The sequence below is a fragment of the Strongylocentrotus purpuratus genome, unplaced genomic scaffold, assembly GCF_000002235.5.
Source record: "Strongylocentrotus purpuratus isolate Spur 01 unplaced genomic scaffold, Spur_5.0 spur5_scaffold_10, whole genome shotgun sequence".
NCBI classification, from domain to species: Eukaryota; Metazoa; Echinodermata; class Echinoidea; order Camarodonta; family Strongylocentrotidae; genus Strongylocentrotus; species Strongylocentrotus purpuratus.
In genome coordinates this window covers 24,346,646-24,418,734 of record NW_022145595.1, presented here as the reverse complement: position 1 = coordinate 24,418,734, position 72,089 = coordinate 24,346,646, and the positions used below count along the sequence as shown (strand labels likewise).

The 72,089-nt window shown below is 41.6% G+C and overlaps 1 protein-coding gene across 1 annotated transcript; it reads right to left on the bottom strand.

Moving 5' to 3' along the window:
- Positions 1 to 18,376: 18,376 nt before the first annotated feature.
- Positions 18,377 to 61,842, bottom strand: LOC754171 (prosaposin). The gene is made up of 20 exons (XM_030979182.1): positions 61,654 to 61,842; positions 60,181 to 60,323; positions 52,159 to 52,233; positions 51,472 to 51,591; positions 46,985 to 47,050; positions 31,635 to 31,712; positions 30,880 to 30,999; positions 30,116 to 30,196; positions 29,121 to 29,207; positions 28,302 to 28,421; positions 27,316 to 27,363; positions 26,698 to 26,784; positions 25,600 to 25,719; positions 24,999 to 25,061; positions 24,359 to 24,502; positions 22,126 to 22,917; positions 21,454 to 21,513; positions 20,087 to 20,173; positions 19,550 to 19,669; positions 18,377 to 18,872 (listed from the first exon to the last, which is right to left on the bottom strand). Exons 1-20 carry the CDS (start codon positions 61,691 to 61,693, stop codon positions 18,804 to 18,806), a joined length of 2,520 nt encoding a protein of 839 aa, XP_030835042.1. The 5' UTR covers positions 61,694 to 61,842; the 3' UTR covers positions 18,377 to 18,803.
- Positions 61,843 to 72,089: the final 10,247 nt, after the last annotated feature.

Genomic DNA, 72,089 nt, shown 5'->3' with positions numbered 1-72,089 from the left:
TATATCAGCTGGTGGTAAAAGGGTGTTGTGAACCCACATCACACAGCTCTCTGCACTCTTTTAAAACATGACAACCTAGCCCTCCCACTCCCCCTCCCCCCCCCCCCCCCACACACAGTGTAATCATATATCAGCTGGTGGTAAAAGGGTGTTGTGAACCAAATCACACAGCTCTCTGCACTCTTTTCAAACATGACAACCTCGCCCTGCATCCCACCCCCCCCCTACACACAGGTGTAATCATATATCAGCTGCTGGTAAAAGGGTGTCAATAACCCACATCACACAGCTCTCTGCACTCTTTTAAAGCATGACAACCTCGCCCTGCCTCCACCCCCCCCCCCCCTAAGAAACAGGTGTAATCATATATCAGCTGGTGGTAAAAGGGTTTCGTGAACCCACATCACACAGCTCTCTGCACTCTTTTCAAACATGACAACCTCTCCCTGCCCCACCCCACCCCCTACACACAGGTGTTATCATATATCAGCTGGTGGTAAAAGGGTGTTGTGAACCCAAATCACACAGCTCTCTGCACTCTTTTAAAACATGACAACCTCGCCCTGCCCTCCCACCCCCCCCCCCTACACACAGGTGTGATCATATATCAGCTGGTGGTAAAAGGGTGTTGTGAACCCACATCACACAGCTCTCTGCACTCTTTTAAACATGACAACCTCGCCCTCCCACTCCCCCTCCCCCCCCCCCTACACACAGGTGTCATCATATATCAGCTGGTGGTAAAAGGGTGTCGTGAACCCACATCACACAGCTCTCTGCACTCTTTTAAAGCATGACAACCTCGCCCTGCCTCCGCCCCCCCCCCCCTAACAAACAGGTGTAATCATATATCAGCTGGTGGTAAAAGGGTGTTGTGAACCCAAATCACACAGCTCTCTGCACTCTTTTAAAACATGACAACCTCGCCCTGCCTCCCACCCCCCCCCCCTACACACAGGTAAAATCATATATCAGCTGGTGGTAAAGGGTGTTGTGAACCCACATCACACAGCTCTCTGCTCTCTTGTCAAACATGACAACTAGCCCCAGTCCCCCCCCCCCCCCCCCCCCCCTTACACACAGGTGTAATTATATATCAGCTGGTGGTAAAAGGGTTTGTGAACCCACATCACACAGCTCTCTGCACTCTTTTAAAACATGACAACCTCGCCCTCCCACTCCCCCCCCCCCCCACACACAGGTGTAATCATATATCAGCTGGTGGTAAAAGGGTGTTGTGAACCCAAATCACACAGCTCTCTGCACTCTTTTAAAACATGACAACCTCGCCCTGCCTCCCACCCCCCCCCCCCCTACACACAGGTAATCATATATCAGCTGGTGGTAAAAGGGTGTTGTGAACCCACATCACACAGCTCTCTGCACTCTTTTCAAACATGACAACCTCGCCCTGCATCCCACCCCCCCCCCCCCCTACACACAGGTGTTATCATATATCAGCTGGTGGTAAAAGGGTGTTGTGAACCCACATCACACAGCTCTCTGCACTCTTTTAAAACATGACAACCTCGCCCTCCCACTCCCCCTCCCCCCCCCCCCCCCCCTACACACAGGTGTCATCATATATCAGCTGGTGGTAAAAGGGTGTCGTGAACCCACATCACACAGCTCTCTGCACTCTTTTAAACATGACAACCTCGCCCTGCCTCCGCCCCCCCCCCCCCCCCTACACACAGGTGTAATCATATATCAGCTGGTGGTAAAAGGGTGTTGTGAACCCACATCACACAGCTCTCTGCTCTCTTGTCAAACATGACACTAGCCCCGTCCCCCCCCCCCCCCCCCCCCTTACACACAGGTGTAATTATATATCAGCTGGTGGTAAAAGGGTGTTGTGAACCCACATCACACAGCTCTCTGCACTCTTTTAAAACATGACAACCTCGCCCTCCCACTCCCCCTCCCCCCCCCCCCCCCCACACACACGGTGTAATCATATATCAGCTGGTGGTAAAAGGGTGTTGTGACCCACATCACACAGCTCTCTGCACTCTTTTAAAACATGACAACCTCGCCCTCCCACTCCCCCTCCCCCCCCCCCCTACACACAGGTGTCATCATATATCAGCTGGTGGTAAAAGGGTGTCGTGAACCCACATCACACAGCTCTCTGCACTCCTTCTCAACATGACAACCTCGCCCTGCATCCACCCCCCCCCCCCCTACACACAGGTGTTATCATATATCAGCTGCTGGTAAAAGGGTGTCAAACCCACATCACACAGCTCTCTGCACTCTTTTAAAGCATGACAACCTCGCCCTGCCTCCCACCCCTCCCCCCCCCCCCCTACACACAGGTGTAATCATATATCAGCTGGTGGTAAAAGGGTGTCGTGAACCCACATCACACAGCTCTCTGCACTCTTTTCAAACATGACAACCTCGCCCTGCATCCCACCCCCCCCCCCCCCACACAGGTGTTATCATATATCCTGCTGGTAAAGGGTTTCGTGAACCCACATCACACAGCTCTCTGCACTCTTTTCAAACATGACAACCTCTCCCTGCCCCACCCCCCCCCCCTACACACAAGTGTAATCATATATCAGCTGGTGGTAAAAGGGTGTTGTGAACCCAATCACACAGCTCTCTGCACTCTTTTAAAACATGACAACCTCGCCCTGCCTCTGCCCCCCCCCCCCTAACAAACAGGTGTAATCATATATCAGCTGGTGGTAAAAGGGTGTTGTGAACCCAAATCACACAGCTCTCTGCACTCTTTTAAACATGACAACCTCGCCCTGCCTCCCACCCCCCCCCCCCCCCCCTAACACAGGTAAAATCATATATCAGCTGGTGGTAAAGGGTGTTGTGAACCCACATCACACAGCTCTCTGCTCTCTTGTCAAACATGACAACCTCCCCAGTCCCCCCCCCTCCCCCCCCCCCCCCCCCCTTCACACAGGTGTAATTATAAATCAGCTGGTGGTAAAAGGGTGTTGTGAACCCACATCACACAGCTCTCTGCACTCTTTTAAAACATGACAACCTAGCCCTCCCACTCCCCCTCCCCCCCCCCCCCCACACACAGGTGTTATCATATATCAGCTGGTGGTAAAAGGGTTTGTGTACCCACATCACACAGCTCTCTGCACTCTTTTAAAACATGACAACCTCGCCCTGCTTCCCACCCCCCCCCCCCCTACACACAGGTAAAATCATATATCAGCTGGTGGTAAAAGGGTGTCGTGAACCCACATCACACAGCTCTCTGCACTCTTTTAAACATGACAACCTCGCCCTGCATCCCACCCCCCCCCCCCTACACAAAGGTGTTATCATATATCAGCTGCTGGTAAAAGGGTGTCAATATCCCACATCACACAGCTCTCTGCACTCTTTTAAAGCATGACAACCTCGCCCTGCCTCCGCCCCCCCCCCCCCTAACAACAGGTGTAATCATATATCAGCTGGTGGTAAAAGGGTTTCGTGAACCCACATCACACAGCTCTCTGCACTCTTTTTAAACATGACAACCTCTCCCTGCCCCACCCCCCCCCCCTACACACAGGTGTAATCATATATCAGCTGGTGGTAAAAGGGTGTTGTGAACCCAAATCACACAGCTCTCTGCACTCTTTTAAAACATGACAACCTCGCCCTGCCTCCCACCCCCCCCCCCCTACACACAGGTGTGATTATATCAGCTGGTGGTAAAAGGGTGTGTGAACCCACATCACACAGCTCTCTGCACTCTTTTAAAACATGACTCCTCGCCCTCCCACTCCCCCTCCCCCCCCCCCCTACACACAGGTGTCATCATATATCAGCTGGTGGTAAAAGGGTGTCGTGAACCCACATCACACAGCTCTCTGCACTCTTTTAAAGCATAACAACCTCGCCCTGCCTCCGCCCCCCCCCCCCTACACACAGGTAAAATCATATATCAGCTGGTGGTAAAAGGGTTTGTGAACCCACATCACACAGCTCTCTGCTCTCTCTTGTCAAACATGACAACTAGCCCCGTCCCCCCCCCCTCCCCCCCCCCTTACACACAGGTGTAATTATATATCAGCTGGTGGTAAAAGGGTGTTGTGAACCCACATCACACAGCTCTCTGCACTCTTTTAAAATGACAACCTCGCCCTCCCACTCCCCCTCCCCCCCCCCCCCCAACACAGGTGTAATCATATATCAGCTGGTGGTAAAAGGGTGTTGTGAACCCAAATCACACAGCTCTCTGCACTCTTTTAAACATGACAACCTCGCCCTCCCACTCCCCCTCCCCCCCCCCCCCTACACACAGGTGTCATCATATATCAGCTGGTGTAAAAGGGTGTCGTGAACCCACATCACACAGCTCTCTGCACTCTTTCCAAACATGACAACCTCGCCCTGCATCCAACCCCCCCCCCCCCTACACACAGGTGTTATCATATATCAGCTGCTGGTAAAAGGGTGTCAATAACCCACATCACACAGCTCTCTGCACTCTTTTAAAGCATGACAACCTCGCCCTGCCTCCCACCCCTCCCCCCCCCCCCCTACACACAGGTGTAATCATATATCAGCTGGAGGTAAAAATGGTGTCGTAAACCCACATCACACAGCTCTCTGCACTCTTTTCAAACATGACAACCTCGCCCTGCATCCCACCCCCCCCCCTACACACAGGTGTTATCATATATCAGCTGCTGTGGTAAAAGGGTTTCGTGAACCCACATCACACAGCTCTCTGCACTCTTTTCAAACATGACAACCTCTCCCTGCCCCACCCCACCCCCTACACACAGGTGTAATCATATATCAGCTGGTGGTAAAAGGGTGTTGTGAACCCAATCACACAGCTCTCTGCACTCTTTTAAAACATGACAACCTCGCCCTGCCTCTGCCCCCCCCCCCCCCCTAACAAACAGGTGTAATCATATATCAGCTGGTGGTAAAAGGGTGTTGTGAACCCACATCACACAGCTCTCTGCACTCTTTTAAAACATGACAACCTCGCCCTGCCTCCCACCCCCCCCCCTACACACAGGTAAAATCATATATCAGCTGGTGGTAAAAGGGTGTTGTGAACCCACATCACACAGCTCTCTGCTCTCTTGTCAAACATGACAACTAGCCCCAGTCCCCCCCCCCCTCCCCCCCCCTTACACACAGGTGTAATTATATATCAGCTGGTGGTAAAAGGGTGTTGTGAACCCACATCACACAGCTCTCTGCACTCTTTTAAAACATGACAACCTAGCCCTCCCACTCCCCCTCCCCCCCCCCCCCCACACACACAGGTGTAATCATATATCAGCTGGTGGTAAAAGGGTGTTGTGAACCCAAATCACACAGCTCTCTGCACTCTTTTAAAACATGACAACCTCGCCCTGCATCCCACCCCCCCCCCCTACACACAGGTGTAATCATATATCAGCTGCTGGTAAAAGGGTGTCGTAACCCACATCACACAGCTCTCTGCACTCTTTTAAAGCATGACAACCTCGCCCTGCCTCCACCCCCCCCCCCCCTAACAAACAGGTGTAATCATATATCAGCTGGTGGTAAAAGGGTTTCGTGAACCCACATCACACAGCTCTCTGCACTCTTTTCAAACATGACAACCTCTCCCTGCCCCACCCCACCCCCCTACACACAGGTGTTATCATATATCAGCTGGTGGTAAAAGGTGTTGTGAACCCACATCACACAGCTCTCTGCACTCTTTTAAAACATGACAACCTCGCCCTGCCTCCCACCCCCCCCCCCCCTACACACAAATGTGATCATATATCAGCTGGTGGTAAAAGGGTGTTGTGAACCCACATCACACAGCTCTCTGCACTCTTTTAAACATGACAACCTCGCCCTCCCACTCCCCCTCCCCCCCCCCCTACACACAGGTGTCATCATATATCAGCTGGTGGTAAAAGGGTGTCGTGAACCCACATCACACAGCTCTCTGCACTCTTTTAAAGCATGACAACCTCGCCCTGCCTCCGCCCCCCCCCTAACAACAGGTGTAATCATATATCAGCTGGTGGTAAAAGGGTGTTGTGAACCCAATCACACAGCTCTCTGCACTCTTTTAAAACATGACAACCTCGCCCTGCCTCCCACCCCCCCCCCCCCTACACACAGGTAAAATCATATATCAGCTGGTGGTAAAAGGGTGTTGTGAACCCACATCACACAGCTCTCTGCTCTCTTGTCAAACATGACAACTAGCCCCAGTCCCCCCCCTCCCCCCCCCCCCTTACACACAGGTGTAATTATATATCAGCTGGTGGTAAAAGGGTGTTGTGAACCCACATCACACAGCTCTCTGCACTCTTTTAAACATGACAACCTCGCCCTCCCACTCCCCCCCCCCCCCACACACAGGTGTAATCATATATCAGCTGGTGGTAAAAGGGTGTTGTGAACCCAATCACACAGCTCTCTGCACTCTTTTAAACATGACAACCTCGCCCTGCCTCCCACCCCCCCCCCCCCCCCTACACACAGGTAAAATCATATATCAGCTGGTGGTAAAAGGGTGTTGTGAACCCACATCACACAGCTCTCTGCACTCTTTTAAAACATGACAACCTCGCCCTGCATCCCACCCCCCCCCCCCTACACAGAGGTGTTATCATATATCAGCTGCTGGTAAAAGGGTGTCAATAACCCACATCACACAGCTCTCTACTCTTTTAAAGCATGACAACCTCGCCCTGCCTCCGCCCCCCCCCCCCTAACAAACAGGTGTAATCATATATCAGCTGGTGGTAAAAGGGTTTCGTGAACCCACATCACACAGCTCTCTGCACTCTTTTAAAACATGACAACCTCGCCCTGCCTCCCACCCCCCCCCCTACACACAGGTAAAATCATATATCAGCTGGTGGTAAAAGGGTGTTGTGAACCCACATCACACAGCTCTCTGCTCTCTTGTCAAACATGACAACTAGCCCCAGTCCCCCCCCCTTCCCCCCCCCTTACACACAGGTGTAATTATATATCAGCTAGTGGTAAAAGGTGTTGTGAACCCACATCACACAGCTCTCTGCACTCTTTTAAAACATGACAACCTCGCCCTGCCCCACCCCACCCCTTACACACAGGTGTAATCATTTATCAGCTGGTGGTAAAAGGGTGTTGTGAACCCAATCACACAGCTCTCTGCACTCTTTTAAAGCATGACAACCTCGCCCTTCCTCCCACTCCCCCCCCCCCCCCCCCTACACACAGGTGTAATCATATATCAGCTGGTGGTAAAAGGGTGTCGTGCACCCACATCACACAGCTCTCTGCACTCTTTTCAAACATGACAACCTCTCCCTGCCCCACCCCACCCCCTACACACAGGTGTGATCATATATCAGCTGGTGGTAAAAGGGTGTTGTGAACCCACATCACACAGCTCTCTGCACTCTTTTAAAACATGACAACCTCGCCCTGCCTCCCACCCCCCCCCCCCTACACACAGGTATAATCATATATCAGCTGGTGGTAAAAGGGTGTCGTGCACCCACATCACACAGCTCTCTGCTCTCTTGTCAAACATGACAACTAGCCCCAGTCCCCCAGTCCCCCCCCCTTACACACAGGTGTAATTATATATCAGCTGGTGGAAAAAGGGTGTCGTGAACCCACATCACACAGCTCTCTGCACTCTTTGCAAACATGACAACCTCGCCCTGCCTCCCACCCCTCCCCCCCCCCCTACACACAGGTGTTATCATATATTAGCTGGTGGTAAAAGGGTGTTGTGTACCCACATCACACAGCTCTCTGCACTCTTTTAAAACATGACCTTGCCCTCCCCACCCCCTCCCCCTCCCCCCCCCCCCCCTACACACAAATGTCATCATATATCAGCTGGTGGTAAAAGGGTGTCGTGAACCCACATCACACAGCTCTCTGCACTCTTTCCAACATGACAACCTCGCCCTGCCTCCCACCCCCCCCCCACCCCAACACACAGTGTTATCAAATATCAGCTGGTTGTAAAAGGGTTTACATGCACCCACATCACACAGCTCTCTACACTCTTGTCAAACATGACAACTAGCCCCAGTCCCCCCCCCCTTACACACAGGTGTAATTATATATCATTGGTGGTAAAAGGGTGTCAATAACCCACATCACACAGCTCTCTGCACTCTTTCAAACATGACAACCTCGCCCTGCCTCCCACCCCTCCCCCCCCCCCCCTACACACAGGTGTAATCATATATCAGCTGGTGGTAAAAGGGTGTCGTGAACCCACATCACACAGCTCTCTGCACTCTTTTCAAACATGACAACCTCGCCCTGCATCCCCCCCCCCCCCTACACACAGGTGTATTCATATATCAGCTGGTGGTAAAAGGGTGTCGTGAACCCACATCACACAGCTCTCTGCTCTCTTCTCTAACATGACAACTTCCCCCTGTCCCCCCCCCCCCTACACACAGGTGTATTCATATATCAGCTGGTGGTAAAAGGGTGTCATGAACCCACATCACACAACTCTCTGCTCTCTTCTCTCAAACATGACAACTTCCCCCTGTCTCCCCCTCCCCCTACACACAAGTGTTATCATATATCAGCTGGTGGTAAAAGGGTGTCGTGAACCCACATCACACAGCTCTCTGCACTCTTTTCAAACATGACAACCTCGCCCTCCCACTCTCCCTCCCCCCCCCCCCCCCCTACACACAGGTGTCATCATATATCAGCTGGTGGTAAAAGGGTGTCGTGAACCCACATCACACAGCTCTCGGCACTCTTTCCAAACATGACAACCCCGCCCTGCCTCCACCCCCCCCCCCCCCCCAACACACAGGTGTTATCATATATCAGCTGGTGGTAAAAGGGTGTCGTGAACCCACATCACACAGCTCTCTGCACTTTTTTAAAGCATGACAACCTCGCCCTGCCTCCGCCCCCCCCCCCCTTACAAACAGGTGTTATCATATATCAGCTGGTAGTAAAAGGGTTTCGTGAACCCACATCACACAGCTCTCTGCACTCTTTTCAAACATGACAACCTCTCCCTGCCCCACCCCACCCCCTACACACAGGTGTAATCATATATCAGCTGGTGGTAAAAGGGTGTCGTGAACCCACATCACAAAGCTCTCTGCACTCTTTTAAAGCATTACAACCTCACCCTTCCTCCCACTCCTCCCCCCCCCCCTACACAAAGGTGTTATCATATATCAGCTGGTGGTAAAAGGGTGTCATGAACCCACATCACACAGCTCTCTGCACTCTTTTAAAGTATGACAACCTCTCCCTGCCTCCCCCCCCCCCCCCTTACAAACAAGTGTAATTATATATCAGCTGGTGGTAAAAGGGTTTCGTGAACCCACATCACACAGCTCTCTGCACTCTTTTCAAACATGACAACCTCTCCCTGCCCCACCCCACCCCCTACACAGGTGTAATCATATATCAGCTGGTGGTAAAGGGTGTTGTGACCCACCACACAGCTCTCTGCACTCTTTTAAAACATGAAAACCTCGCCCTGCCTCCCACCCCCCCCCCCACACACACAGGTATAATTATATATCAGCTGGTGGTAAAGGGTGTCGTGCACCCACATCACACAGCTCTCTGCACTCTTTTCAAACATGACAACCTCTCCCTCCCCCCCCCACCCCCTACACACAGGTGTAATCATATATCAGCTGCTGGTAAAAGGGTGTTGTGAACCCACATCACACAGCTCTCTGCACTCTTTTCAACATGACAACTCCCCCTATCCCCCCCCCCCCCACACACGGTGTATTCATATATCAGCTGGTGGTAAAAGGTGTCGTGAACCCACATCACACAGCTCTCTGCTCTCTTCTCTAACATGACAACTTCCCCTGTCCCCCCCCCCCCCCCTACACACAGGTGTATTCATATATCAGCTGGTGGTAAAAGGGTGTCATGAACCCACATCACACAGCTCTCTGCACTCTTTTAAAACATGACAACCTCGCCCTGCCTCCCACCCCCACCCCCCTACACACAGGTATAATCATATATCAGCTGGTGGTAAAAGGGTGTCGTGCACCCACATCACACAGCTCTCTGCTCTCTTGTCAAACATGACAACTAGCCCCAGTCCCCCCAGTCCCCCCCCCCCCCCCTTACACACAGGTGTAATTATATATCAGCTGGTGGAAAAAGGGTGTCGTGAACCCACATCACACAGCTCTCTGCACTCTTTGCAACATGACAACCTCGCCCTGCCTCCCACCCCTCCCCCCCCCCCTACACACAGGTGTTATCATATATAGCTGGTGGTAAAAGGGTGTTGTGGTACCCACATCACACAGCTCTCTGCACTCTTTTAAAACATGACCTTGCCCTCCCACTCCCCTCCCCCCCCCCCCCCCCCCCCCCTACACACAATGTCATCATATATCAGCTGGTGGTAAAAGGGTGTCGTGAACCCACATCACACAGCTCTCTGCACTCTTTTTCCAAACATGACAACCTCGCCCTGCCTCCCACCCCCCCCCCCCCACCCAACACACAGGTGTTATCAAATATCAGCTGGTTGTAAAAGGGTTTACATGCACCCACATCACACAGCTCTCTACACTCTTGTCAACATGACAACTAGCCCCAGTCCCCCCCCCCCCTTACACACAGGTGTAATTATATATCAGCTTGGTGGTAAAGGGTGTCAATCCCACATCACACAGCTCTCTGCACTCTTTCAACATGACAACCTCGCCCTGCCTCCCACCCCTCCCCCCCCCCTACACACAGGTGTAATCATATATCAGCTGGTGGTAAAAGGGTGTCGTGAACCCACATCACACAGCTCTCTGCACTCTTTTCAAACATGACAACCTCGCCCTGCATCCCCCCCCCCCCTACACACAGGTGTATTCATATATCAGCTGGTGGTAAAAGGTGTCGTGAACCCACATCACACAGCTCTCTGCTCTCTTCTCTAACATGACAACTTCCCCCTGTCCCCCCCCCCCCCCCCTACACACAGGTGTATTCATATATCAGCTGGTGGTAAAAGGGTGTCATGAACCCACATCACACACTCTCTGCTCTCTTCTCAAACATGACAACTTCCCCCTGTCTCCCCCTCCCCCTACACACAAGTGTTATCATATATCAGCTGGTGGTAAAAGGGTGTCGTGAACCCACATCACACAGCTCTCTGCACTCTTTTCAAACATGACAACCTCGCCCTCCACTCTCCTCCCCCCCCCCCCCCCCCCCTACACACAGGTGTCATCATATATCAGCTGGTGGTAAAAGGGTGTCGTGACCCACATCACACAGCTCTCTGCACTCTTTCCAAACATGACAACCCCGCCCTGCCTCCAACCCCCCCCCCCACACACAGGTGTTATCATATATCAGCTGGTGGTAAAAGGGTGTCGTGAACCCACATCACACAGCTCTCTGCACTTTTTAAAGCATGACAACCTCGCCCTGCCTCCGCCCCCCCCCCCTTACAACAGGTGTTATCATATATCAGCTGGTAGTAAAAGGGTTTCGTGAACCCACATCACACAGCTCTCTGCACTCTTTTCAAACATGACAACCTCTCCCTGCCCCCCCCCCCCCCTACACACAGGTGTAATCATATATCAGCTGGTGGAAAAAGGGTGTCGTGAACCCACATCACACAGCTCTCTGCACTCTTTTCAAGCATTACAACCTCACCCTTCCTCCCACTCCTCCCCCCCCCCTACACAAGGTGTTATCATATATCAGCTGGTGGTAAAAGGGTGTCATGAACCCACATCACACAGCTCTCTGCACTCTTTTAAAGTATGACAACCTCGCCCTGCCTCCGCCCCCCCCCCCTTACAACAAGTGTAATTATATATCAGCTGGTGGTAAAAGGGTTTCGTGAACCCACATCACACAGCTCTCTGCACTCTTTTCAAACATGACAACCTCTCCCTGCCCCACCCCACCCCCTACACAGGTGTAATCATATATCAGCTGGTGGTAAAAGGGTGTTGTGAACCCACATCACACAGCTCTCTGCACTCTTTTAAAACATGAAAACCTCGCCCTGCCTCCCACCCCCCCCCCCCACACACAGGTATAATTATATATCAGCTGGTGGTAAAGGGTGTCGTGCACCCACATCACACAGCTCTCTGCACTCTTTTCAAACATGACAACCTCTCCCTGCCCCCACCCCACCCCCTACACACAGGTGTAATCATATATCAGCTGCTGGTAAAAGGGTGTTGTGAACCCACATCACACAGCTCTCTGCACTCTTTTCAGACATGACAACTTCCCCCTATCCCCCCCCCCCCCCCCTACACACAGGTGTATTCATATATCAGCTGGTGGTAAAAGGTGTCGTGAACCCACATCACACAGCTCTCTGCTCTCTTCTCTAACATGACAACTTCCCCCTGTCCCCCCCCCCCCCCCTACACACAGGTGTATTCATATATCAGCTGGTGGTAAAAGGGTGTCATGAACCCACATCACACAGCTCTCTGCTCTCTTCTCAAACATGACAACTTCCCCCTGTCCCCCCCCCCCCCTCCCCCTACACACAAGTGTTATCATATATCAGCTGCTGGTAAAAGGGTGTTGTGAACCCACATCACACAGCTCTCTGCATTCTTTTAAAGCATGACAACCTCGCCGTTCCTCCCACTCCCCCCCCCCCCCCCCCTACACACAGGTGTAATCATATATCAGCTGGTGTAAAAGGTGTACGTGCACCCACACCCAACAGCTCTCTGCACTCGTCTCAAAGATGACAACCCCCCCCCCCCCCTCCTACACACAGGTGTAATCTTATATCAGCTGGTGGTAAAAGGGTTTACATGCACCCACATCACACAGCTCTCTGCACTCTTCTCTAACATGAGCCCCCCCCCCCCTACACACATGTGTAATCATATATCAGCTGGTGGTAAAAGGGTGTCATGAACCCACATCACACAACTCTCTGCCCTCTTTCAAACATGACAACTAGCCCCAGTCCCCCCCCCCCCTACACACAGGTGTAATTATATATCAATTGGTGGTAAAAGGGTGTCATAACCCACATCACACAGCTCTCTGCACTCTTTCAAACATGACAACCTCGCCCTGCCTCCCACCCCTCCCCCCCCCCCCCCTACACACAGGTGTAATCATATATCAGCTGGTGGTAAAAGGGTGTCGTGAACCCACATCACACAGCTCTCTGCACTCTTTTCAAACATGACAACCTCGCCCTGCATCCCCCCCCCCCTACACACAGGTGTATTCATATATCAGCTGGTGGTAAAAGGGTGTCGTGAACCCACATCACACAGCTCTCTGCTCTCTTCTCTAACATGACAACTTCCCCCTGTCCCCCCCCCCCCCCTACACACAGGTGTATTCATATATCAGCTGGTGGTAAAAGGGTGTCATGAACCCACATCACACAACTCTCTGCTCTCTTCTCAAACATGACAACTTCCCCCTGTCCCCCCTCTCCCCCTCCCCTACACACAAGTGTTATCATATATCAGCTGGTGGTAAAAGGGTGTCGTGAACCCACATCACACAGCTCTCTGCACTCTTTTCAAACATGACAACCTCGCCCTCCCACTCTCCCTCCCCCCCCCCCCCCTACACACAGGTGTCATCATATATCAGCTGGTGGTAAAAGGGTGTCGTGAACCCACATCACACAGCTCTCTGCACTCTTTCCAACATGACAACCCCGCCCTGCCTCCAACCCCCCCCCCCCCCAACACACAGGTGTTATCATATATCAGCTGGTGGTAAAAGGGTGTCGTGAACCCACATCACACAGCTCTCTGCACTTTTTTAAAGCATGACAACCTCGCCCTGCCTCCGCCCCCCCCTTACAAACAGGTGTTATCATATATCAGCTGGTAGTAAAAGGGTTTCGTGAACCCACATCACACAGCTCTCTGCACTCTTTTCAAACATGACAACCTCTCCCTGCCCCACCCCACCCCCTACACACAGGTGTAATCATATATCAGCTGGTGGTAAAGGGTGTCGTGAACCCACATCACACAGCTCTCTGCACTCTTTTAAAGCATGACAACCTCACCCTTCCTCCCACTCCTCCCCCCCCCCCCTACACAAAGGTGTTATCATATATCAGCTGGTGGTAAAAGGGTGTCATGAACCCACATCACACAGCTCTCTGCACTCTTTTAAAGTATGACAACCTCTCCCTGCCTCCGCCCCCCCCCCCTTACAAACAGGTGTAATCATATATCAGCTGGTGGTAAAAGGGTTTCGTGAACCCACATCACACAGCTCTCTGCACTCTTTTCAAACATGACAACCTCTCCCTGCCCCACCCACCCCCTACACAGGTGTAATCATATATCAGCTGGTGGTAAAAGGGTGTTGTGAACCCACATCACACAGCTCTCTGCACTCTTTTAAAACATGAAAACCTCGCCCTGCCTCCCACCCCCCCCCCACACACACAGGTATAATTATATATCAGCTGGTGGTAAAAGGGTGTCGTGCACCCACATCACACAGCTCTCTGCACTCTTTTCAAACATGACAACCTCTCCCTGCCCCCACCCCACCCCCTACACACAGGTGTAATCATATATCAGCTGGTGGTAAAAGGGTGTTGTGAACCCACATCACACAGCTCTCTGCACTCTTTTCAAACATGACAACTTCCCCTATCCCCCCCCCCCCTACACACAGGTGTATTCATATATCAGCTGGTGGTAAAAGGGTGTCGTGAACCCACATCACACAGCTCTCTGCTCTCTTCTCTAACATGACAACTTCCCCTGTCCCCCCCCCCTACACACAGGTGTATTCATATATCAGCTGGTGGTAAAAGGGTGTCATGAACCCACATCACACAGCTCTCTGCACTCTTTTAAAACATGACAACCTCGCCCTGCCTCCCACCCCCACCCCCCTACACACAGGTATAATCATATATCAGCTGGTGGTAAAAGGTGTCGTGCACCCACATCACACAGCTCTCTGCTCTCTTGTCAAACATGACAACTAGCCCCAGTCCCCCAGTCCCCCCCCCCCTTACACACAGGTGTAATTATATATCAGCTGGTGGAAAAGGGTGTCGTGAACCCACATCACACAGCTCTCTGCACTCTTTGCAAACATGACAACCTCGCCCTGCCTCCCACCCCTCCCCCCCCCCTACACACAGGTGTTATCATATATTAGCTGGTGGTAAAAGGGTTTGTGTACCCACATCACACAGCTCTCTGCACTCTTTTAAAACATGACCTTGCCCTCCCACTCCCCCTCCCCCCCCCCCCCCTACACACAAATGTCATCATATATCAGCTGGTGGTAAAAGGGTGTCGTGAACCCACATCACACAGCTCTCTGCACTCTTTCCAAACATGACAACCTCGCCCTGCCTCCCCCCCCCCCCCCCCCACCCCAACACACAGTGTTATCAAATATCAGCTGGTTGTAAAAGGGTTTACATGCACCCACATCACACAGCTCTCTACACTCTTGTCAAACATGACAACTAGCCCCAGTCCCCCCCCCCCCTTACACACAGGTGTAATTATATATCATTGGTGGTAAAAGGGTGTCAATAACCACATCACACAGCTCTCTGCACTCTTTCAAACATGACAACCTCGCCCTGCCTCCCACCCCTCCCCCCCCCCCTACACACAGGTGTAATCATATATCAGCTGGTGGTAAAAGGGTGTCGTGAACCCACATCACACAGCTCTCTGCACTCTTTTCAAACATGACAACCTCGCCCTGCATCCCCCCCCCCCCCCTACACACAGGTGTATTCATATATCAGCTGGTGGTAAAAGGGTGTCGTGACCCACATCACACAGCTCTCTGCTCTCTTCTCTAACATGACAACTTCCCCCTGTCCCCCCCCCCCCCCTACACACAGGTGTATTCATATATCAGCTGGTGGTAAAAGGGTGTCATGAACCCACATCACACAACTCTCTGCTCTCTTCTCAAACATGACAACTTCCCCCTGTCTCCCCCTCCCCCTACACACAAGTATTATCATATATCAGCTGGTGGTAAAAGGGTGTCGTGAACCCACATCACACAGCTCTCTGCACTCTTTTCAAACATGACAACCTCGCCCTCCCCACTCTCCCCTCCCCCCCCCCCCCTACACACAGGTGTCATCATATATCAGCTGGTGGTAAAAGGGTGTCGTGAACCCACATCACACAGCTCTCGGCACTCTTTTCCAAACATGACAACCCCGCCCTGCCTCCAACCCCCCCCCCAACACACAGGTGTTATCATATATCAGCTGGTGGTAAAAGGGTGTCGTGAACCCACATCACACAGCTCTCTGCACCTTTTTAAAGCATGACAACCTCGCCCTGCCTCCGCCCCCCCCCCCCCTTACAAACAGGTGTTTATCATATATCAGCTGGTAGTAAAAGGGTTTCGTGAACCCACATCACACAGCTCTCTGCACTCTTTTCAAACATGACAACCTCTCCCTGCCCCACCCCACCCCCTACACACAGGTGTAATCATATATCAGCTGGTGGTAAAAGGGTGTCGTGAACCCACATCACACAGCTCTCTGCACTCTTTTAAAGCATTACAACCTCACCCTTCCTCCCACTCCTCCCCCCCCCCCCCCCTACACAAAGGTGTTATCATATATCAGCTGGTGGTAAAAGGGTGTCATGAACCCACATCACACAGCTCTCTGCACTCTTTTAAAGTATGACAACCTCGCCCTGCCTCCGCCCCCCCCCTTACAAACAAGTGTAATTATATATCAGCTGGTGGTAAAAGGGTTTCGTGAACCCACATCACACAGCTCTCTGCACTCTTTTCAAACATGACAACCTCTCCCTGCCCCACCCCACCCCCTACACAGGTGTAATCATATATCAGCTGGTGGTAAAAGGGTGTTGTGAACCCACATCACACAGCTCTCTGCACTCTTTTAAAACATGAAAACCTCGCCCTGCCTCCCACCCCCCCCCCCCACACACAGGTATAATTATATATCAGCTGGTGGTAAAAGGGTGTCGTGCACCCACATCACACAGCTCTCTGCACTCTTTTCAAACATGACAACCTCTCCCTGCCCCCACCCCACCCCCTACACACAGGTGTAATCATATATCAGCTGCTGGTAAAAGGGTGTTGTGAACCCACATCACACAGCTCTCTGCACTCTTTTCAGACATGACAACTTCCCCCTATCCCCCCCCCCCCTACACACAGGTGTATTCATATATCAGCTGGTGGTAAAAGGGTGTCGTGAACCCACATCACACAGCTCTCTGCTCTCTTCTCTAACATGACAACTTCCCCCTGTCCCCCCCCCCCCCTACACACAGGTGTATTCATATATCAGCTGGTGGTAAAAGGGTGTCATGAACCCACATCACACAACTCTCTGCTCTCTTCTCAAACATGACAACTTCCCCCTGTCCCCCCCCCCCCCTCCCCCTACACACAAGTGTTATCATATATCAGCTGCTGGTAAAAGGGTGTTGTGAACCCACATCACACAGCTCTCTGCATTCTTTTAAAGCATGACAACCTCGCCGTTCCTCCCACTCCCCCCCCCCCCTCCCCCCTACACACAGGTGTAATCATATATCAGCTGGTTGTAAAAGGGTGTACGTGCACCCACACCCAACAGCTCTCTGCACTCGTCTCAAAGATGACAACCCCCCCCCCCCCCTCCTACACACAGGTGTAATCTTATATCAGCTGGTGGTAAAAGGGTTTACATGCACCCACATCACACAGCTCTCTGCACTCTTCTCTAACATGAGGCCCCCCCCCCCCCCTACACACATGTGTAATCATATATCAGCTGGTGGTAAAAGGGTGTCATGAACCCACATCACACAACTCTCTGCCCTCTTCTCAAATATGACAACTTCCCCCTGCCCCCCCCCCCCCCTACACACAGGTGTATTCATATATCAGCTTGTGGTAAAAGGGTGTCGTGAACCCACATCACACAGCTCTCTGCTCTCTTCTCAAATATGACAACTTCCCCCTGCCCCCCCCCCCCTACACACAGGTGTATTCATATATCAGCTTGTGGTAAAAGGGTGTCGTGAACCCACATCACACAGCTCTCTGCTCTCTTCTCTAACATGACAACTTCCCCCTGTCCCCCCCCCCCCCTACACTGGGCTTTGACCCTATAAAAGACGGAACCTTGGAGGCAGCATCACCAAAAGTTACAGGTGTGTAGATTATACTAAGATACATCTCCATACAAAATTTGGAAGAAATCTGTTAAGGAATGTGGCAGTTAGAGCGTGCACAAGAATATGACGCAGCATACTGCCGGTGGGGTACAATAAATCGGACTTCAGAAGTTTCTTGATTTAAACGGATGAAGCAGTCTTCACAATAGCGGGTAGTTAGTTCTACAACTTTGCTGCAACCGATGGAAAAACTTTTCTCCTGCACGTTTATTTGAGAGACGTTGAGTCAGCCAGACAGATGACGATCAGTGTGTAGACGGACCAGTATCTGTGAAAGTTTCATTTTTCTTGGTATCTACCAAACATTTAACATTTAATCAAACAAGAGAGCTTTGTTTAAGACCTACTCTATAATCAGTTTTATTCAATGGTGTAATCACTGAGAGCTATGATCCTGATATATTTGAATGTGGTAATTCGCTCGTATTCTTTTAATATATATAGCCAAAACAGATGTATCCTTTGGCAATACAAGACGAAAATAAAAATGTGAGAGAGGAAAAAAAGACTACAGGTAGTGGTCAGAAAGAGAGGGGAAGGCGAGGCCAGGAGTGCAAAACAAAAGATAGATTGAAAGGGAGGATGATTCAGAAGAGGAGAGATAGAGAGGTAGAGAGAGAGAGACAGAGAGAGAGACAGAGAGAGAGATAAAGAGATCTTTCAATACACCATGAGTTATCATACCTTGACCTTCAATGCCATCTGGGCAGGGCAGAATGTAAGGGTGGAACAGATCTGATCTGGATTCTGTGAAAGTGATAACAAAGTGAATTTTATTTACGTCATATTTCAACAAATAATTAAATAATTACCTCAACATATATACATTCTTCTCGTACAGGGATAGACAAATGGGTCTTATGCATAGGAGAGAACACTCTCTATATAATCCTTGTCACCGTTATTGTCTCCCTCTACAAAAAAAAACAATGGTTCATATTTTATTATTACACTTAAACCAAACTGTGATTCTAAGATCACGTTTAACAAAGGAAAACATGGACGTACTTCCTCTGTTAAACACGATTTTTAACTACGCCCAGCACCAAGTTCAAATTTTAGTAGAACATGTGACATCAGGTTTCAGAATCCTTTCAGAAGGCCACCTGTCTCAAGTTGGCATTATTTTCTGTTTCCCTTTACACCTTTGACTGTTTATGTGCAACTGACTGACCATAAATTATATATAAATAATACAAAGAGAGAGGAAGAGAGAGCAAATGATAAAAAAAGTGAAAAGAGAGAGAAACAGAAAGAAAAGATCAACAGTGAAATAGAATACAATGAAAGAGAGAAGAGAAAGTAAGAATGAGGGAGTAATAAAAGAGAATGAGAGACTGAGTGAAAGAATAAAAGCATTACAATAACAAGCAATGACAAAAATCACAGAATAAGTCGAGTGTGCACTATTTCGCAAAACGTACCAATTCTGAAGCTAAGAGGGAGTATACCAAGGGTGCGTACTGGCTAACATAGCTCTTACACTGGTCAGCAAATGATCCAAACTGACTGCAAACTTGGAGTATCTCTGCAGTGATCATGTTCTGAAATTTATCAAGATAAAAACATATATTATTTTCAAAAATAGTCTTAACATTCCACATTTCTCCCATCCATGAACAAGAGTTGGTAATATTTAAACATATAACATGAGCATATGTGCCTATGGATCTAAGATCTCACTTCCTTTTATTTTGTCCTCTCATTATATGTATAAATGTCTTCTTTTTTTAAATTAAGAATAAATTGATAAAAGCATGAACCATAATTATATCATACAAATTAATAACAATTTAAAGGCATTAATATGTTTTAAAGTATACTGACTTTATAATGTATTCAGAATTGAACTAGTTGTGCTTAATCTAACTTTATATTTCTCGATGTATGTTTTAATGTTTACTGACTTTATTACGTCTTCAGAATTGAAAATATATGAAACGAAAAGAATCTTGTCTCACCTCAACAGTCACGTTCATGAGCATGCTGTCAATGTCTCCAAAGAAAGCCTTGCAGTCTGTGCACGAGTCTGCCGTCAGGGCCAACTTCTGTAAGAGAAGGAATGAAATCTTATCAAAATATACATGTAATCTACTTGTGGGAAGAATGATTTTACAGATTATATCACAGTTTAAGATAAAGTTGAGTTCTGGTCATGCGATTGCATTGTGAGAGAAATGTTGTGGAATCGATCAGAAAAGGTTAATCATCTAGCATATAAGTAATGGTGTGTACTGCAACGTTCTGAAATCATCAAAAAAATAAAGACATTTGGCCCAGTCTTGGTAAAGTTACACGCACTGTAAACAGACAGATGTATATGGGACTACGGTACACAAACATGTGGCATAAAAATTTGTCCCAATTTTTATGATGTTAGATGCTATTAAGGCATTTGAAGAGCCATGCTTTTCAGGGAGCATTTTTTATCTGATGCTCTTCCACACTTGCATAATACAATAATGCTCACAAATTATTTTTCACCTCTTCCAACTTCCAAGTACTCAACCTTATCTTTAAACAACAGATTTTACATTGAGAAAAGAATATTTCAGATTGACAACTCTTTTCCTTCTTCTTTGTCAACTTTCAGAGAAGGCAACAGACCTTTTTAATACAAGTACAGTGTCTTTGGAACATGATACATACAATAAATGTCAGTAAAGGAATTTAGCTTCTGACAAAAAAAATGGTAAATTTTTTGTTAAGTGATCCTGAGCGAGAAAGAGAGAGAGAGAGAGAGATTGATACATAATGGGCCTACTTATCTTAGAAAAGTAATACTTGATAAGAATGAAGGAAAAAAAATTATAAAATTCTGATATGTACACATGAAATGAATCACAGGAATTCAACTTATCAAGAATAAATCTTATTACATTGTACCCTTGAAAATATCAGACCTATTTTTACAATGTAAATGTTTTAGCAATAGGTAATCATCATTATGTAATTGCCCATTGCTTAAAAACATTTTTGGCCATACCCTTCAAAAGTATCAAATAAAAACATATTAAATGCTTGCAAGAAAAGCACTTTCTCATGTACATGAGAGTATACGTATACAAAGCTCAAAAGAAACATGTCACACACACTCTCATACTCTCAAATTAAAAAGACATCAATAATTCAACATAAACGTATATTACTGTACACATACATATATACACATGTAATGTACATGTACATGTAAATACAAAAAGGAAATATAAAAATATTACATGTATCAAATACAATAATGTCTGAATTATAATTATGAAAAATGTCTCCAGGTGTGATATGTACAGGATGTTTAAGTGATGGACCGCCATGGCAACACTAAACTTGCCTGTCTGAGTATCGAAGCGGACATGCAGAAACCAATGTCATTACATACTGTATCTGGATCCTGGTAGGGTTCACATAAAGAAGGATAGAACATTTAGCATGCAAGATACAAGAGACTGAAATATTTTCTATTCAAAATTAAAAGCACAGCTTATGTTGGTGATGCTGGTTTTAAACAGATACGTCTGGAATCAAAAATACTCCAAGAAATAAGACATACATGTATTCCATTTTCAAAAATGTCCTCCAAGCACCAAACATTTCTTTCTTCTTTACTACTCCTATCTCAACCTAGCTCTGGCATTCTATCACATACATATAGTCTTCCTCCATTATTTATCAACAATATTTCTATTCTTCCACCTTTCTCTCTCTCTTTTTTGTTTCTCTCCCTCCCTCCCTTTCCCCTCTCTCTATCCCTCTCTCTGTCTCTCTCTCTCCTCTTCCCTGTTTCACCATCACTCTCTGTCTCTCTCTGTCTCTCTCTCTCTCTCTCTGTTTTATTCATTATACCTCAATGTTTTTGCATTATTACATACATGTATTTTGGGTCTTATTATGAAAGTAAATTTAAGAACTGAGGATTTTATCCCCAAATTAAATTTGACTCCTAATTTGTTTTAAATCATTTATCATCTACTTTTTTCCCATTCTCTTCCTGCCATCCACTCACCAGTGATGAAACGATAAACTGAACAACAAGACCGCCATACTGCTCAAAGTAGGATCTGCATTCGTCCGCACTTTGCCCGAACAATGTGCACACGTTCTCGATAGCATTGACGATGGTATTCTGAACATTAGGGTCGTTGAGCTTTGTTTGAACGTCAGTTAAGAACTGTTCACAGTCGGTACAAACTTTGGAAGGTCCTTGAATTTTCTTCATCAATTTTGGGATGGAGGGCCGAGCCGATGACATACAGAATCCTAGATCATTGCAAACTGTGTCTGGGTCGATGGATGAAACGATAAACTGAATGACAAGATCACCGTACTGCTCAACGTAGGATCTGCATTCGTCAGCACTTGGCCCAAACAGCGTGCACACACTCTCTACAGCATTGACGATGGTATTCTGAACATTAGGGTCATTGAGCTTTGCTTGAACGTCAGTTAAGAACTGTTCGCAGTCGGTACAAACTTTGGAAGGTCCTTGAATTTTCTTCTTCATCAATTTCGGGATGGAGGGCCGAGCCGATGACATACAGAATCCTAGATCATTGCAAACTGTGTCTGGGTCGATGGATGAAACGATAAACTGAATGACAAGATCACCGTACTGCTCAACGTAGGATCTGCATTCGTCAGCGCTTGGCCCAAACAGCGTGCACACACTCTCTACAGCATTGACGATGGTATTCTGAACATTAGGGTCATTGAGCTTTGCTTGAACGTCAGTTAAGAACTGTTCGCAGTCCGTACAGACCTTCGAAGGTCCTCTTAGGTGGAAATTCTTTCCTACAGCCTGAAGTCAAGAAAATAAAGCAGCTTAAAATCTCAGATTCATCGAGTCAGGCAGGATGCTATCCTAACCGACTGACGTGATACAAGAAAATATCACAACTTGGCATTTTTAACTGAAATGTCTTGTAAAATTGATGACTTCACACACGTATGAGCAGCACTTTCGATGGAACAAGACCAAATTATAGTACATGTACTTCACAGCTATATGTAGAAGAGGACCTACCAAAGATCCCTTTCTTCTACGACTTTTCGCTTTCTTTATGATGTATATGTGCGATACACCTACATGTATGTGTTTAACATGAAATGGGTAATCATATTGCTTGAACTATATAACTACAAAATTCAAATGTGGTGGTAAGATGATTATGTATGTGCTTAATATGCTTAAATGCATGTGCATTATGCAATGAACTATTTTTTGTGTTACTACTACAATACAGCTATACTGTATCAATCTTCAAGCAGAAAAGGGGCTGATAATTTGTTTCTTTCTATCTCTCTCCCACTCTCTCTCTCTCTCTTCCTCTCTTTCTATCTCGCTCTCTCATTCTCTCACACACACATCTCTAATCCTAAACCCCCCATTACTTTTCTCTACCCCTAATTGCCATCTATCAATGCATGGTACAGTAGACTACGTGACTACAGTCTTTCTTTAAAAATAACACAAAAATGGGCATTGTGAACAATCAACAAAAAGAACAACAAGAACAAAATACTGATGATGTAAATACCATATATGAACAAGTACACAGAGATCAACTTGGCAAACTAGCCAGATTTAATGGAATGCACACCCGAAGAGCATGTCTTTATAGTACAGAAAGGGTTTGGCTGGAATGTGGTAAAACAGATACATCTGATTGTGACAATGCTGTTTAAAAAAAATGGAAATGAAGATAAAATATCAATGAATGGAATATAAACTAATCAGACTTGTGGGAACATCTAGGAAAATGTACATGTATGCTCTTTGCGGCTGCTGTGAAATTTCCATACAACACTTGTCTGTGAAAACAAATAAGGGATTAAACCGATGAAGATGCAGATGCTTTCTCTTCATAAAAGACTCTCTCTCTCTCTCTCTCTCTCTCTCTCTCTCAAAACAAACAAAATACCACAAAGGTTTAATAGCAGTTGCAGTAACATTCAAATACAAGACTTGATACTGGAGGAGAGAAAACATTAAAGACGATGACAATCAATTGGCAAACCATTGTCTGATGAACTTGCATTACTCTGCAAAATGAATGAAACAACTGCATATCAATTTTCAATTAGGCACATTTAAAAATCCCTCTATTGTGTGGTTACTGTGCACGATGGACATGAAAGCTGAAAATATAATACATTAATCATTTTTTGAAGGTACAGGTGTTTGTGTGTGAGTGAGTGTGATTTGTTGAAGGTGTAGCGGTGGACTGGTTTATATTCACGATATCTCTTTGTCGTTTGAGTACCATCTTGAAGATATGGTACAGATCCATCTGAAAGTGCACACAAAGGTCAAGGGTGAAATAAAAGGCTCCTTGTTTAACGTATCTACTGGGAGCCAGAAGGGTGTTGAGGTCCATGGTATAGTGGTTCATTCACTTGACTCTCAATCTAAAGGATGAGAGTTCAAGTCCCAGCCCAGCAATAACTTCCTTTGGCAAGACATTAATCCGCATTTGCCACTCTTTCTTCATCCAGGTGCAAATGGGTACCTGGTAATTGGTTCACTTACAATGAACGGCCCATATTCTACTCTTTCAGTTCAACAAACGGAAAACTTAAGACTTTTTTTGTTAACATTGACATTAGACCACGCTAAAATTCAGCATTGGATTTAAATTGTAGCAGAATACAGATCTACAAGTAATGTGGTGCAAGCAAACAGTGATGCACTTTCCACAGGGAATCCCATGACCATCAAAGGCATCATTAAAAAAAAAAAAAAGACCCGATGTCATTCACATTTCAGCTGTCACAGGGACACCCGAAAGACCATCTTTCAAACTCACCAATCGACCTCTGATGATGGAAAGGAAGTGAAATGTTGTTAGAAGAGGTTAAAGGTCATGACCTTGATCTTACCTTGGTCTTTGTCTCTGGCGTGGCTGGGCAGAAGCTGATGTCGGTACAAATCTCTTGAGGAGACTTCATAGAAGAAAAAATACAGAAAAAGTATGATGATATATACTTTTTTTCTTCTCAGATGAAGGTCTGCTCATTTACATTGGACAAAATGAATAATACAGAAGATATCAGGGCCGGTTGCATGGTGATGGTGATTAACACTAAACCAGTCAAGTATTCACCCAGTACAATTAATTGCCAGCTTTAATTTGCCCTCAAAACAATGATTCTGATTCATTAAAATAAGCAGGTAACGTCAATCACAACATTACAAGACTGGGCCAGGCTTCCTGTCTAACGTCACATATTCCTTCAAAAATAGAAGATTTTTAAAATATATTTTTGTTTTAAGTTAAACACACTTTCCTTTACAATGTATGTACTTTCATTATAAAAATCTGAATAAAAGTCTAAATTAGTAGAGCTGTTGTGGTCTAGGTATTGTTTGCTATATAGAGAGCGCAAGTAGCCTAGGTGTATTGTTTGCTATATAGAGGGCGCAAGTAGCTATAAGTAGTACAGTGGGGCTTAAGGTTGATGAAATTCTCTATCATCTCACCAGCTGTGAAGCAAGGAAATCAAAGACGATGTATCCATACTGGTCCGCATAGCTCTTACACTGATCAGCAAAGTCTCCGAACTCGGCACAGATATCATCAACAGCAGCAAGAATCATGTTCTAAATAAGACAACGACAGCAATTGACGAAATTATATATACATGTACAAATATGGATACTTATTTTTTTGTATGACAATCTCACCATAGATTCCCTTTTGAAATGTTTTTAAGGCAAAGTAAAAGAAATGCAGACCATTTGTTAAAATCAATGTCTAAATTAGAGCAGGAGACAATCAGGTTCTTCCAATAAAATGGACAATTGATATCAAAATATAAAAAATGATCAAATATACCGATTTGTCACAATCTGATGGTACTCTTAACGAGAATAAGTCTCGTAATCTTGTCATAAATTGTATTTTCATCCATTCATCTCTTTTGGGGATAGGGGTCTGTTTCTCTGATTTGCCTTGAAAGCACTTCATTTTAGTGGAGTTGCCCAGGCACATGACTGCCAATAATTATATTTTAGAACTTCTAATTGAGTATATGACATATTTGTACTGTCATTTTTTGTTTACATTTATAGTCCTTCTTCTTTCAGTAAGTCAGGTGACGTCAGCTGCGCTGCTGTGGCCATCACAAGTTTATGCCATCTTTCTCTGTCTACTGTTGCTCTTATTTATATTCCAGTCCAGGGGGGTGTTTCACAAAGATTCTAAGTCGAACTTAACTCTAAGTTGGACTTAAAAATTATGGAGAGCCATTTGTAGCCTTGAAATTAAATATTTCCAAAAGCAAAAATTGAAGTATTTTTGACATTTCATGAATTCCACATCAAGAACATAAAAGCTTGCATGATAATAGAAAGTAAGAATTATTTGAATCAACATTTTATGCCTTTCAAAATAACTTTTACAAAATACTTTCAAAGATGCTAACGGCTTTCCATAATTGTAAAGTCCAACTTAGAGATAAGTTCAACTTAGAATCGTTGTGAAACACTCCCCTGGTTAAAAATGTAACACTTTTTTATCCCCTTTATATCACTTTCAATCCAATTTAACTCAAGTTTACACATTAGATATTCACTGACCTGCACAGTCTGGTTTGTGAGCATGCCATCGATATCTCCAAAGAACGTTGTACAATCAGTGCACATGTCGCTACCAAGATGAGCATTCTTGAAGAAGAAATGTGAAAAACAGAGTTGGTATCAAATGGAATCGATGCTGAAATAAGAGTAATTTTCAGTAAAGTTGCTATAAAGGCCCGTCAGATATGATACGGCAAAACTAGCATCTTTTCTTTTAAAAGGTGTACTATGTTTTAAAAATCACAGCGGCTTTGTTGTGGATGTTTTCCACGCCATAATTGAGCAAGGCATGTAGTACTATCAAGTTCTCATTGATTCAGTAAAATTTAACCCTTCATATTGAATGGAACATAAAAAGAATGTTTGTTACTTGGAATTCAGAATTTCGCTTCACAATTGTGTTTCAACATTTGAAACATTACAATTTGCTCTTTTTGATTAAAGCAATTCTGCACAATAAGATAGAATTCATGAGGTTAAAATCAACTTTTTCAAAGGTTATATGCACTTTGCCTTTATAGCGAAATGTCCCATCTATAACAGCTTTTTTCAGTACGATAACGAATGCAACATAAAATACACAGAGAATATAAAATGTTAACACAATCATCTTCATACTTGATCTGATGAGCAGAATCTGAACTCATGGCAGAAGGTATCTGGGTTCTGAAAGAAGAAGAAAAAAAACAAAAAACAAGGTGATTCTTTAGAATAATATTAAACAATTTGGGTGAGTGTGTGTCGGGGGCGGGGGCAACTTTGCAACATAGCAAACAGAAGCCTATGATAAAGTCTCATTTGAATGTTTGCTTTCCATCATTGTCGTGGAGGTGTAGTGGTTCATTCATGTGGCTCTCATTCCAAGGGTTGAGGGTTCAAACCCTAGCCCGGCATTAACGTCCTTTGGCAAGGCATGAATCCACACTTGCCACTCTCCACCCAGGGGAGTTTTTCACAAGGACTAGTTGAGTTGAGTTTGAGTTTATTAACAACAAAAATAATAACAAGTAAAACATAATGTATCAAGCATGATTACATAAAATATAACAATATAACACAAGATCGATAACATAACACATGAATAATATAAATATTGTTTTACAAAGTATGTCGTATATAAATGGAATAAAATATTATGTGTACACTTTTGTAGTTAAAGGGGGTACCAGAAGTTAGCACAAGTGCTAGTTGAGTCTGGTTCCCTGTCTTTGGCAAGAATTTTAAAAACTGTTTTTTTGTGTGTTTTTTTACTATACTACATTATATGCATGTAACATAAACTATATACGTAAACAAAGAAACAGAATAGTCATTTAGGAATATTCCTTACTTAATATACATGGAAGTCAAACTAAGATCGACTTTCAGTTGGACCTAACTATGGCAAGCTGTTCATGCCACTAGCTCCTCTAAACATTCCTGGCATTGGTTTCTCAAGGGAAGTATAAATCATGGTCACAAATCTACAGAATTTACATTATTTGAAGTGAAAAATATTAACTAAAGATCGGCTATGACCGGGGTAATAATGCTTGAGCGCTAGGAACATCACAACATGCTATTTAAGAAGAAGCCTCCATTATTATCATTATTATAAAACCTACCAAGTATGTAACGAGTGTAGCAATGATCTCCTTGGTGTAATGGTTCACTGCATAGACGCAGAAAGGAGCAGCAGGACCGAGAGAACTACAAAATTGGTCCAACCCCAGGACAATAGCGGACTAGAGAGTGATTATGAGAATGATAAAAATTCATAATGATAATAAAAGGAAGAATATAATGATGATGGTGATAATACTACTACTACTACTAAAAACAACAACAATACAATGATAGCAAATAAAAGGAGAAGAAGAAGGGGAAGTACTGTAGAGGAGGAAGAAGAAGAAGAGGAAGAGAAAGAGGAAATGGAACAGGAACAAGAACAAGAAAATCAACATTGCAAAGAATAATACTACTAATAACAACAATTCTACTGCTACTTCTACAACTTTTACTACTTTATTATTAATAATAATATTGATAAAAGTTGGATTTATAAAAGGTTTTTCCCCAAGATATAAAGTGCAGAAAATTACATTAATACAGCTCAAGCAGAGCATACATGTATTAGAGCTTCCATGAAGTCAAACCCACAAAAGCAGTTCAGAAAAGAACTGTTTGTTTATCTTGCTGGAGTAGTTCTGAAAGAGGGTTATAGAACAAGTTTTCTTAATATAGACATAATTATTATTATTAGTTTTGAATGCTGCACCGTAACCCATTACACAAATTTTCATGAATGTGCTATCTACTGATGTACTAATGCACTAAGGCTTAAAGGACAGAGTTAGAAAAAAATCTGCAAACTTATCGCAGAAGAACTAAAACCCTTGTAGGGTTGGTGAATTGGTTTTATGAAATTAAAAAAATCCTCTGACCTGGATTGCTGAATTGCTCAACATGCTGTCAATGGTAGTCATGGTAGTCTTGCATGTAGAGCACAGATCTACACCTTCACGATTTTTCTGTAAAAAAAAATATAGAAGAAGAAATATTAGGAGAAGGAGGATATTCCAAGCGGTGTTTGCTTTACTCTGCTTTGTTGCCTGTAACAATTCATTTGGATTGATTTTTCATCACAGCCAAAAAAAAGTTATGCAGCACCTAGCAGTAAAAATATGGATTTAAAGTCTGTGAATGTTACAGCTGTATATAACAGCAATTCTAGGTGTAATAAACATCCTACATGTCGTGATAGTTAGTCATTTCTTGTACATTTGCTCAGTGCCTTTAAACAGAGAAGCAAAGGTTACATTTAATACTCTGTGTACACATGCATGCACATGACAGATTAGCATAATGATAGGTATGAACATACCCTATTAGCAACTAGGCATGATCACAATCATATACCTGAATAACACATTAATGCTTTGTTCAAATTTTGCAAAGTATGTGCATCTAAATGTATAAGTGTAAGATATGACAGATAAGCTTAATTACGATCAGTGAGCAAGTATTGAGAGCTGGTGAAATTACATGTAACAGATTTTTGTCACCTGACAAGTACTTTTTCTTTCAGCAGTTTGTGTCCCCCACCCTTAAAATTCCAGGGCTGCTAGTGATAACTATAGACAATTCATTGGCTGCCTGCATAAAGGCCAATACTAGCATGATTACACCATATGGAAATTAGACCAAATGGAAATTAGCCTAAATGGTTATTGGACCAACTGATAAATAGGCGAAATGATTACTAGACAAAGTGGATAATAGACGGGCTAGGTGTAGACCATTTGAGAATAGACCAATTGGGTATTAGACGAACTGGTTGTAGACCAAACGGAAATTCCCTTGCAACGATGCAATTCTCTTCCTGTTCTGCTCCTTTCCTTTCCCCATCTTTTCCAACGGAATGAAGTTTTAAACCTACCATTTTCTTGAGCTGAACAAGGAGGTTTTGGAGCTCCACTGTCCCAGGACATAGTCCAATCTCACTGCATGATTCTGGGGTCTGTTTATTTTTTTTTCAATATGGGGAGAGAGAGAGAAAAGAGAGAATAGAAGAAAATTAACACTCAATCTCAATTAAAATAGAACAAATTATGTAAAGAATAATAGAACATAGTGTATGTGTGGTCACAGTAAGCTATAAAAAGTTATATATATATGTAAGGCAGTTTAGACTTCTCTATTTCAAATGTTATCAAGTGGTTAGCTGCATGTACCTAACTCATCATGTCTCAATTGGTGAGGATTTTTAGTAAGAACCCTCATATATCATTTTGCATACAAAATCAAAACATTTCCAGTGCTCGAAAGATACTCACTTTCAGTGAAGTCATCTACATTAAGATAAGATCTAACATTTGCTATTAAACTACAAAGACTATTTCTTTCATTTTCACTGCCTTAAAAATATCCATCTCTGAGTTTCATTCACATTTTCAGCATGATCTCAAGCAATTTTTGTTTTTAAAGATGAAGAGCACGTGACGACGTGATTACCTTTCAGCAAGTTTACCACTTACGACATAAGAGAGCAAAAGTTTGACGATGGCCGGGAAGTTATCCTCCACGACTTCCGGACAATCCGGGATAACGAGATCCAGGAATGGACAAAGCCACAAGATAGCGTTCTCCACGTCTTGCTGCAAAGAGAGACGGGAATTGATAGGTTGGTGTGGGTTTACTTACAAGGTACGTGAGGAGAAACTGGATGACGACGGGAATCTCATCTTGGATGAAATTAGCGCAGTTTGGGAAGATCTCGGAGAGGAGTGGGCAGAACTGAAGGAGCATGTTCTCAAAGTCTTGCTGCAAAAGACAGAGAGAGAGTGGAATTTGGGGGTTATGTATGACATCTTTACTAATAATGATAACAAACAAATTTTAAATGATGATGATGATGATGATGAGGATGATGAGGAGTATAAGGATAATGACGATAATGATAATGATGAGGATAATTCAAATGATAATGACCATAATGATAATGATGAGGATAATTCAAATGATAATGATGATAATTCAAATAATAACGAAGGTAATTTGTGTACATTACATTGCAGTTCTGTTTTTTAAACCTGCTTTCTCCAATAACATTATCAATGTTGAAATTTGGCTTTCATTATAGCCCCATTCAATTACAGTACATGGTACATTAAAAATCTACATGTAGTGTGTAAACATATGAAAATTTAAAAAGTCATATTGTTCATGCATAAACAAAATCATATCAGAATAAACTTACAAAACATGAAAGTAAATCCTGTTTGAAATTGAGAATGATAAATGGGTTGCTGTAAAATAAAAAAAAATCTTGTACTTCCATTACCCATCATCCACAAGTGAAACAAATCTCAAACTATGGATAGAAAATGGTTGAATTAAACCAAATTAACATCATGCATATTGTAACTATATGAAAAATATTATATGTGGTATTTCACCTGGAGTGTAACGTTTGAAAGGATTGCATTGGCCTCTGCCATACCATCTTTACACAGTGTGCACACCTCGTCATCATTCTGTGGAAATAAAAAAAGGGAGGGTTATAAAAATTAGAAAAATGCAGGAAAAAAATGCATGTACATGTAAGGTATCAATTTCAGTCATTAGATAGAGCTAAAGACCCTATCCGATGAAAACATAACTTCATATTGATGGAAAGCCGAATAAACGTAGAATATGAATATAACGGGAAAAAAGCTCATTTTCCCCACTCCTCCAAATTACAGGTCAACAAGGTCAAATTTTCCACAATTATAGTGATACATGTGGATCCAATCGGCTCACCTACATGTACATGTATATAGCTGAGGCGATTAGCCATGCTTAATTAATGAAAAGTCATTGTGAATATGCGTACTCCACATAAGATGTAATCGAGTCAACGAAATCTATTTTTCAAGGCCTTCGATTTTGAGTGTTCAGAGAGTTGCTACTTCTCTGACGGACACTAAAATAGCATATATTTGATTGTAATCTATGGCTTTTATAAGCTTTCCATTGATTTATGCAGATGAATTACATGTACACGTACATGTAGCAACCAGGGGTCCTTGAGAGAAACATGCAAAATTTGGAATGCACATTAAGTAAACAGGCCTATTTTCTGTATCTTGCTGAACTGAATAAAATATATATGCCAAAATAAATAATGGACCAGCTTGTAGCTAGCACAAGGTACACATGACCCCAAATAACCACAGATCTTTAACAAATGGAGTAATCCCTCTTTGCAGCGCTCAAAATACACGGGGGCGGTGGGCGATTCGCCCCCGTGAGCTACAAAATCGCCCCCGTCAGGTTGCTCACGGGGGCGATTGCAAAATTAAAAATCGCCCCGGTGGAATTATAAAATAAAGATAATCTTTTCTGTTATAACTTTAACACAATATTGAGTTTCAATTTTCAAACCTTAAACCAATGAAACGGAACTAAGATTAGCGTGCAAGATTTCTCGTTTTATGAGTAGGCCTATTACCGATTCAGCTCGCAGTGCAGTGCGCCGTTAGTAGCGGTGCGTGTGCACGCTGCCGCGCCATGTCTGCTGGAGCTGGAGGCGATCAGACAAGGGCAGAAACATGGTCATGGCCTGGAGAAGTTTTTTGTTGTCAGCAAATAATGAACCTCGACCAGTAAATCAATATTAGGGACTTTTAGATTTGCACGATGAGAACGTGGACTGCAACGTGTGACCTCCTTTTAAGGCACTGCCAGTGCTTAAAAGGACGTCACATGTGATTGCCAGTGCCTTAAAAGGACGTAACACGTCCACGTCCACGTCCACGCAAATCTAAAAGTCCCTTTTGAGGAGAAGAGGAAGACCAAAATGTCGTGGAATCAGGGGCGGCGATTTCTGTTAATGACCGGGGGGAGACGAAATGCGAATTTTTTTACGAGGATGTTATGCGAGGGAGCGTAGCGACCGAGCGAGATTTTTTTTGCAATTTTATTAGTCTAAACGCTGCAATCTTGGGCCTTCCAGAGCCTAAAAGTGTGTTGCAGTCATTATTCAGTATATGCTATACAATTTGTTTTGCACTTTTTCAAATTTCCAGAGGGGGATGATCCCCCCCTAAAAAAATTGAGGGGGGGGACGTGTCCCCCCATCCCCCCCCCCCCCCCCCCCCCCCCGGGGTCGCCGCCCCTGCGTGGAATGATATGATAACATGGGCAGATCTATGGCGGGGGGGGGGTTAGGGGGTTTAACCCCCTCCTCCCATCCCTCCCCCCCCCCCCCCCGGCCCCCTTGGGCTGCCAAGTGAAAATGTGATATTAAAGCGGGGGGGGGGGGGGGGGAGGGGGATTCTGGAGAGGAGGACTACTATTACCTATTTTATTTTTTTCAGGGGGCGGGGGGAAGTGAAGCGCAGTTTTAGCATGACTTTCTTTTTAACTCTTACTTTCACCTATCTCAGATAACCCTAAATTTTTGGTTGCTGCTTTATATGTAGTTGATAATGCATGATTAAAATCAAGAGAGAGAGAGAGAACCACCATCATTTTGTAATGGTTCAGGGTTCATGTAATGTACATTTGAAACCATTTCTTAGCGTCTCAACCCTAAAAAAAATAGCAAAACTATTTTTGAGGAAAAGCATTATACTGAATTAAATAAAGAATAATAGCTTTATATTGGATCATACTAATACTAATACGGGCTAAAGACAATGTGGTATTTGTATAGAGGTATTCCAAAATGACATTCTGATAATCAACATTTGTTCTGGTATCATATGTATATACGCATAATTCAACTGATCTTTATGATTTCTTAACGTGACATAGCTTCTTCTCCCTCTGCAAACAAAACAGAAAACAAGGTTATTTAATAAAAGGACCATGCAACAAATAATCATTGTGATTCAAATTGTGCAAGGATTTTTTTGAATATGCAATGCTTTTCACCAGAATCTTCTTTGTAAAAACGACTTTTACAAATCTCAGCCATGCAATTCTGCCACTGTGCTGTAAGATCACTTTGAGATTAGGAGAAGTGTATTATGTAATGGGTATTTTAAATTGAATGGAACGTCTCAACTCAGTAAGCATGGCTGAGATTTGTAAAAGTTGTTTTTACAAAAATGATTCGGTGAATAATAGTGCTTATTCAAACAAATATTCGCATCAATTTGAATCACAATCATTATTTGTCGCTTAATCCCTTTTAATGACCATGTTTTCTTTTTCGTTTGCAAGGGGAGAAGAAGATATGTCACGTTAAAGACATCATAAACTTCAGTGTTGTATGCGTATATATTATATACACAGGCCAGTAACAGCTACATGTATGTAGCTTGTAAATTTGTAAGAGGGAAAATACTGATTGAAATGATAATGATGAAATAGCAAATAATTGAGGAGTATCATACATGTAGGTACCAATTCAATGGATATTTGTATAAAAAAGAGCCCCCGTGAGAAGGCTCACAGGGGCTCTTTTTTCGGGGGAAGAGCCCCCGTGGACAACAAATTAATTTGAGCCCTGCCTCTTTGTGCTTTTAGAATAATCACTGCCACAATCATGGACATCCTTCATGAACACTTATTGATTGCCCTCAAGGGAAGAATACTTCCACCTGTGTTCCATGGAACGTACTGTTGGTGCACAAATGAATAATGATTACATTATTATCTTGTTTTAGCATTGTATCCAATATTCGTCTTGTTGGGTTTTACAATTTTGATACAAAGGCCTTTATTTGCCCATGCACAGATTGTTTCTATGAGCTGGCTTATTGTACGAAGCAAACTAAAACGTAATGATACAAATAATAAAATAGAAACACTAAAAAGCACAAAATTAAAAAAAAAAAAAAAAAATAGCTAAATTTTGACAAGGAAGTGAAAGAAGCTTTGTTTCAGGGTTTGTTAAATGGCTGTGTGAGTATGATTACTAGCCACTTATTAAAGCATAATGTCTTTCTATTGAGAGACCATGCCTGTATCACTTTACTTCATTATGAGTGGGATCATTATTTAAAGGCACTTCCTGCTATATGTTACAGGATAAGGCAGACAACTTGAGAGAAATAGAATGAGAGGAATAGATATTAAAGAGACTGAGAGAGAAAGGGAGAGCGATAGAGAGGAAGAGAGAGGGGGAGATACCGAGACGGAGAGAGAGACAGATAGCCAGAGAGACAGAGAGAGAGACAGATAGCCAGACAGACAGAGAGAGAGAGAGAGAGAGAGAGCGCTACATTGTAGATTATGACACAATTAAACCCACAATAGTTAAACATTGACAATGGAAGAACATGTTATGATTCAATAAATTTACAGAGCAATGCTGTGCCAGTCACTGACGCTCTCTATCTCTCTCTATTTCAATAAAACCTTGAAGCACGCTTTATTAAGAGCAAATATCTACACTATCACGAGTAATTTTGCTTGGAAAAGAAGAAAAAAAAAAACATAAAACAATGACCAGCAAAGATTTGGGAAGTCATATGATTCCCATTCAAAGGAAACCACAGAAGAATTGTTTCCTAAAGCTATGTATTAATCACCCCATATTTACCTCAATCTTCTCCACTTATTATGATTAAAACGCTACCTCATTATAGTCATTAATCCAGTGCAAAGAAGATTTACAATACCGCCCAGAAGTTATTGGGCATGCGGGATCGTGTTTCACGATAGGAGGTTAGCGTGATTGTAGACGGGTTTTATCGTGTTTTTATCGTGAGAAACATCGTGATTTGTATTCATCTCTATCATGATTTTTTCCTCAACTTTGATCAACTCGCTAAATCCCCGATGCATATCGTGATATTTCCTTTTAGTTTGTTATTATCACGATAGAACTGCGCACAGCATGCTGTATTTATACGCTTGCTGAGCCTGCGCATCCTCAAACATACCGATGCGCGCTTGCCACTGACGTCACAATCACTTGATTATTACATCACAAAAGCGTGAATGAATGCTCTTTTCATTCCATGCATAAATACACGAGACAATGTGCTACGGGGAATGTTTGGGATTGCGCATGCGGAGAGAAAAGTTATCCGATGAGAGAAGTGCAGAAACCAAGAACCAGGTGTCTAATTGGCCTTTCCCACGATACGACATCTTTTTTTTAATGAATGTTTGGGATAGCTCATATCATGGCAGAAGAGATCCGAGAGTATATCAAGAGTTAGACCGAAAGCTTCAGTCTCTAATATCGACGGCTATTCCGCTTATGTTTAATCCGAGAAAGACTTCTCGTTAACATTATTTGTTGTGCAGCCATCTTGATTTGAGTTAATGAATGCTCTTTTTTTTCCCGGACGTCCGATACCTACATGTGCGTACGAGTCAGCACGGCTTGACCCGGTGATATTTTGATATTCATAAACGCGTGATCTAATTCGCCTAAATTTCGCCATTGCAATTACTTGATTAAAATTGTAAGAATTTTAAGAAATATACATACTTTCTTATGTCCGATTTATTGATCGGAAAATTAGATCTAAATAAGGAAAAACGGGAAGAAAAGAAAGGCTCACCCCCCCCCCCCCCCCCCCCCCCCCGTCGTGCGAGCCGTAAGGGTCACCGTCTGTGTACAAGGAATGTTGACAAATGTAAGATTTATCAAAGAGTAATGACCCATATCAGACGGTTATTTCTGTCTAATCGAGAGTATTCATCATTACATGTACATATCAGATCTAATATGTGGGTAGAATCTTAGAATTTATGGATAAATGCGGCTGTTATTTCTAGAAGAATTATGTGTATGTTGTGAGATTTTCAGGAAGGCGTGAATAATTAAGGGAAGAGGAGAGAAGAGGCGGAGGGGTACCGTTACCGTTAGCGTGACAGGGACAGAAAAGAAAGAGGGAAGGGAGTGAAGAGTGAAATATATCAGACAAAGATAATTAAGAGAGATAGAGAATTGAAAATTAACAGAATAAATAAAGGATCCGTAACTCCAAATAATAAAAAAAATATTATTATTTTATTCATTCATAATACCAATCGGTTGACCCTGTCCCTACACATTACAAATTTTGCCACAGACCGCAAACGGCATTTTCATAAACCAGTATTATCGAAAACAAAAGCAACGCGATCTCGATCAGCCAATGTACCTCGTGGTCCACAAAGTAGTTGAAATTTGATATGTAGTGCGCGCGCTCAGGGATTCCCGGAATTGGAAAACCCCTCGATCTCGATCTCCATTTTATGACATTCAGTTTGCATGCAAGCTAAATACATGTACACATACCTGGGTTGGCAAGCTCCCGTAATCAAAATTGGAGTAATACATAAGGAAATAACAAAGAAATACACGAGGATTGAGGACAAAATATAAAATGATAGAAAGAAATCTAAGAAAAACATAAAGTATTAAAACACATTTATGAAGGAATAAACCAGAAGAATGATTAATAATGATAATAATAATAATACTAAATAATAACGGCTTAACAAAGATCTACATATGGTAAGAAATAAGGATAAAAAAAAAAAAATGATTGATCGAATTGATTCGAATTAAACAAAGGGGGTGATTGTGCAAGGGGGTAATTCTCCTTGAACCGTAAGGAACAAGCGAAGGGAATACATACACATATTTATATTTCGAGAAAAGGTAAAACAAAGAAATAAAAAAACAGAAAAGATGATGAGGTAAAGATTTAAAAAAATGCACGCGCTTATAGTTTTCTCTCGAAGGTTCAATCATCACTACTATGATCACGTGATCTTACGGCGCGAACATGATCTGTTTATACTAACTTCTGAGATAACCACATGCTGCCAGACACCTTGACTCCAAACCCATTGTTTAGAAACACTTGAAACACAATATGAAATGTACGCAAGCTCTCTTATCATTTAAACATTCAATTCATTGGCGAAAAAATTATAATTTCCGATTGATGAAGTTCTCTGCTTGTTTCGTCTGTCTATTTGATTTTATTTTTAGATTTACTCTTCTTCCTTTTCCCCTCCTTCCTTTTCTTTTCTTCTCCCCTCCACCCCCCCCCCCTGCGTCGCCAATGATACGAGTTTGCTTTTAAAATTATCATTTATTTTATATCCGATTGCGAAGCAGCAAACCATAAATGAATTGAATGCAACATCAGGCAAATTAATTATAAATATTATTAGCGCGAATAAACGTTAGAGGGACTAGAACAGGAGCTATTATTGTAAAAATGTCCACAAAAATAAAACACAACTTCGCGAATGATAGTGATACGGGTCTGCTTTTAAAAATAAAATCTATATCATATTCTAATGCGAAGCAGCAAACCCTGAATGAATCTAAAAGGTTGAAAGGTTTGTTTTAATTCTTAATTTTAAATTGACTAACTATCTCTTAACAAATAATTGCGAATGTTAATCAAAGCCAAAGGCTGGACATACGAGAACATAATGAAATGCATCATCTTGTACTTTGAGATCATGGAACACAATTCTACAATTTCTAGAGGCTGACTTTAGTGACGGTCAGGTGCAGACGGCAGGGCAGCTTACTATTACCACATCGATATTTATAAAGAGATGTTCTATCACTGAAATCCAACTTTAACATATATTCTTCCAAACCGATTACCTGTTTAAAAATTCTGTAATTGAAACATGAACTTCATGAACTTCATCGTTCCAGTTTTGCAAATCAATGTCATTTAATCTACGATCCAACTTTTTTTCTTCCTTTCCAACATCCTATTTTTTAACATCGCCATCGTACAAAGTAATTATAAATGATAAAAAGAAAAAGAGGTGTGAATGACCTAGTTTTCAATCTTCGGTTAAAAATGTCATTGAATGTTATCTTTGTTATTTACGATGTGTCAGCCGAGGGGAGCCAGCTCTCAATGCATGTGGCAGACATAATCCTACTGTTTATTTCTCAAAAGTAAATGTACGTAAATGTCTCCCTTAGTATGATTTCGCTAGCCTGCGCTCCCATCAAACATTTTTCTTTCTCTCTCTCTCTCTTTCTCTATTACGTGTAGTCCCCCCCCCCCCCCCCCCTCGTGAAGATACTAGTGGGATTTCCTCCTGTCTCGTCTCTCTTGCTCTCCAAATACGTAGGTCCATGCTCTCACCCTCTTCTTTGTCACATTTCTCCACCCATGAACGTTTTCGTCTAGTCTCGATGAATAAGGAGTGGAAGTAGAAAGGTGTACGGAAAATAGACTAACGTATTGGTGTCTTGCCTACTTATATTTAGTCAACCCTGTTAAGTAGATAATTATCCATTTTATTTGTTTTTTTTCCCATCCTGACCTCGATCATAAATCCTTTCCTTCTCGAATAATATCTTCATCTATCTCCAGCTCAACACTACCTCCCTCTCAATTATCTCTCTCTCCTACATGTTTTCCTGTTAATTCAACTCTGGTCTAATCCACACTCCGAAGACAGTTACAGTAATTGATCCATGCCATTTTTACAGATTTTATTATTCATCAATCATCCAATGCCGTCGACTAAAAATGTTTATTTACGCGTGTTTTGGTAACCTTGGTTACTAGTCCACCTGGCAACTTTTACGCGTGACCAGTAGGCAAGAATGTCCATGATTGGACGTTTTCTTTTTTAGGGGTGGAGACCCTTCTTACGGCAGTCTTGTCAGTGATACTGATAGGGCAAATGAAAGAATCTGATCGCGTGCGTGTTTTCTGAAGCGACGATCTTGGGAATATTTTTATTTTATTTGGTGGAGGTTGAATTGAATTGAATTGAATTTATTCACCACTTTCATGGTTGTGGAATGAGATACGCATATCTGGAGTAGGCGAACAGAAAATATGGCAGTGAAAATGAAAGGTATTGTGCTCACAATTATAATTTCAATGAATGCAAATCATGCAAGTTTTTGCAACTTGAATATAGTTAGATCTACTCGTTGCTTCACCGCATCAGTACCCGATGCTTATCCGCGCCCAGTGTCAGTGATTTAGCGACGGCTTTTACTAGTATTTAACTGTGTGTAATGTTTACTCGTGAATACTTTCTATTGTGACGTAAACAAAGACACATACGGAACTGCGCGTACAAATCATACATATCATATCAAGACTTAGCGCGCGCGATGAGCAAGACATGCGCTTGCAGAGGACATGACTTGACTAGTTGCAAATACGCGCACCATGAAACACGATAGACTATCGGGGGATTAGGCGGGTTACACGCATCCCCCGATAGAGGAAATCATTCACTAGTGTGCAAATTATCGTGATTTTTATCGTGATTCTATCAGTATTTCATCGATATTTTATCGTGATTTTATCGTGAAATACCCATCGGGGAAAACCCGCCCCGCAAAAACATGCCCAATAACTTCTGGGCGGTATTGTATATCAATTTTACATATAGATTTTTTTTTAACATAACCCAAATGAAAACTGAGAGTAGAGATAAATGATAAGTTCATTAAACTTTAACAAGTTATTGAGGACCAAGTAACAAGTCAACTCCAGAGCTGTTCAAGGTGCATATCCTGTTCGGAGCCAAAAGGACGTTCAAGTCATATCATTTTACACAAAGCTAATGCCCTTCTGGCTCCAAACTGAAGATATCATCTGTCACAAATAAGCTTTATATCACTTTCTTTTACACAAATACATGTATATACTAAAAATAGATATGAAAGTAGAGATAAAGTAGAGATAAAAAAGATTAATGATAACTTCATGAAACATTAACAACAAATTCATGGAGGACCCAGTAACAAATCAACTGAAGAGCTATTACAGGTGCTTATCATCTGTTGAAAATAAGATCTATATCACTTTTATACAGATTAATTATACCACATTAAAACTGAAAGGAGGGATTAATGATTAATGATAAGTTCATAAAACACTTCATCATAACAAGTAATATTGGAAGACCCCCGTAACAAATCGGCTTAAGAGCTGTTAAAAGTGCATACAGTATCATCTGTTGAAAATAAGACTTACATGTATATCACTTTTACCACATTAAAACTAGAAGCATGGATTCATAATGATATTAGTTCATAAAACACTATATTGTAACAAGTTATTGGAGGACCTCATAATACATTGTTGACTTAGGAGCTGTTCCAGGTCCATATTTGGTTTATACCTAATCCTTTTCATTGATTCATGAATAGGTCTAGAAAAGAAATCCAAAATCAAGAGTCTTATTTGCTCCTCACGGTAACATATTTACAGTCTTTTGAAGTTCAAACAATTTCAAAGATTCAACGCTAAAAGAAATCCAACATATGGAAATCCAATCTATACATGTACTGCAGCTCAGCGTAAATTGCATGGCTTGAGCACCGTGACACCGCGGGAGTTGCCCGCTGGAGGGCATTTGGATTCCTGTATGCTTTGTGTGTGTGGAAAAGTCGCGGAGGGGTTAGGCGTACTATCACAGGGTTTGGCGTTCTATCACTTAAACTTAGGTCAATTGATAGAACGCCAATACCCTCTGACACATTGATAGATCGAGATGCTCCTTGTCATTTGATAGTTTTGACCAATCAGTGAATAAGAATCTACAATGTATGTATGAGGTATATCAAATCTGATAGGGAATAGGATTTATATCACTATTAAACAAAACAAAAATCTAAAGAATAAGAAAAATGAAAGTAAAGATTATAAGGGATTAAAGACGAGTTCATGAAGCACTAACAAGCTAAAGAAGGACCCAGTAACAAATCAAATTGAAAGTGCTGTTCAACAGTTCTAGATACATTTTTTTTTTTTCAGAGCCAGAAAGGTGTAAGACAATGTGAAGTACATGTGCATGCAGGTGTACATGTATGTGTGTTAACACCCTTTTGATTCTCAGTAGATGATATAAGGACTAGAAGTTGCATTAAAGTTGTTGTTTTTCTCCAAAATACTGCTCACTACTTGGATTTATTGCCGTTTAGTCTACAACCAGTTCATCTACTACCCAATTGGTCTAATCCCATATGGTCTACACCCAGCCTGTCTACTATCCACATGGTCTAATAATCATTTTGTCTACTTATCATTTGGTCCAATAACCATTTGGGCTAATAACCATTTGGGCTAATATTCATTTAGTCTAATTTCCATTTGGTTTAATCTCCAATATGTCTACTAACCATTTGGTCTGTTGCTTGTTTATTCTAATATACAGTCAGTCTAATTTCCCAGTTTGTCTAATGCCTATTTTCTGTCTATTATCCATTTGCTCTAATAGTCATTTGATCTCAAATAATAATCATCATATTCACCTGTACATGTGACCCGATCTTTGCAGGAAAAAAATTAGGTCAACACATTTCTCAGAGATAAGAGATACTGATTAAAAAGATGTTTTTAACACTATAATCAGTATGATAACAGCTTCTAAATCCAGGGTATTAGTTTAACCTTTAATCTAAAAAGTTTGCTACCCTCTTCATGGCATAGATTGTCGATTAACATCTCCAAAAATTATTCTGCTTAACATCTCAAACAATTATTGTCAACCATCTAGAGTTTGATCAAAGAGGGAATTTTGAGGTCGAAGTCTCGAGGTCAAGAAGGAAAAAAGATTTAAGGAGATAAAAGCCCTCTCGAGCCTCCGTCTACGCCCCTTTGTGGCACGAATAGGTGCATGAAATTGCCATTGGAGGGTAATTAATGCAGTTTAGATCACGTGGTTGATCTTAATATTCCTGCTTCCTTTGAATTTTAAGGGAAATAATTGTATGTATATAGGTGAAATATAAAGATTGGGCATTTTTTTAATCATCATATCCTTTCAAAACTATGATGTACAGTGTAGATGCCTACAATGAGATTTCTGAACCAGTGCTCCAGGAAAAAAAAGTGTTGTTAGAAGTTAAAATTTTTATTCTTAAGAAATTTCCCTTTAACATTGATGCATTCCCATCAATTTGTGTGTATTGATCGTTAAAAGACAAATACACTGTACCTGTTTTTATTAGTCATTTCTTGGCCCCGAAAGACAGGATTTTAACAACTGAAAATATTTACATATAATACTAACATCAAAATAAGCATGAGGGACAACACCAAAAATGCTCACACAGATTGCAAGGAGGAAGGGAAGAACCTGTTATGAATCAGGCCTAATCATACACATGTTTAATTAATAACAAATTTACTCACTTGATAAATATCTCAATTACGCCAGGAAACAAATGATTGATTTCACATACTTTACAGCTCAAGATGTTCCATTGCAATACATTGTAATGGGAGCCTCAGGTGTATAAGGAAGTATAAAGAAAACAATTTGAATACATTGATAATGTTTGATTTAAATCTGTATAAAGTATCTTTTCCTGTGGGACATAACTTCCTCTGTCTAACAACTAGAAACTCTAACTTCAAGTATATCTACATGTACTGGACATGGTGTCATTTTAACCTTAGTACTGTACATGTAGATAAGACAAGGAACTTGTTAAAAGCCCTTGATTGTCTTTTTCCTTCCCAATCAATGCTTTATACTTGATACATACATGTACATGTACAGTGAAAATTGTTCCCTGTACAGGTATATTTTATATCCAATACATTCATTACTAACACTTATAGCGTGTCCACACACAAAACAATTTATCCCGAAACTCTATAACGAAACGTCGCATAAAGAATCATAGTATAAATTTCAAAGTGTCCACACACAAGAAACGTCATATAAATAATCATCGTATATTAAATTCAAGGATGTCCATAAACAGAAGAAAGTAATCCTGAAACTCTACAGTCTGGTCTCCTTTCGCTCGAGGTCGCGTTAAGCCCCGCCCAGTTAGTTACACTAGTTACACTCCCCCTGTCCACACACAACATTTTCCGTGATTAGGCATGATGAGGCGTGATTCTTTATTGAGTTTCAGTTCGAAACGATGCCCAAACCTGCGTTTCGTTAGACTAGTTTCGTTATACGACGTATCGTTAGTGAGCGTCCACACACACAATTTCATTGTAAAACTATCGCGAAACGGTATCACTATCGCGAAACGGTATAGCTAATCACGGAAAATGTTGTGTGTTGACAATCTTCCAAGTCCCTGGTTTTAGATTTAACTGGTCTTATAGCCAAGGGTTGAGCATTATTACTTGAAGGCAGCGCTCAAAATACACGGGGGCGGTGGGCGATTCGCCCCCGTGAGCTACAAAATCGCCCGTCAGGTTGCTCACGGGGGCGATTTTTAATTTTGCAATCGCCCCCGTGAGCAACCTGACGGGGGCGATTTTATAAAACAAAGATAATCTTTTCTGTTATAACTTTAACACAATATTGAGTTTCAATTTTCAAACCTTAAACCAATGAAATGGAACTAAGATTAGCATGCAAGATTTCTTGTTTTATGAGTAGGCCTATTATTACTGATTCAGCTCGCAGTGCAGTGCCGCCGTCAGCAGTGGTTATAGGCCTACTGCGCCGTTAGTAGCGGTGCGTGTGCACGCTGCCGCACCATGTCTGCTGGAGCTGGAGGCGATCGGGCAAGGGCAGAAACATGGTCATGGCCTGGAGAAGTTTTTCGTGGTCAGCAAATAATGAACCTCGACCAGTAAATCAATATTAGGGACTTTTAGATTTGCAAGATGAGAACGTGGACTGCAACGTGTGACCTCCTCTTAAGGCACTGCCAGTGCTTAAAAGGACGTCACATGTGATTGCCAGTGCCTTTAAAGGACGTAACATGTCCACGTCCACGTCCACGTCCACGTCCACGCAAATCTGAAAGTCCCTTTTGAGGAGAAGAGGAAGACCAAAATGTCGTGGAATCAGGGGCGGCGATTTCTGTTAATGACCGGGGGGACGAAATGCGATTTTTTTTTTTATCGAGGATGTTATGTGAGGGAGCGTAGTGACCGAGCGAGATTTTTTTTTGCAATTTTATTAGTCTAAACGCTGCACTCTTGGGCCTTCCAGAGCCTAAAAGTGTGTTGCAGTCATTATTCAGTATATGCTATACAATTTGTTTTGCACTCTTTCAAATTTCCAGGGATGGACGATCCCCCCCCTTAAAAAATTGAGGGGGGGTGGGGGACGTGTCCCCCCCCCCCCCCGGGGTCGCCGCCCCTGCGTGGAATGGTATGATAACATGGGCAGATCTACGGCGGGGGGGGGGGGGGGGGTAGGGGGTTTAACCCCCTCCTCCCACCCCCCCCCCAGCCCCCTTGGGCTGCCAAGTGAAAATGTGATATTAAAGCGGGGGGGGATTCTGGAGAGGAGGACTACTAATCTATTTTATTTTTTTCAGGGGGCGGGGGGAAGTGAAGCGCCGTTTTAGCATGACTTTCTTTTTAACTCTTACTTTCACCTATCTCAGATAACCCTAAGTTTTTGGTTGCTGCTTTATATGTAGTTGATAATGCATGATTAAAATAAAGAGAGAGAGAGAGAGAGAACCACCATCATTTTGCAATGGTTCAGGGTTCGTGTAATGTACATGTACATTTGAAACAATTTCTTAGCGTCTCAATCCTAAAAAAAATAGCAAAACTATTTTTGAGGAAAAGCATTATACTGAATTAAATAAAGAATAATAGCTTTATATTGGATCATACTAATACTGATACGGGCTAAAGACAATGTGGTATTTGTATAGAGGTATTCCAAAATGACATTTTGATAATCAACATTTGTTCTGGTATCATATGTATATACGCATAATACAACTGATCTTTATGATTTCTTAACGTGACATAGCTTCTTCTCCCTCTGCAAACAAAACAGAAAACAAGGTTATTTAATAAAAGGACCATGCGACAAATAATCATTGTGATTCAAATTGATGCAAGGATTTTTTTGAATATGCAATGCTTTCACCAGTATCTTCTTTGTAAAAACGACTTTTACAAATCTCAGCCATGCAATTCTGCCACTGTGCTGTAAGATCACTTTGAGATTAGGAGAAGTGTATTATGTAATGGGTATTTTAAATTGAATGGAACGTCTCAACTCAGTAAGCATGGCTGAGATTTGTAAAAGTTGTTTTTACAAAAATGATTCGGGTGAATAATAGTGCTTATTCAAACAAATATTCGCATCAATTTGAATCACAATCATTATTTGTCGCTTAATCCCTTTTAATGACCATGTTTTCTTTTTCGTTTGCAAGGGGAGAAGAAGATATGTCACGTTAAAGACATCATAAAGATCAGTGTTGTATGCGTATATATTATATACACAGGCCAGTAACAGCTATGTAGCTTGTAAATTTGTAAGAGGGAAAATGCTGATTGAAATGATAATGATGAAATAGCAAATAATTGAGGAGTGTCATACATGTAGGTACCAATTCAATGGATATTTGTATAAAAAAGAGCCCCCGTCAGTAATAAAAGAGCCCCCATGAGAAGGCTCACGGGGGCTCTTTTTTCGGGGGAAGAGCCCCCGTGGACAAAAAATTAATTTGTGCCCTGCTTGAAGGTCATGTATAGGTTTGGTACGCCCTCACAAACTTTTGGAAGAATTCTTTGATTCTAGATGATAGATAGGAAGATGCTATAAATACTGCTAAATTTTTATTTTTCTCCTCAAGGGGCTCCATCTCTCATTAACAAATGAGAGGTAAAAAAAGTAACTAGAAATATCGCAATCTCCATTGCCGCCCAATGTATCCCCCAGCACTGGCAGCAATTTTTGTGTCATCCTTACGTTCACAGGAGGGACAAAGATCCCCTATCCCCTCCCTGAAACAATGGATGACGTAGAGATCGCCACTAGTGGCTCGGACTATCGTTAAGACTAGGAGCAGCATCCATAAAATTTGAAAGAAATGTGTCAAGAAATGTGATCAGCAGAGCGACACAAGATAGATAGATAGATAGATAGATAGATAGACAGAGAGATAAGAATTACATCTTACCACATTGGTTTGAAGTGAAGTCTTCTCTTGGCAAAACTGTAGGACCTTGCAGACTTCATCTGAATTCTGGTTAAAAAAAAAAAGGCAAAAGAAAATTCAATGGTTATGATAAGTTCCTTTATTATTATTCATTATCCTCATAAACTATTTTCTGACTTGTACTTCACTTGGCTAATAAGAATATATTAAAGATGAAGTTGAATTCTGATCATGCGATTGCATTGTGAACTGGGTGGAATCGATCAGAAAAAGTTGATCATGTAGCATAAGTATTGGTGTACTGCAAGGTTCTGGAATCATCAAAATGATAAGAAAATTGGCCCAGTCTTGGTAAAAGAAACAATCATTGTACACAGAAAGATGGGACTACACAAACATGTGACATAAAAAAGTGATCCACATTTTTAAGCTCTTACATTTAGAATATGAAGGCATTTGAAGAGCCATGCTTTTCAGGGAACATTTTTCTCTCTCATGTTCTTCCACACTTGCATAATAACAATGAAAATGCTCACATTTTTCACCTCTCCCCAGAACTCAACCTTCTCTTTAAACAAGGAAATGGAAGTACATATGTACAAACATGTACATGTACTTTGTAAGACATAGCTTTTTGAATAAAGAATTGCAACCAAAAGTGACATGTTTGTCTCCTCTTGACAAGAATAAATGGAAGAAAATATTTGGACAATTATACGAAACTGAACTTAAACCCGATAGTCATCCTGACAATCAAAAGTAAATGATCTTAAAGAGATTAACCCGTTGACTACTGAATTATCTAATTCCCATAGACTTACCACAGGGACCACCAGGTTCCAGTAAGCAATGGGTTAAAATGGTATTAGGAAGTTTCTGTATTTCACAAGACTGTGTTGCCTTTCATGCGATCTGAAACTTGATGTTCAATTACTTTCGTCTTACAATTGTAAACAATGTACAGTACTTGCTCTCTTAAAGTGATAATGGGTGTCCTAATATCAGTAAGCAATGTATAAATGATATTACAATCTTGAAAATCCCATTATCTTGTCAATTAATTCTTCATGGTATTTTCCATAACTGTTATAAACAAAGTTAGCCAAGGTTAATATTTCAAAGCAATTATGAGTAATAAATTTGATAGTGTTTACCGATTATGACTGACTCTGCATTGGTTTCATTGTTCATAATAATTATAATGATTATAATGATCGGCTACGATAATTTAAGGGCCTCGTTTTAACACTATTAACTGGTATCAGGAAGTTTCTGTATTTCACAAGACTGTGCTGGCTTTTTTGTGATCTTGATGCTATTACTTTCGTCTTACAATTGTAAACAATGTAAATGTAATCTTAAAGATACTGTATGTCCCTTTTGCAGCCAACATCAAGTTCTGTAGAACTTTGCAAGAATTATGAATATGTCATGTATGTCCTATCTGTGAAATTTAAATGTTAGCAGTGTCCTAATATTCAAATTATGCAAGGAAACCCGTTAACTTGCGAGACTTCACTGCCAGACACTATTGAGTGACTGACTGGCTTTTTTTCTTTTTTGGTAATAGCATACATAAAATGAGCTGTAAAGGGTACATGAGCATTTGTCTACATCAATAACCCACTTCTTGTAATGACCAAAATTAGACTGATTGAATCTTTGCGCAGCATAAAACGTACGACCATTCGGTACAATGGTCTAAAAATCAGACTATTACTTACTGGCTCTATAGCTCTGAAGTCGATTCAACACCTAATAGTCTTTATTTTCCCATTTTCAGACATTTTAAGGCCCCCTTTTTTTATAGGAAAGTTCTAAATTAGTATTATCTTTCAAATGCCGTTGGAATTTAACCCTTTCATTTTTTTGGCCTGCAAATGGGACATAGTACCTTTAAAGATAAACTTGAGTTCTGGTACATATAGAAAATAAATCCTCACAGAATCCAATGAAACTTACACTGAATGTTCAACATTACAAATAAATGACATACATATATGTCCAACAATTTCGGTATAAAATGTATAGTGGTCGAGTAATGGGCACAGAAAGATAAGGAAATCCAGATACTTGTAGGCCTGACAAGTGACATCTTGTGCTTAAACACAGGTCACTATGTGCAAATGGGAGTTGTGGTTTTTATCGAAGATGATACCCAGTATAAATGGTATCACAATCTATAAAATCCCATTATCTTTGCAATTAATTGTTCATGTTATTTTCCATAACTGTAATAAACAAAGCTGCACAAGGTTTCTATGTCAAAGTAACACAAGAAATGCAATTATAAGTAATAAATTTGATAGTGTTTATCAATTACGACCGACTAAATTGGTTTCATTGTTCATAATAATTAGAACAATTATAATCATTGGCTACAATAATCAGAGGACCTAGCTTAAACATTATAAACTGGCCAAAGGACCATTCTTAAAGTGGGACTGTACTACTTGCAGCTACTTGCGCCCTCTATACAGCATACAATGCCTATTGGTATCCGTTGGTCCCCTTTTTCTTACATGTATGTTATGGAGAGCTGATTTGATGAGATAACCACTTGTCAGTGACCAGGCAGGGTGGTCTAATCCCTCCTGGCCAAACTAGTGCAGATAGGCTTTCAGTCCCTTTTCTATCCCGCTATAGATTTGTATTTCAAGTAAATTCTTCTTACGTCACATGAGAGAAATCCCTCAATATCTCTTAATAGGTTTAGAGGTTAAAAAACTCATCGGCTCCTTGGTTTAATCTTGTTCCAGCCATGCTATTGAAGAGCGGGATTTGACACCAGGGTAGGTATTAAAGGACAATTCAACCCTTGTAATACTGTAAGTCGATTTGTATGAAAGCAGAAAAGTAACAGAAACAGAATGGCAACAGGTTTGAAATGATTTGGACCAATAGTAAGGAAGTTATGAATGTTTGAAAAATTTGAAATACGAGATCACTAAGTCTAAATAAAACATATCATTGATTTCTTTTGTTCTCATAAGTTCCTTCTCCCTTGGGTCACATACTTTAATTAGATCAGTGCATGACATGTTGGATGGGTAGATTATTAATTAATGTGTATGTACAGTGTATGTAGTTATTCAAAATGTTAGGCTCCTTGAAAGTAAATGTACATACATGTATCATCTCCATACGGTTTACAAATAAAAATTGTCTTTGGTTCGTATTCTACTATTCCAGTTGAACCCGACCCTAGGTCAAAAATCATGTTTAACAGAGGCCGAAACCCAGCTTCAGGTTTGAATAAAAAGCAGAATATGGCCCTTTATGTTCATGACACATCAAAGGGTTCAGGATTTTGAAGTAGCCTAAATTATGCAAATACATAATGTACACTGTACATGTAGGAGGAGGAACCAAAAATATCAATACAACAAATTGGACCATACACAGATTAGATGAATTTCCAGGGATGACCATGACTTTATCATTAAAAAGCTATGAACAAAGTGAAGAAGAAAAAAAAAAGTGTACAAACAAACAAACAATACGTCAAGTTTCACTTTAGCCTTTTACATGGCATCATAGAAGAGTCAAAAGGAAATCCTTGATTGGATAAGAAATTAAAAATACATCATAATCATCACACACTAACAAAACAGAAGATTGGTCAGGAAGTAAGGAACCATTACTAAAACACATGATTGCGGTCAAGAACAAATGCTGCAGAAAAAGTTTTAAAGATTAACCAAGTTCTAGTAATGGAAGTAAATGAATCTACACTGTAGCTGAATCAAAAGAAAATCAGAGCTAAGAACAATGTACAAGGGAAATGATAGACATACAGTACAATATACACATTTATGCTAAATAATTTTGGTAGAAAATAATAGTTCTGATGAATGAGTGATGATAAGAATCTAAAACACTAAGTTTGTCTCCATGACACAAGTTCCTAACATATATGGTCTCCAATCCTCTATGTGCAAATATGTTGCACTTTTCAGAGTATGATATTTCCAGTAACTTTTTGTTAATTAGTTTACATTTGAATGGTCTAAGAGTGAACCTTAACGCCGTTCTCTCTACCCTGTTCTCTATTTTGCTCCTACCCTCCCCCTCCTCTCTATTTCAATTAACTTATTCAACTTAAGCTGTTATGAATTTCGTTAACCATTACTGTAACCAGCCTGACTGTAACTGTCTATGATCATGATAATTTTTTTGTTGTTTTTTTTTTTGTTAAATGATCTTTGTAAATTTTTACCAGTGAAACACAAATTTCCAAATGGACAACAAATACTCTTTTTCAATTTCTTAATTTCAATTTCATGTTCTCTTTATCTTTCTCCCCTTTTTTAAAAATTGAATTCTCTCTTTCCTTTTCTCTCTATCTCTCCCTCTCTCACCCTTTCTACACATTTCTCTCTCTCTCCCTCCCTTCTCCTTCTCTCTCTCTCTCTCTCTCTGCCTTTCTCTTACTCTCTCTTTATCTCATATGGCTCTGAACAACGTTATTTTGTATGGCTCTGACCAACTTTTCCTCCTCCTCTTACCAATTCGGTGACCAATTTCTGCAGGACTTCAGCTCCGAGGGTCTCCACAAGAGTCTGACAGAGCCCAGAGAGACTGTCCATCACGACGCAGGCCTGCTTGGCTCCATCAATGATTTCAGTCTGTTGGATGGAAAACATTCAGACAATACAGCTCATGTTAAACCCTTTGTAGGCAAGACATTTTATGAACTGATCGATCAAATTTTAATTTCAATTTGGCAATGATTATAGTTTTCTTTTATTGACTACCTTGTTCTATAAATACAAAATGTAATGTCTCTGAAAAAAAGTGTAAATGGGTGTTGACTATGCCAAATAGTTTTTAAATGTAAATTTTAATAGAAAAACAGTGATTTGTATTTTGAACCTTTCAATGTATTGCCAATTTAAGGAATTTAAGGCTTCTTCTCTTTCTAAATATTCCTGGTGTCAAAGGCGTTATTGTCACACAACAAAACCAGACAAATGTTTGGCCTTTCTTCTCATGCATCTACAGTGTACAGTACAATGTAGTTCTTTATTTTAGTTTTCTTACACCCAATCAAGTTATATCTTATCCCCTTCCTCTACCGACTTATTTAGAATTGGTGAACTGAAAATGGTATAAAAAAACATTCTAAATGATGACAAGGATTTTGACATTTTATGAGGATTACAGGAAAGTTAGAGTTAAAAGTTAAAATTCACCTGAATAGATGTCTGCTCCAGCACGTTGTGTACTGCGTTGATGAAAGCTTCACAGTCTGAGCATGTTGATGATTCCTAGACGAGAGAAAAAAAGAAAAAAAAATGTCTGTCAGTGTTAACACACCACTTTAAACAGTTAACAACTAAATTATTCATACCCTTACCAAGTCTAGTACTTTCTTAGTACCGGTATATAACAATTGATTTGTCCCGCTTACTTGAGAATGTGACATATTAAAGTTTTCATCTAAAAATATTCAACAAATCCCTAATTCAACCAGTCCACCTTTTATTCTTGAGTTACAAAAAAACAAAAAAACATCAAATTTACAGGGATTATGGATAATTTAGATGTTAACAGTACATGTACATATGTAGAATTTTGCTGGTGCATTTTTACAATACTATACACACAAAATGTACAAAGGTTATTTTTGTTGTATCCTGCCTATAATGTATGTCAACCTATTTGTGTGCATACAGTATGTGCTGCCTAAACCTCAAACGCATTGATAGTTGTTTCTTTTTCATTGTTTTAGTTCCTGCTTGTTAATTATTATCTTAAAAACCTAACAACTGGAAATAAAGATCAATAACCTCATTTGTTCCGAGCAGCGCTCAAAATACACGGGGGCGGTGGGCGATTCGCCCCCGTGAGCTACATAATCGCCCCTGTCAGGTTGCTCACGGGGGCGATTGCAAAATTAAAAATCGCCCCCGTGGAATTATAAAATAAAGATTATCTTTTCTGTTATAACTTTAACACAATATTGAGTTTCAATTTTCAAACCTTAAACCAATGAAACGGAACTTAGATTAGCGTGCAAGATTTCTCGTTTTATGAGTAGGCCTATTATTACCGATTCAGCTCGCAACTGCAGTGCCGCCGTCAGCAGTGGTTATAGGCCTACTGCGCCGTTAGTAGCGGTACGTATGCACGCTGCCGCGCAATGTCTGCTGGAGCTGGAGGTGATCGCGCAAGGGCAGACACATGGTCATGGAGAAGTTTTTTTGTTGTGAAAGCGTTAACCCGCTGAAATCTAGTGATTTCAAATGACCAGCAAATAATGAACCTCGACCAGTAAATCAATATTAGGGACTTTTAGTTTTGCACAATGAGAACGTGGACTGCAACATGTGACCTCCTTTTAAGGCAGTGTCAGTGCTTAAAAGGACGTCACATGTGACTGCCAGTGCCTTAAAAGGACGTAACACGTCCACGTCCACGCAAATCTAAAAGTCCCTATTGAGAAGAAGAGGAAGACCAAGATGTCGTGGAATGATATGGTAACATGGGCAGATCTACGGGGGGGGGGGGGGGGGGGGGGGGGGGGGGGGGGTGGGGGTGGGGGGGGGGGGGGTGGGGGGGTTTGGGGGTTAGGGGGTTTAACCCCCTCCTCCAACCCCCCACCCCCCGGCCCCCTTGGGCTGCCAAGTGAAAATGTGATATTAAAGCGGGGGGGGGGGGGGGATCCTGGAGAGGATGACTACTAATCTATTTTATTTTTTTCAGGGGGGGGGGGAGTGAAGCGCCGTTTTAGCATGACTTTCTTGTTAACTCTTACTTTCACCTATCTCAGATAACCCTAAGTTTTTGGTTGCTGCTTTATATGTAGTTGATAATGCATGATTAAAATAAAGAGAGAGAGAGAGAGAACCACCATCATTTTGCAATGGTTCAGGGTTCGTGTAATGTACATTTGAAACCATTTCTTAGCGTCTCAACCCTAAAAATATAGCAAAACTATGGGTTAAACCCATAGGGGGTTTAACCCCCTCCTCCAACCCCCCACCCCCCGGCCCCCTTGGGCTGCCAAGTGAAAATGTGATATTAAAGCGGGGGGGGGGGGGGGGGATCCTGGAGACGAGGACTACTAATCTATTTTATTTTTTTCAGGGGGGGGGAGTGAAGCGCCGTTTTAGCATGACTTCCTTTTTAACTCTTACTTTCACCTATCTCAGATAACCCTAAGTTTTTGGTTGCTGCTTTATACATGTATGTAGTTGATAATGCATGATTAAAATAAAGAGAGAGAGAGAGAGAGAAACACCATCATTTTGCAATGGTTCAGGGTTCGTGTAATGTACATTTGAAACCATTTCTTAGCATCTCAACCCTAAAAATATAGCAAAACTATTTTTGAGGAAAAGCATTATACTGAATTAAATAAAGAATAATAGCTTTATATTGGATCATACTAATACTGATACGGGCTAAAGACAATGTGGTATTTGTATAGAGGTATTCCAAAATGACATTCTGATAATCAACATTTGTTCTGGTATCATATACGCATAATACAACTGGTCTTTATGATTTCTTAATGTGACATAGCTTCTTCTCCCCCTGCAAAAACAAAGACAACAAGGTTATTTAATAAAAGGATCATGTGACAAATAATCATTGTGATTCAAATTGATGCAAGGATTTTTTTGAATAAGCAATGCTTTTCACCAGAATCTTCTTTGTAAAAACGCCTTTTACAAATCTCAGCCATGTAAATCTGCCACTGTGTTGTAAGATCACTTTCAGATTAGGAGAAGTGTATTCTTTAATGAGTATTTTACATTGAATGGAACGTCTCAACTCAGTAAGCATGGCTGAGATTTATAAAAGTTGTTTTTACAAAGAAGATTCGGGTGAATAGCAGTGCTTATTCAAACAAATATTCGCATCAATTTGAATCACAATCATTATTTGTCGCTTAATCCCTTTTAATGACCTTGTTTTCTTTCTCGTTTGCAAGGGGAGAAGAAGATATGTCACGTAACACATCATAAAGATCAGTGTTGTATGCGTATATATCAGTTCAGTTCAGTTCAGTTCATTTTATTCAAAACCATACAAAGCATGATATAATCTGTTACACAAAAAAGAGACTGGTAATAGTACATCAATCAACATATTCTAACTTGATTACATCATAAACTGAATGGTTTTAGGACCTCTTTAGAAGCTAAGCTTGTGAGCGGGGCCCTAGTGTCAACAAAATACATACATTTACAGTAAAAAGAATGTTACGTATGATTATATAATGGATGAAAATACTAAGCTACAGAATATAGAACATACAAATACTCTCACACACACATACGCACACACACACGCACACACACACGCCCATATACAGCAAACACACTGACGAGTAGGTCCTTAGTGGTCAAAAAGCATTTCAGAATAAGAAATTACTAGGATGCAAATAAAAACTATGTCAGTCTTTCAAGCAGGTACGTTTTAGATAAACTTCTAAACCTAGAAAAAGTTGTACTATTTTTTATATCATCAGGCAGACTGTTCCATTCTTAAATGCAAGAGATATGGAAAGAGGTCAGAGTGACATTTGTTCTTGCGAAAGGCTGTCGAATAAGACACCTTTGACGTGTTATGAATTTGCGAGTTCTGACAGAATAAATCTTTTAACGTACATTCATGAGGCATAGACTTAAGATTAAACATAAACAATATGCAATTGAACGACACAAGTCCACTTAGTGGTAACATTCTTAGTCGAAGGAACAATGGAGAACTTGGATGTCTATAATAAGAATTAGTAATAAGCCGTATTGCCTTCTTCTGCCATACTCTCAACTTATCAAGATATGACTTAAAAGTGTTTCCCCAAGCAACATTACAATATGTCAAATAAGGAAGAATAATACTATTATATAATGTTATCAGCACTCTTTCAGGTAAAATAAATTTTAATCTAAAAATGACACCTACACTACGGGACAACTTTGTGCATACAGCATCTAAATGATTTCTCCAAGATAAATGCTCATCCATGTTTAAAACTAAGAACTGAACATTTTCACTAAGCGCAACATCATGGCCTCCAACATTAATAAAAGTAATGCCATCTGGAAGCTTTTTACCCTTGGAGCGAAAAATAACACATTTGGTCTTTTGAACATTCAACAATAACTTATTACAACAATACCATGCATACAGTTTCTGAATCTCTTGATTCGCAATTAGTAATAAATCTTCAGCCTTCTTATCAGCCAACAGCAAGCTGGTATCATCAGCAAAAAGTGAGTATGAGAATAATGTTGATGAGTGTATTACTGTATATCATTTATATAGATCAGAAACAACAGGGGACCAAGAACAGAACCCTGAGGTACACCATATTTAATAGAAGCAAGTTGAGAATTAGTACCATTCACCACAACAAGTTGTGTCCTGTCAAACAAATAGCTTTGGAACCAAGACAATGCTACACCACGTATTCCATAATGCTCAAGTTTCCTGAGGAGGATGCCATGGTCAATAGTATCAAACGCCTTTAGATCTAAGAATATCCCCAAACAATACTTGTTTCCATCAATAGCTTATATGATATTACTTAATAAATTAAACACACCCATTTGTGTGGAGAAGTGCTTACGGAAACCACACTGCTGAGGAATCAAGATATTCTTTTTAGATAGAAACTCATTTATTAAAAAAGCGTTATATATTATATACACAGGCCAGTAACAGCTATGTAGCTTGTAAATTTGTAAGAGGGAAAATGCTGATTGAAATGATAATGATGAAATAGCAAATAGGAGTATCATAGGTACCAATTCAATGGATATTTGTATAAAATAACGCCCCCGTCAGTACTAAAAGAGCCCCCGTGAGAAGGCTCACGGGGGCTCTTTGTTGGGGGGAAGAGCCCCCGTGGACAAAAAATTAATTTGAGCCCTGGTTCCGAGCATGTGTTGGCTCGATCACATTACGAAAATGACCCTAGATTACAACAACAAAATTGAGAATGATTCTTTGTCTAAGGCTCTATTACATATTTGTTCAGCCATATACATGTAATGCTTCTAGAACCTGACTGAAATAGTGCCAATTTCCAAGGGCTTGAACATACAGTGTATATATATTTCATAAATTCTCTTCAAATCTCTTGCTTATGCTAGAATCATGTGAACATCTCCAGCGATTTACATCAAACAGACCCATGCCAGTGGTTCCCAGGGGCTAATACTGCATACAAGAGAGATTACATGGAGGTGGTACAGGGTGTACCGGGAATATGATCTTTTATTTAGAGATTCAAGATTTTAATGACTTCCCTTTGTATATTGTGGATCAAAGAAGAAAAGCTTAGTTAGAATCTTCTCAACTACAGTGTAGTTTCAGGGATTTATAAGTGATTTGAGCTGCCACATCACTAATTAAATACATACATGTACATGTATGATGTACATGTATGACATGTACTGTACATGTATGTAATATCATACTTATAGAAATATTACATTATTGTATTCATTTCTTCTTCACGTGTATGGATGTCCATTCAAATTGGCAAATTAAGAGAGAATTGAATGAATTCAAACAACATTTTACACAATCCCTTTATAATCAAGGAGTTTTTCCCCAAAATATGTAATGTAATATGTCATTGTAATGATAGGACAGATCTTAACCCATATTACATTGTGGATAATTTTTGTTTTGCCATTTCCTGATTTCTCCTCTCATGACAGACCGACACAAGAATTGAACACAGGGAATTTTTCTTGAGGTAATTTGAGAACAAGACAGGGGACTGCTGCCAATATGGGATTCCCCATAACAAGGAACCTCCTTTCAAAAAATCAACCCTATATTTCTGTGTACAACATTGCTTGTTACTTTTATCAAGTTTCCAGAACCTTGCAGTACACACCAATACTTACATACTACATGATCAACTTTTTCTGATTGATTCCACACCGTTTCTTTCAGAATGCAATCACAAGACCAGAACTCAACTTTATCTTTAAGCCTGAATTCTTCCATCTTTAAACTACTCAACTCTATATTTTCCAGTCTACCAGATTCTCTTCTTTTACCCGTCCCAATATCAAAACCATGTTTGTTAATTGGAAGATATCTGACTCTGGAGGCACAGTACCGTAATCTGCTGATAACATACATGTATGTATGATAAATGTTGATTATTTAACTGATTAAATCAATGACATCCACTTGAAATAAATAAGTAAACAAGGGTAAAAAACTAAAAATAAAAGATCACTGGAGGTTATCACAGTTCTAAACAAATCACAACTTGAAAGATAACAAAGGGGGTGGATACAAAAAAAACCAACCAGTGGAATGGTAGATATTGGATTATCTACTTAGTGCATGCTACACATATTATTGTACCAGTACTCATCATAGCAAAACAAGAAAACATAAAAAACAGTTTGTTTTTTTTACTACACAGTAACAAAATATTGGGGTGTTTTTTAATGACTAAAAAATACTCTAATGGAATCATACATGTAGCAGTCATCTGGAGTGTCATTTGGAGTGTCATTTGGTGATAATTTATTTGAACTTTGTTATAAGCAAGGCAAAGTCTACACACATTTTGGATTTGTGTATCACACACACGTACATGTACACATCTGTAAAGCGCTTTGAGAGGGCCTTCGGTCTTGAAAAGCGCTATATAAGAACTAGCTACATGTATTATTATTATTATTATTATTATTATTTACACTAGACATACACAAACACCCTTGAAAGAAAAAAAGAGGAGATATCAGTATGTACCGGTAATGTATACTGACAGTAATGATTCAGTAATTGAGCAAAATAAACTGCAGGTACCATTTAGCTGCCAGACAGGGGCAATAGGGCAACCACATGGTTGAACCCTGGATATGGTGAATATCATCATCAATTTAATTTATTCAAAATCTTTTGAGCACCAGACAGGGATACACTATTACATGTATAAGACAAAAGGTGGTTTAAAAATACTCAATATGATTAAACTACTTTTCAACAGAAGTTTGTAAACGCTTGGTCCAAAGTGAGTGAAAGGACCATTGCAATTGTGTTGGTTTAACATGTATGCATTAACATAAATTTATCACCATTTTTATTTCCCTTGTCAGGGAAAATTATATTATTTTTTTTTTCTGAAGCCTTCCATGCTTGGTATAAGCACCTTTTGTTAAGCACTAGAAAAATCCTGAATACTTTTAATTAACCCTGTAAGTTGGGGCTTTGATCGGATAGGAAGATCAGAGTGACACCCTCACACCCTGGATTGGTATTGGCAAAAAGTATCTTTTTTTTTTCTTTTTTTTACTGTTGTACATGTACTTTAAATTTTGAGCTCTCTAATACCTAAATTCACTCATACCTTGGATAATTTCTCTCATTTGAAGTTGTTGTAGGTCATGTTTAAAACTACAGTATTCATGCCATCAAATGTCAAAAATTGAAAAAAAGATCATAAGAAGAAAAAAAATGCTGAAAATGATATTAAATACCTCCAAAACCATCTTGGATTATAATGACAATGGACAAAAATGGGTGCCTACATTAAAATGGCGGCTCGCATGTTTTACCTCTTCTCTTAGACTAATATTATTAATTTCAAAGTCATGAAAAAACACTTAAAATCAACAAACATGGTCTACAACAACTCCAAATGACAAAATATTCCTAGCGATGCTTTTTCTTTTAGTATTTGATAGCCCCAAACTTGGAACATTTTGGGCATTTTTTTTTCACCTTTTTTTGTTTACCATTAATTTTCCAATCATTTTCATTGCTCGGCGATCAGAATTTATTATCCGATTTCACCTGATCGGCCGACGATCAGCCCCGATCTGATCATCGGTTACAGGGTTATTGCACACATAGCTGCATTACTATCCTGGCTGTGTGTTAAAAGCTGTTCTATTAATTCTCAACATTTCAAACACCACTGTACAAAACTTGACTGTTTCACTCGACATTGGTACTTTAGTGAAAATTGATGACACCTAAATAGCAGTAAAATACAATTGTTCAACTTATTGATGTTAGAAAAAGTAATTTAAAAATTCAAATCGTGAGTCTCCTTTCAACTTTCCGATCAGCTGCATCGTATTTATTGTGTGCATTTGTGTGTATTGACTATTCATGTGTGCAATTGCAGCCTCTTAGCACGTACATGTAGTGCAGCGCTAGAGGTCAATACGCATTAGCATTGACTCTCTATGCTTTGCTGGAGTGGGTTATATTGTACTTACTTGAACGAGTTTGCCCTTCCAGGAGTTTTGGATACAGTACTCTACGGCCCCACATTCGTCTGCATGCGAAGCACTTCGGCACCAGTAGGAGGCACCTTCACTGCATTGTGATCTGTAGATCGCTGCAGGGTTTATTGCACTAGCTGAAAGGCAAAGAATGAATGAATAAATAAACTTATTATATACAGGAACATAATAATCACAATGTAAGTTGTGCTTGGGATAAGGATATCAAAGTAATAAACAGAGAGATAAGTTTGTTTCTTTAATACACCCTTTCACGGTTACAAAAGTGCGCATGCGCAGACATGGGCGCCATTTTAATTAAAGAGCAAACAAAGTTGTTTACTCATAAATTAAAATGGCGGCCATGTCAGTATGATGTGAGCACACAGCGCAGGTATTGACGCAACAATACATGCGCATCTGAAAACATTGATGACACAATGTTTACACGCAAATTAAAATGGCAGCCTTAACCGACAACCATGAAAGGGTGTATTTTATAAATTTAAAAAAATCTTCTGGCTAGGTAAACAAAAGATTGATTGAAAGCTGATCAAAAAACTAGAAACAGATCACACAATTTTTCGCTGTTTTTCAACCAGACATCAACATTTCAATTTTGGAATGTTATGAAATGAAGATAATTAGATCTAACTCTTGGTAACATTACAAGTTGGGAACTCTGTGTTATAAAAAAACATCACTCCACAGCATCATTTTACAAAACAGTCAAACAAGTTTGACTAACTTGTATCATGACACTGAAGGTTTTTGTGAAACAATTCTCTAAAGGCTAAAAAAAAAAAACTATAAAAAACCTTTAAGTCTCTATTTTTAATTTTACTTTGAATTTGAAACTTTTATGATAGACTAGACTCTAGTCTAGAATCTAGATCTACTCACTGTCTAGAAAATATTTTTTCATAATTATTCTTCATTTCTTTCTTTCCTTAATAATAATAGAGTCTACAACATGTGCTATTAATAAAAACTGTAATCTGGGCAAACCTTTGAGGAATGAATGCAGTCTTATCTATTTTCAACAACAAAAAAATGAAACGACAAAATGTCAAATTCTCAAAACTCAAAAGAAATGCCAAGCCCAAGGGCAAGGCCCAAACGGAAATTATTGATAAATAAAACAATATACTATAGATCTAGGGTCTAGACCTATTGTTAATTATTAGAGCTAAATAACATTATATGTTGTTTGCACAAAGCTATTACGCATGTTTGTCGAGGCCTTAACTTTTTTTAAATTAAGATCAAAGGCGAGATCTAATCATATTTGCCTATCGCGGATCGCGAGGCCGAGTGCAGTGATCGTGATACTGAGAACTAACTAGCACCAAGTACGAACGCCCGACCCATGGTAAGCCCTTGCCCCGAGAGTTCCCCGTGTGCAACAGACACTTCTCCGCAACATTTTTCTCAATCTTATCCTCAAAGTATTTGATAGTTACTCACCGGCAGCAAATAATGCCGCAAATATAACAAGGGTGTTCATCTTCCTTGTGTTGAACCTTCCGTCAATTGATTAACAAAGTAAATGACAAAGCCCTCAGTGATTGTGTAGTTATGAAACAAAACAATATTGCAGGCTCTTCTTTCTGTCACTCGCTAATAATCAGTATAAAATACACTGACATTGTTTTGGATAGATGATAGGCATATCACGTGCACATGAGGGTCGCGCGTAGCAATATGACAACATTTCTGATTGGCCAAGGCTTTTTATCGTCATGCTGTAAAGTACTGAGATATTAGAAACAATATGAATACTTAAATTCATTTTCTCATCGCCTTAGTATATATGATAATTTTTATAGATTTAATTGCACAATTTTGTGTTAATTTAGATTTTTAAAATGGATTATATGCCATGTATCAATATTGTAGAATCGCGTAAGCGGCCAATCGTATCAAGCATAACATCAGGGGCAGTAGTTTTCGGAAGTAGCCTGTATGAAAAGCGTCACATGATTCGGTGGCTAGCTAGCTAGGTATTTGTTTCGAATGCGTGGGCCTAGCTTTTGTGACCCATGATCAGTCTGTGGTGAACTTTTTCTTCTTCTTTCGTTAATATTATTAATGCTTTGACTTCTTGTTGACCACAGCGATAACCAATCAGTAATTTGACTCATTGAAATGACCCCTTTTTTGTTCATAATTTGATCCCGCCCCGGCCCCGGCCCCATGATGCGTGCAGGCGCGGATCCAGGATTTCTTAGGGGGGGGGGGGGGGGGGGGGGGGCCCAAATTTGAAATTATGCGAGCCAAATATTGGTGCGTTATGGTGACCAACAGTGACGTAATGCGGGGGGGGGGGTCGGTGCAAGGGGGGGGGGCGAGTTTCCCCTCCCAGGCTTTGACGTTTCATTATATTATTAGAGAAAGAAGACGATTCGTTGTACCGTTCTCGACTCTTATAATCCTTGTCTAAATTCAGTCCCCCCCCCCCCCTCCCCCCTCCTGCGCGAAGCGCGGAAGCTTTGACGTTTTAATAAACTATTAAAGAAAGAAGACGATTCGTTGTAACGTTCTCGACCCTTTATCCTCGTCTGATTTCAGTTCCCCCCCCCCCTCCCGCGCAAAGCGCGGAAGCTTTGACGTTTTATTAAACAATTAAAGAAAGAAGACGATTCGTTGTACCGTTCTCGACACTTAATCCTCGTTTGAATTCAGTTCCACCCCCCCCCCCTCCCGCGCGAAGCGCGGAAGCTTTTACGTTTCATTAAATCATTAGATAAAGAAGACGATTCGTTGTACTGTTTTAGACTCTCAATCCTTGTCTAAATTCAGTCCCCCCCCCCCTCCCCCTCCTGCGCGAAGCGCGGAAGCTTTTACGTTTCATTAAATCATTAGAGAAGAAGACGATTCGTTGTACCGTTCTCGACTCTTTATCCTCGTCTGATTTCAGTTCCCCCCCCCCCTTTTCCGCGCGAAGCGCAGAAGCTTTTACCTTTCATTAAATCATTAAAGATTCGTAATACCGTTCTCGCCTCTGAATGCTTGTCTGAATTCAGTCCCCCCCCCCCCCCCTTCCCACCTCCCCTCCTGCGCGAGGCTTTGACGTAGTATTATTAGAGAAAGAAAACGAAGCGTTGTACCGTTCTTTTACTCTTAATCCTTGTCTGAATATCAAATATGTTCTTTGTATGCTCCTTTTTCTTCCTACGTCCTCTTCCGATTGGGGGGGACCGCCCCCAACCCCCCCCCCCCCCCTGGCTACGCGCCTGCGGTCAGATAAACACATCTTGATACCTTGTCCGACCCCGCAAGCTCAGGGGTTTAAGGCAATAAATTACGGTCAGATAAGCATTCAGGGGCCCGCCTTAGGGCCCCTGGTGGGGTCGAGGCGGCGGAGTCGGCCCCGGAAGCTCAGGGGTTTTAGGCGTTTAATTAGGTCAGATGAGCATATTTTTGTGTATACCTTATTATTTTGTGACACTGGCAAGTCACTATTTGGCGTGGGGTCCAAGGGGCGGAGCCCCAAACAAATCAGGGGTTTTAGGTATTAAATTACCGTCAGATGATCATCTAAGGGTCCGCCGTAGGGCCCTAAATGGAATCCAGGGGCAAACCCCCCGGAAGCTTATGGGTTTTAGGCATTTAATCACGGTCAGATGAGCATATTTTGATGCCCCATTATTTTGTTAACACTGGCAGTTAACTATTCTTACTTTCTTACTCTCATTCTATTTGATTTCTCTCTAAAATACTTTTTCAAGAAAGTGGGGGGGGGGCTCGAGGCTCTCGATCACCGCCGTACCTCGGGCCCTGACATGTAGGAATCTCAAGAATCATATTTTTTGCCTGGTTGTAAATTTAGGAATTTGTCATTTTCCAACAAACACATACAAACGTATAATTTACTAAAAAGTGAGGAAAAATTCGGGAATTATGTCATTTCAGCAGTATTTGTAATCCACCGTTGTGGAATTAGAAATAAACCACGTTTGAATTTGATTTCCCCCAAGCACCCCCCCCCCTATCAGTACGCCAGTATCTCCTCTTTTCCCTTTTTCTTTACCTTTCCTTCCTTCTCTCTTATTTTTTTTTGATTGGGGGGGGGGGGGGGGTTAACAGCCTGGGAGGCAAGGCCCTTTCGGCCCCCCCCCCCCCGATCTCCTTCTTCCCCCTTTTCTTTTCTTCTTCCTCTTCTTTCTTTCCCTTTTTCTCCTTTTTCCCTTTCTCCCTTCTTTTCCTTTCTTCTCTCTTTTTTTTTTTTTTTTTTTTTTGGGGGAGGGGGGGGGGGGGCCAAGGCCCGCTCGGCCACCCCCTGGATCCGCGCCTGGATGCGTGTTCCATGCAGCATCCCCTCCCCCCCCCCCCCCCCCCGTTTCAGCATAAGTCCGGTGTGTAAGGTCGATACAGGTAGATCTTTTTCTTTGTTACGAGCCGGTGTGACCGCACCGTTTGTCCTACCAGTTTCGTTTGTCCGTCGGACATAACATGCGGGTTTTCTGCTCGCATCGATCGTCCGTGACTCGCACGGATCGTCCGAGGGACGATCCGTGCGGTTTGCTATCCGCACAGTCTGTCCTCATTTTGTTTTACGTGTATATTTGATAAAAGGAAGCAACTCGGTAAATCATGTGGTAAACATTTTTTCTAGATATTACATAATAATAACTCTCTACAATTTTTTTAAAGCAAATGGGCCAGTCCTTTTGAAAGTAGAAGTGAATATTTTATTTAAAACCTTTATTCTATGAATATCGGCCCCACAACTGTTGTAATCGATTATACTTTTGTACGTGGCTTCGTTCTTTAACCGACACACTACTAGTATATATGGTGGCCCTGAAGGGACATCGCGAATAGACTAAATCGTGAAAAATATGCGATAAAATTCACGATATCGTCAATTTTATCGCATATTTTTCACGAAGAAATTCACGAAATTGACGATATCGTGAACTTTATCGTGAACTTTTCACGATGAAATTGACGATATCGTGAATTTTATCGTGAAAAGTTCACGATATAAAGTTCACGATATCGTCAATTTTATCGTGTACTCTATCGTGTACTCTATCGTGTACTCTCCTGACGGGCGCTTCGTAAACAAAACCAGCCCTAGCTGGGGGAGACAGAGAGAAGGAAAAAAGGAAAGGGAAAGAGAAGATAAAAGGAAAGAAAGAAGAGGAAGAAGAAGAAAAGAGGGAAACGGGGGCTTTTGCCTCGTCCCCCCGCCCCCCGCCAAAAAATAAATAAGAGAGAGAGAGAGAAGAAAAGGGAAAGAGAAGAAAGAAAGAGAAAAACGAAAAAGAGGGAGAATAGGAAAGAAAGGAAAAGAAAGAAAAGAAAGGAGGCAAGAGCCCTTCGCCCCTGTTTCCCTCTTTTCTTATTCTTTTTCCTCTTCTTTCTTTCCTTTTATATTTTCTTTCCCTCTCCCTTCTCTTTCCCTTTATGGCGGGAGGGGGGAGGGGGAGGTAAGAGCCTTTCGCCCTTCCCCCGTTTCCCTCTTTCCGTCTTCTTCTTCTTTCTTTCCTTTTATATTTTCTTTCCCTTTCCCTTTCCCTTCTCTCTATCTCTCTCTCTCTCTCTCTCCTATTTATTTGTTGGCGCTGGAGGGGGGAGGAGGCAAGAGCCCCTCTTTTCTTCTTATTCTTCTTCCTTTCCTTTTTTATTCTCTTTCCCTTTTCCTTCTCTCTCTCTCTCTCTTATTTATTTTTTGGGCGGGGGATGCAAGAGCCCTTCGCCCCCGTTTCCCTCTTTTCTTCTTCTTCTTCCTCTTCTTTCTTTCCTTTTATCTTCTCTTTCCCTTTCCCTTTCCCTTCTCTCTCTATCTCTTATTTATTTTTTTGGCGGGGGGTGGGGAGGGAGGAGGCAAGAGCCCTTCGCCCTTCCCCCGTTTCCCTCTTTCCTTCTTATTCCTCTTCTTTCTTTCCTTTTATATTTTCTTCCCTTTCCCTTCTCTCTCTTATTTATTTTTGGCGGGGGGGGGGGGGAGGAGGCAAGAGCCCTTCGCCCTTCCCCTGTTTCCCTCTTATTCCTCTTCTTTCTTTCCCTTTCCCTTCTCTCTCTCTCTCTCTCTCTCTCTCTCTCTATTTATTTTTTTGGCGGGGGGGGGGAGGTAAGAGCCTTTCGCCCTTCCCCCGTTTCCCTCTTTCCTTCTTCCTCTTCTTTCTTTCCTTTTATATTTTCTTTCCCTTTCCCTTTCCCTTCTCTCTCTCCTTATTTATTTTTTGGCGGGGGGGGGGAGTGAGGAGGAGGCAAGAGCCCTTCGCCCCCCCCCCGTTTCCCTCTTTTCTTCTTATTATTCTTTCTTTCCTTTTATCTTCTCTTTCCCTTTCCCTTTTTTCCTTCTCTCTGTCTCCCCCAGCTAGGGCTGGTTTTGTTTACGAAGCGCCCGTTAGGAGAGTACACGATAGAGTACACGATAGAGTACACGATAAAATTGACGATATCGTGAACTTTATATCGTGAACTTTTCACGATAAAATTCACGATATCGTCAATTTCATCGTGAAAAGTTCACGATAAAGTTCACGATATCGTCAATTTCGTGAATTTCTTCGTGAAAAATATGCGATAAAATTGACGATATCGTGAATTTTATCGCATATTTTTCACGATTTAGTCTATTCGCGATGTCCCTTCAGGGCCACCATAAGTATATACTCGTGATCCAGGGAAATAAAAGTGATTGAAAATGTGGTTGAAAGTGAGTTGGGGAGGCTAGAGTATTTAAGATAAGGTAGAGCGTAGCACAAATTGGCGGATGCTCAGGGGTAGGGGCATTTAATTACGGTCAGATGAGCATATTTTAATACCTTATTCATGACACTAGCAGGTCAATAATTGGCGTTATGGTCCAAGGGGCGGAGCCCCCGGAAGCGCAGGGGTTTTAGGCATTAAAATTACGGTCAGATGAGCATCCAGGGGCCAGCCTTAGGGCACAAGGTGGGATCAAGGGGGCAGAGCCCCCGGAAGCTCAGGGGTATGGGCATTTAATTACGGTCACATGAGCATACTTTCTTTTCTATTTCTTTCTATTTAATTATCTTTAATATACTTTTTCAAAAGTGTGGGGGGGGGGGGGGCTTGAGCCCCCAAGCCCGCCGTTCCACAGGACCTGACAAGTATTGTTTCCCTGATCCGTATATAGGACAAGGCCCTGGGGCAGCTAGCCATAATCCGATATTTGGGTCGTTTTCCGGTCAGAACTAGCCCTTACTATCATTCCAGGATTTTGTTTCAGAACCTGAGACAAAGTTACCCAATCCCTTTAAGTCTCAAAAAGTAGACTTCAATGACCTGTACAAAGGCTTAGGGACCGGGGGGGCTTGGGGGGCTCAGATATCATTGAGCCCCGCAATTTGTCGGTGGGGCTTAGATATCATTGAGTCCTTAGGGGCTAAGATACCATTGAGCCCCCAATATTTAAGCGGTGCTCAGATATCATTGAGCCGCCCCCGATACTTATTGCGGGGCTCGGATATCATTACCCCCCACCTCCTCCCCAATCATTATATTCTAGGCATTCTATATTCTATAATCTACAGGCTTACCATTCAAATATAAACATTTTATTAATATTTATTTGGGGAGGAGGGGGGGGGGCTCAGACATCGGATCTCGCATACCATTGACCCCCAAAAATATATTTGGTGGATCTCAGATAATTATCATTGAAACCCCCAAATATTTTGGCGGGACTCTGATATCATTGAGCGCCCCCCGCCCCCCCCCCCATATTTTGGTGGGGCTCAGATATCTTTGAGCCCCCCCCCCCCTCCCATATGTTTGTGGGGCTCAGATATCACCCAATTGTTTTTTGTGGGGCTCGGATAACATCACGGAGCCCCCCGATATTTTGTGAGAGGCTCGGATATCATTGAGCCCCCCCCCCCCATATTTTGGCCGGGCTCGGTTATCATTATCATTATAGATTGGTGCACATCATTATGCTCGATTATCTTTTCCTATCTGTTTGTTTTCATTCCTCTTTTAGTCATCCTTTATTTGCTACCTATGATATTTGATAAATACCTATATATGCAAAATAAACCCTGGAGGTTTAAAGTTGTAAAGTCCAGGGCAGTTCAACACACGCAATCATGAAATAAGGATGTCTTCATCGAAGTGTCTCTGTAGGTTTAGAACCACGCCCTGTGCCTACCCGCTCAGGCCACTCTACATTCAGGGGCGTCGCTAAAGGGGGGGGGTGTGGGGTTGAAGTCGGTGGGATTTTTGTTATGTCGGTCGGCCAGCAATTTTTTCCCCTTCGAGCTGTGACTTTTTATCGGACAAAGAAACATTTTTGAAAATTCAGACAATGATTTAGAGTCGGTACAATGAATAGTCTTCTTTTTCTAATAATTTAATGAATCGTTGAAGCTCCCGCACTTCGCGGGTGGGATGGGGAAACTGAATTCAGACAAGGATTAAGAGTCGAGAACGGTACAACAAATCGTCTTCTTTTCATAATAATTTAATGAAACGTCTAAGTTACCGCGCTTCGCGCGGGAGGCCTTTCACCCATCCCCTCCCCCACGCGCGCTCTTTAAGTGATTCACTCGCTCAATACCGCCCCTCCCTAAAATAAGATCCTAGCTACGCACCTGCGTTTAAATATATAGCTATGATGCTAACTAAGTTGACGAAATAATTTGTATATTTATGTCGTCGACGAAAATGACCATTTGCGCATAACAATTTAGCCTTCGCATGATCATTTTTGCGCTTCTTGCTGCCAGCAAGATAGTTTCCTGCTGCATTTAATTTTGTTGCTGTTATGAGTTTATATTCATATTTTTATTATCAAACAGGAATAAATAAATGAATATATAAATACATTTGTACAATACGATTTGTACGATAGTTGTACAATGATGATAGAAGAACGAATGAAAATCGCAACTGATCTTCCCTAATTCTTTTCCCCCTTTTCTTTTCTTCCTCTTTGTTTTCTTCCCTTTCTCTCCTCTTTCCCTTTCTCTCTCTCTCTCTCTCTCTCTCTCTTTGCTGAGGGGGGGGGGGGGAGGGGTACACATCGGGAAAAATTGCAACTGATCTCCCCTACCTTTCTTCTTCCTCTTTTTCCCCCTTTCCTTTCCATTACTTCTCTCTCTCTCTCTCTCTCTCTCTCATTTAAGTTTGGTGAGGGAGGCAGGGGCCTTTCGCCCCCTCCCCCGATCCACATGATGTTGGTGGGATTAATTGCAACTGATCTCTGCTTCTTTTTACCCTTTTCTTTACTTCTTCCTCTTTTGTGTTCCATTTTAGCTCTCCTCTTTCCCTTTCCCTTCTTTCTCTCTTTTTTTTTTTGGCGGGGAGGGGGGGGGGTGGTCGGGGGGGGGGGGGGCAGAGGCAAAGGCCTTTCTCCGCGATTCACATCTTGTGTGCATGAAAATTGCAACTGATATCCCTTCTTTTCTTTTCTTCTTTTGGTTCTTTCCCTTTCCTTCCTTCTCTCTTGTTTTGCGGGGGGAGGCAACAGCATGGGCGGCAAGGCCCTTTCGACCCCCCCCCCCCGATCTCCTTCTTTTCCCCTTTTCCCTTTCTTCTTCCTTTCCTCTTCTCTCTTCTTTTCCTTTCCCTTCTTTTCTCTCCTTCTCTCTCTCTTTCTCTCTTTTTGTTTGCTGAGGGGCCAGGGGAGGGTAGAGGGGAGGGAAAAAACACAATTGATCTCCCGTACCTTTCTTTTCTTTCCCTTTTCCTTCTTTTTCTTTCTCTCTCTTTTAAGTTTGCTGTAGAAGGGGGAGGCAAGGGCCATTTGCCGCCCCCCCCCCCCCCGATCCCCAACTTGTTCGCGGGAAAACTGCAACTGATATCCCTCTTTTTTCTTTCCTTCCTTTTATCTCCTCTTTTTCCTTTACCTTTTCTTCCTTCTCTCTTTCTTTTTGCTGGGGGGGGGGGGGGCAACAGCCTGCCAAAGGCCTTTCGCCCCCCGATCACCTTCTTTTCCCCTTTTCTTTTCTTCTTCCTCTTCTTCCTTTCCCTTACTCTCCGCTTTACCTTCTGTCTCTCTCTCTTCATTTTTTGTTGGCGGTTGGGGGTCAAGGCCCTCTCGCCCCCCCCCCCACCCCCTGGATCCGCGCCGGGAAGACCTGTAGTGTCATCCCTAGCTAGCTGGCAAAGCTGAATATGGGTTATCCAGTCGTTTCATTCATTAAGTATAATTATACTTGTATTGAATATGTATACGTGTGGACTAGAGTACGGACATTCGGTGCGGCAGGCGGACTATTGGTGCGTGACCTCTTCCGCACAGATTGTCCGTCAGACATTTGAGACGCGCACGGAAAATATGATTTTTGTATACATATCAAAGTAATATTTAGCACATTTAAGCTCAGTGTGTCTCGTGATTCAGCTTTGATGGCAGCCGATAATTTTTTTTTTTAATCATTCTATCTGGTTATCTTTAACAATTAAAATAAATTTCTCTGCGAATATCAAATCGACACTAAAGTTATGTTCTGTCGTTTTGGGGAAGTGATATGATTCGAGTCTTCGAATGCGTATTGTCATTCAATTCAATTAAATTCAAATAATTTTATTTCATAACTCGATCAAAACATGTCGGCATAACAAGACCCCTGAACATCCGGTGGCTTTGCCCTCCCTGGACCCCATCTAGGGCCCTAAGGCGGTCCACTGGATGCTAATCTGATGGAAATTTAATGCCCAAAACCCCTAAGCTTCTGGGGGCTCTTTCGTCCTCTTTGTGCATGGCTGATTGTCAACGAAACGTAGTTAAGTCTTTTGTCAAGTCTGCTCGTTGCTATGGCAGGCAACCAGTAAAAACTAATTCGTTTCATCAAATTATGGAAATGCAAGCATTAATTTAAACAAACAGAACTTTGTTATTCCTGATTGAGGTGTCGTATGAAAGGGCAGAAAATAAATTTTCTAGAAATGTGCAATAACGCCCGCCAAATGACTTTTTGGTACCCTCTCTTCAATTTGTTTTTAATCACTCGCGCGTGAAATATGCATCATATGAGTTACATCAAATGAAAGAGGAGGATCTATGCTTTACAAATATGTGTTATTTATTAATTATAATTGTGATTAATTCTCGGTTTCGTTTTTTCTCGGACGCACTGTATAGTAGGCCTACTTGCGATATGGGCACATGGTCATTTTCCTCGACAACATAAATATATTAAGATTTATTTCGTTAACTTAGTCAACATCGTAGCTACACCCGTACAAATTAGTGCTCACCACCACCTCCCCCACCACCCCCCCCCCGCCTTTTCGCCGGCTAATTCGCGGATAAACTTTTTCTCACGAAAAAAAAATTAAGTGCTCTTTACACCCCTCGCAATGATTCACTATCACCTCTGGCTCAAAGTGGCAACCCAATAAGAACCCCTCCCCCCCCCCTCCTTAAAAGCTTGTACGGGCTTGAGCTATATATTTAACTGCTGCAGGCACGTAGCTAGATTCTTATTTTGGGGGCGGTGGTGAGTAAGCGAAGCGTGCGAATCACTTAAAGATAAAGACCAGTTATGGTCATGCGATTGCATTATGAAAGAGGCGTGGTGGAATCGATCAGAAAAGGTTGATCATCAAGCATATAGGCTAAGTATTGGTGTGTCCTCCAAGGTTCAGGAATCATCAAATGATAAGAAATATTGGCCCAGTCTTGGTAATGTTATAAGCACTGTACACAGAAAGATGTTAATGGGACTACGCACACGTGAGCGACACGTGTGTTATATCTATCAGGTCCAAATAGATAAAATAATTTACCAAAGATATCAATTAGTAGGCGGTTTCTTGGCAAAATTTGTATGACCACGTATTAGTAAAAACATATTCTTTCACATGATTGGTAGTAAGAGCTTCCATTTCATTTTTCGAGAGGGGGGCGTTTCCAAAACTGGTCTATACCTTTAAAGAGCCTCGTTTCGGGGGTGTCTGGAAGACCTGTGGTCATG

What these genes read in the sequence shown, in the direction of transcription:
- LOC754171 (XM_030979182.1), bottom strand. Translation starts at nt 61,693, where the DNA reads ATGAACACCCTTGTTATATTTGCGGCATTATTTGCTGCCG. An exon ending in GATTCTGCTCATCAGATCAA is followed by an intron (nt 26,785 to 27,315) that starts GTATGAAGATGA and finishes TTCTTCTTCAAG; the next exon opens with AATGCTCATCTTGGTAGCGA. An exon ending in TCAAACGACAAAGAGATATC is followed by an intron (nt 22,918 to 24,358) that starts GTGAATATAAAC and finishes TCTTGACTTCAG; the next exon opens with GCTGTAGGAAAGAATTTCCA.